The following is a 65,525-nucleotide window of genomic DNA, read 5'->3' on the forward strand; positions in this document are numbered from 1 at the left end:
GTGAAGAAACATACTATAGGACAGCATCAAAGACGCTGCAGTTGCCCAGAGCAATCCCGATGTATCAGCTACAGTGGAAAATTCCATAAAATTGCTCAGACCTCCATGTTATGGTTTTCATTCAGCAGTCAGTGAGGTTTGTTAGGACACTGATGTGTGACATTTTACTCATTTATTCCTGCCTCCTCGTATTCCTTCCATTTTAGCTGATGTCATTACATTTTTGACTGTTCTTAAATTTAATTTTAAAGGGATCAGAAGGAAGAAACAACACAAAACCAGCTTCTGGCAGCAAATTAAACTGAACCGAGTAACGTAGTTTTTCACATTTTAAAAAAAGTACATGTTACAGACATGGCATTAGCAGGCTATTAGTCCTTTTACAATAGCATTTAACTTGTTACTTAAAAATACAACCTAATAATACACTTCAATGCACCCTGTAACTATCCTGTAATTACTAAGAAAGGTGTTGGAAAAGGACCTTATTATTTTATAACTTGCATACTTTGACTTACTCTGTAATAAGAGATTCTCCTCATTCACTACAATCATAAATGCCGCAAATCATTTCACATTGGTGTCAACACAGTAAACCCTGTTTCCCCCATGTATTACATTCTTAAACCTTCTCTCCACTTTCATATATGCGAACAGTGATTATTTTATTGGTACCCTGTGCATACTAATAGTGCGTTTGTGTAATGTGGAATAACTTAAGAAAACAAACAAAAAACAAAGATGTGTTCATGCAAGTCTGCTGCACCAGTAGTACCTTAAGGCTCAAATGAAGTTTGCTGCTGATCACATGGACAAAGAAAAAGACCTTCTGGAGGTCAGAGGAAACAAAGCATTAGCTATTTGGCCACAGTGACCAGAAATATATTTGTAAAAGTGAAGGCGATCCAAGAACACTAAACATTCTGCCAGGCATGGTGGTGGCAGTATTATACTGTGGGGCTATTTTGCTGTCAGTGGAACTGGTGCTTTACATAAAGTAAATTAAATAATGAAGAAGGAGCAGTACTTCCACATTCTCCTGGAAAACCTAAAATTATCTGTCAGAAGGTTGGATCTTGGACATTGTTGGGTGTTTCAACAAGATAAAAACCCAAACCACTCATCAATTGTGGCAAAGAAATGTTTAAATCAGACTAGAATTAAGGGTTTGGACTTGTCTCCTTAATGTCCTGACTTAAACCACATCAAGAATGTGTGGACTGCGGTGGAAAAAAAGTCTGTGTCAGAAAGCAAACCAAATTTATTGAACTGTACCTAGTCTAGCAAGAGGACTGGTCGATGTTCAACTTGCATGAAGTTGGTGAATAGCTACCAAAAGTGTCTAGCTGAGGTGAAAGTGGCAAAGGGGACATTTAACCAAGTATTAGCATTGCTTTATGCATATTTTTGATGCAGCAGATTTTGTCAGATTTTCAGAATCCCTATAGTAAAGAACCAACATGCATGATTGTTTTAGTAACAACATGTGTTTCAATGATTCCATCATAGAAAATTAGGTATTATAGGAGTCAATGGGAGCTCAAGACTGCGTGGTATTAGGATGTAACTGTTAGGTGCTGTCAACATAGAGTGACCTAGATTGGTTAGAGAAGTAATTTATCAGCAGAAACCCTCTTAACAAATCAAGCAAAGCAGTGCTATCAGCTGTCAACGTGTTGTTTTAGTAATAAAATCTAACACATCTTCCTTGTAGCACCAATGTTGTTTCCGCTTTCCAACTTCAAAGCACACAAACACACCAAAGTCATAAGAACAACTTCCCAGTAAGGGGAATTTCACCATCAAAGAAGCACATGAATAAGCAATAAATACGGTCAGTGCAATCTACAGCTTTATCCAGATGTCTTCAACTAAATTCCATCTGTGCAAGCATTTTTTCCACAGATATTCAAAAGAAATCTGAGAAACCACATCTCACAGCCAAAAAGGACGAAGCTTTTTCAAGTCGCCAGGATAAAATTAAATCACAGCCAAAATGAAGTGCAAACTTTTTTTTCCCCTGCAGCTTGCAATTGTTCATCACACATGAACAGCCTGATTGGGAAATTATTGTGGATACTTACTGCAGATTAAATTTTAAATTTTTTTTGGTTGCTTTGGTGTGGGTAGCAAACGTGTTTTCCACACTTGTTTAGTCTTTATGATCTTGGAGGGGATAAGCGTGCACAGTTAGAAAATGTTTACAAAGGTATTTTGTGCAAACTACCAAAAAAGAGTTCAAAACTGCATTTGTTTTCTCGTCATTCAGTTTGGCCGAATGCCCTGCTGGATCTGTTAACTTTTGGGCTGGTTGGGCAACATCTCCTTCCTCGGTGTTCCACAGAACGATTAACTCTCCTCCCAAACATAGCCACATTTCCTCCGCTGAAAGCCAGACTCCACTACTTGATATTCTCTAGGAAAAAAACATCGTTGAGGAGCCAGGTGGGCCTTGGCAATGGTCGTTGGAATGTGAATAACACTGACCACACCTCACAGGGGTTATAAGCTGAGGCAACATCAACCACCACCAGAACTGAAGAAGCCTCTTGGATGAGAGGTGAAACGTCTTCAAGGAACTTTCTTAAAGTCCAGTTGGATTGATTTAAACAACTTTGGATAATACAGGTTTGATTACAAAATGCAACAGATGTGGAAAGTAACATGGACTCCACTGTCTTTCATGAAAAATGTGAGTGATGGATATATATAGTAGAGAATGTTGTAGCAAAAAGGAAAGTTTTTGCTTGCAGAAAGTTTGCTTTCCTGTTTCTGAATGTTGTTTGGATTAACTGTTAAAGGAACTCAAATTCAACAAATCATCCATCAGTCCTAATGTTAACCTTCAGTGTGAAATGCAGCTGTTTCGCAGAGGATGCTACATTGTATTTTTATATCTGGGCTGCTACACTATGTGCTCCTTGGCTATGTCAAAGAGGCTTCCAGGGCATACTTCAGCAGCACTGCTGAAGCTCGCTCTCACAAGCTTTTTTTTTCACCTGTTCATACCAGTAAAAAATCTAAACAAAAACATGCCTGATTGTGATTTATAACCAAGCAAACGTCCTTAAGTAAAACATGAAAACAGCCTCAGTGGAGCTAATAATCTTTCTCTTCTCTCAGAGCTGCAATTTCCACCAATATCTACATCGTAAATATGTCTGAAGTCAAGCAAGAACCCGCCTTCCTCATCTGGGAAAGATTTTTAATGTCCAAGTGACGATGCATAGGTGACAGCTGTGACTTCATGTTGTACCAGTGTAGTGTAGACAATATGAAAGTATGACTGTGTCAGACCTGCTACTTCCTCTCTGGAGAGTCTCAGGGATTTATTGGAGTCTGTTAGCATCACGCTGATAGGTTTATGGCCCATCACAAACAAAGCTTTATATTTGGAAAAGACTGCAACAAGTTCACTTGACACATATAAAATGGAAGGAAGTACAAAGTTGACAGTTCACACCACAGGGTACGACAAGTGCTCATTTTTCATTTAGGGGGCGTTTTACAAGCAGTAGTCATTCTTTCATGAGTGTGAACATGAGGGATCCAATGGGGAGATTGCAAGCGAAATAAAAATATTGATTTACAGTGATTGCATTTGTTAGATGTTGTGTAAAGAGGTCAAAATATTTAACAGACCTTTTTTTCTGCCAACCTACATACAGTCAAGCACTGAAACATTTACAGTCAAATCACAAGATCATCCAGCACAGTACAGCACGGTATTAAAAAAATCATGCTGTATAATGTTTTTTCAATACCCTCAGTAATTACTGCCATCAAAAAAACAAACAAAAAAAAAAACAGAATACAGAGACTGTCTAGTTTTCACGGTAAATTCATGTGATGAAATGTTAAAATGTGTTTGTTTATATCAAAATATGTCCACAGAACACACAGGATATGTTATGGCCTGAGGAAGAGGATGAAAAAGAGCATGCTCACAACACGCAATGCTTTCTCTCCAGCTCCAGTCCGAATTTTTTTTTTAAAAAAGAATAAACATACATACAAACGACAATTTTCATGACATGAATATTTAAATAACAAATTCATAAACAATACACAAATTCTAAAAATATATAAAAACACAATCTCAAACGGCAACATACCACTGTCGTCCACGTGACGTGCACATGCTAGTCGCTGCCACGAAGCACTTATAGCTAGCCGGTTAACAGACAGCCCATTCAAACATTTTCTCTCTTTAACATAAAAATGTCTTGAAAACTATATTTCATAGAAATCATACTTGCAGAAGAGGATGAAAAAGAGCACACTCACAACATGCAATACTTTCTCGGCAGCTCCAGTCCGAATGGAGCATAACGGTGGAGAGCGCCCCCTTCTGGCCTCCGCAGGCATGAGCGATCAATCAATCTTTAACAGTTTTTAAAGCTTTTGCCATTTTTAACAACAACATATTTAACAGTTTTTAAATTATTTTAAACCCATATTAGAGGACTATTTTAACCTCTTTTACAAGATCCTATTCAAGATAAGATAGTCCTTTATTTCTCCCCACGCCAGGGGAAATTCACATTGTTACAGCAGCTTACGTAGCAATAAACACGGTAATGGTGATAAAATAATAATACAATAGTAGTAATAATATTTACAATATGTACAAGGATGAGAAATGAAAATGGAAAAAATAAGTATAAAAAGTGCAAAGATGTAGCAGTACAAGACTTGCTGTGCAAAATGTATGGTTTAGGGTGATATATGAGTCCAGTATATGCTAGCATCAGCTACAGATGCTGATGTTGTAAAGTCTTATAGCAGATGGGATGAAGGACCTGTGATAGCGCTCCTTCTTGCAGGGTGGATGTCTCAGTCTGCTGCTGAAGGAGCTGCTTAAAGACCCCACAGTGTCATGCAGTGGGTGAGAGGGATTGTCCATGATGGATGTGAGCTTTGACAACATCCTCCTCTCACCCACCTCCTCTATGGAGTCCAGGGAACAGTCCAGGACAGAACCTCCTCCTGACCTTCTGTTTAGTCTCTTTCTGTCCCTTTCAGTGCTCCCTGCTCCCCAGCAGACCACTGCATAGAAGATAGCAGACGCTACCACAGAGTCATAAAATGTCATAAAATATTCAAGTTGGTATAACTGTCTTTTTGCTTATTAATTACTATCACAGATACGCTTACATAATCCCCCAAATGTCAGACGCAGACACCATGAGACCATAGCTAAATTTTCTCAGCTGGTGTCGCCACTGTCACTCCATTGAGGCAATGAGAAAATTGTCTTGTAACATGTGGTTAATGCTGTGAATAGATGCACTTTAAACCAAACAACCATGACATCACATGTACTAATATAAGTAAACAAGTCAATTGGATGGCTTAGTCTGTCACGAGGAGTGTAATTTTTGAACCCAAATGTGAGAGGTGCACAGAGCAGACACGAGGCAGACAATCCCCCTGGCAATCGCAGGGGTTTAATTCACAAAAACACAAAACTATAACCAAAAATGCCAACTATCGCCAGGACTCACACGTGAGGAAGGGGAGAGGAAAGGCGGCTCCTGTGGGGGCGTGGCTGCGGTGGCCAGGATGATGCCGCGGCCACGTCAGGTAGCGGGCCGGCCGATCGGAGCAGTCAGGGGCGGGGAAGGCTCGCGCCGGCGCTCCTCTACTGGGGGAGCGTGGCTGCGGTGGCCAGGGATGGCTGGGGTCCACGTCCACTGTCTGGTGGACGGCAGGGGGGAAAGACGGGGGCTGCTCCGTCAGCTCTGTCTCACGGCTTGGAGACGAGGAGTAGTAGGGAGGTTAGGTGACTTTTGACTTCAAGTCATGATGCAAAGGTCCCCTTTGATGTGGAAGTACAAGTAAATTTATCCTAAGACACAAGTGATTATAGCTATAACAGAAGCAAAGACATGGGCCTCTCAAGTATGGGCACGCTTTGGAGGCCATTTTAAAAATGGCCGCCAAAGCGTGACCATACTTGGGAGGCCCATGTCTTTGCTTCTGTTATAGCTATAATGGCAAATTTGGTGTCAAAGTGTACATTTTTGGGGTCAAGGAATCCAATAAAATAGGTTTCAAGATTAAATAAAAATGATATTCTCCTCACCATGACAACTGAAGGTAAAATATGCAATTTATAAAAAAAAAAACCCCACACACACGCCAAAAACACAGTTGATTCACAACTCAATAATTTAAGAAATAACAACTTAAAGTGTTGAATATGTGTATTATGGATACTGTAAATTTTGCCATGCGAAATGCGCAATGTAAACAGCAGGCTTATACCTGCAGTTTACATTTGGTGAGTGCAATTGTGGTGCAGAAACAACAAATAATAAAAAGTAAACATCGTCAAAATGAAAAGCCACAAAATAAAATGAATGTTAAAACATACTGAGCAGCCACAGGACACAAACCTCAGTCTGTTACCTTTTTGATTGACTCAGCAGCATTCAAGTTCATGCAAGCTCAACCAGTGGCCTCCTTGTGCCTCATCAGCCACAAAAGAAGTAATGACAGCATCAGTGAATGGCACTGATCACCTCATTGGTGATGTTCTGCTGGGACCTTGGCTCCTGGCATTCATGTGGATGTTACCTTGACACGTACTACCAATCTACACATTATTTACAGAAGGATCTTCATCATCCTGCACCAGATCAATAAAAACAAGTACCAGAGAGAGGCAAACCAATCATAGTTAATGATCACAAAGAGATTTCCTTTTAGTTTGGAGTGCAGTATTTCCTTTTGTTGTGGCCTCTGATGACCTTCTGGAGTAGAATTTTCCTCTGTGACACCTTGTTCCCTTTTGGTTTTATAAGAGCTGTGCAATACAGATTGATGCGTTGTTATTATGGTCATTGCACTTGACTACATGTTCCTGTTTCTGTACATATTTCATGTTAAAACCAATAACAAAAGATAAAAAAACAAAACAAAAAAGCAAAGCACTGTTGCAAACAAAGTAAACCATTTCCTGCCATTAACAGTCCAACACACCAGTGGCCTCTTGCAGCAGAAAAATGCACAAAATTGTGTGTAGAAAGGGCTCAAGGAACCACAGTGTGCAAAATGTTGACCTGGCCTCCAAACTCCCTATATCACAGTCTGATTCATTATTCACAGAATGTGCCAGGAGCCCCAGAGCCAAGGGTGGTGTGCTCTAGTCTGATCAGCCTGGGTTGGGCGTGGGTGTCTGATCCTGAAACACCACTGGAAACATCACTGATGATGTGTCTGAGTGCATCTCAAGATGAGTAAAAGAACAGGCTAACTTGAGTTCACTGAGTTACTGACATTATCAAGCCGTTTCACTGTCCTTGTAACCAGTTGCCATTTTTGCCACCTTCATTCTGTATTTGTACATTGGTTACATATTTGTTTCATAACCATTAAGATGTTTCAGAATTTCTTTGGTTTTATATTTGTTTTACTGAGAGATCCTAAAATGTTTCTCCAAACAAATTTCTAAAAGTGGTCTCTGGCTCAGATGGTGGCCAAGATTCCTTCACATCTTGAGGGAAATCATCCGATATGAATATCAGAGCCAATGGCGTCTGCAGTTTGTACTCCCAAACACATCTTTCTTTCTTTGTTTTTCATCAACATTGTGTGCATATTTAACTTCACTTGCTTTGTTTTTCATCTGTGTGTGCGTATATGTGTGGTGCTTTTCTCTGAATGCTTGAGTCCGTCTGTTAACCAGGATGTGCCTGAACCCTAACAAACACTTCCATGTTTTATTTTTGCCTAAATGTCAAATCATGAACACTTCAGCAGCCCAAGCGCCCGCAGAATGACCTTCTGCTCAGCCCAGATACCCTGTTGTTGTGGCACTCTGTGGGAAACCGTGGGAAAATGAAACTATAACTCTAAACATAAACCTATGTATAATAGAAATGCCCCTTTTCTTTTGTTTGCTCCTGCCTCTAGAGGAGACTTCCACAGCACTTTTTGTTTTCTTATTCATAGACTTTATAGTTTTGTTTTATTCATAGACTGTAATAAAGATGTGATCTTGCATTAATTTGCATCAAAATTGAGTTGAAGTCCACAGTTTTCCATGTTGAGTCGAATCAATTCCACAAAGGGAGTTGTAGAGTATTTTGGCTAAAAGATCAAGGAGACTTACCAGGTGCAAATGAGGTGAAGATTTTATTTTAAAGTGCTTCTCCATTAATATGAAATCTTAAAGTTACAAAATAATACAAGAAAAGCACTTACAAGGAAAAGTAACTACAAACTTAACCCATAGCTTCTCAAAAAAAAAAAAGCACAACCTCTCCTCTCTGTCCAGAAAGACAGAGAGGAAAGACTACTCTTTATATAATATATGGTGCTCAATTCAAGCCTTCATTACTTCAGCCCTACCATTAAACAACATGGCAACCTACTCTGTAACTATGATGCAAACAAAACAGAAAACAACATCGCTGCACGCACTACAAATTTGTTTGCATTTCTAAATGTCTCCCTTAGAGCTAAACATTTGAAGTCACTACTGAATGATGCACTTTAATGTAAAATAAATCTTCATTAAAAAAAGGAGAAAACCCTCCACTTGGTCTGGCCCAGTGATGTCACTCTGACATCACCAGCAGCATAAATCCAGGAAGTGCTTTGCCGGCCCCCTCCCAAACATTAGTCCTGCATGGTGAGTCAGGACATAGGAGCAAAGAAAGGTAAGTTTGAACAAAGGAACAAACAGTTAAACCACATTTGACCTGTAAATGAACAAAGGATAGTTTAAATGAATTAATGGCTGTGTTTTGCTTTAATCCCGCATATGATGGCTGTAAACCGTAACATAACATGAAACAAAAAAGCCTGCAGTGTGTGTACTGCAATGTTTCACTAGTATGGTTAAATTAGAACAAACTACACAAAAGGAAAACAGTATTGTTTAATGTTTAGAATGAGAGTGTCGAGGGACAAGTGATTAGAAAAATGAAGTTTTTTTTTTTTTTTTAACCTATTTTGTCAGGAGTTCAGGTCATTACTTGCTATACTACTGAGTCAGGCCCCTTCAACTCAGACTGAAGCTACCTCTGCTAAAAACCACACCATCATGTGCATGTAGTGCATTTTAAAAAAATCATTATTCCACACACAGTAATAATGACCTTTAAGAAATATAAAGTGTAGTAGCTGATGCATCAACACAATTTCAATGGGAACTTCTGGCTTTAAACTTGCAGTAATGCTACTTATCTGTCCACACATACACACGAATATACTCAAGCACAAACATAAATACATTCTGACACACACAACACATGCATTTTCACACTCATATACATACATACATACTCACACTATGTGCAAGCAAAGTCTTCAATTTTGGCCTAAATGGATTCTCATAGGTTTTGAAATACAAAATTGTAGTGCATTTTTTTGTGCAAACATAAAACATAGTCTACCTATCCAACAAATACACATCTTCCTGATATATTGCCTTAAAAAACAAATACTGCACATCTTACAAGCACATATTCTACAAAGACAAATAAAATAAATAAATAAATAAAATAAAGAAATTATTTTTGACTCAATCTTCCTGTTGTGGCCGAGTTGATACATTGCAGCAATGAATGACAGCCACTAATGAGGTATCACCATCTATATATAGATTCATTTCACAACAGAGAGCTGAAATCACGTCCAGGCTAGCCTCTGTTCCATCACTTTCTTTAACTCAATTCAGTATCTCTCTATGCATTTCCTTCATCTGGCTCTGAAAAAAAATATCCCCCATCTACTGCAGCAACTGCTATTAAAATCCAAATTTTTGTTATTTTTCCAAACTTAGACAATAATTAGCCTGCTTTTTTAACACAAACTACAGCAGAATAACACTAAATAGCAGTAACCTACTAGTGTTCCTTTTTTCAGCTTTGTGGCTGTTACTCTGTTGTCTAAACACTTCATTCCTTCCTCTCTGTTCTGCTGTGTTTAGACACATGCCTGAGCTAACCACAACGTCTCTGTTCACTCATGGACTCGGCTTCTCTGTCAAACGTGATGTTAACCCGACATTTAGCAGTTTAGAGAACATGTTACTGTGCACATATAAGTTTATAAAGTGAGCTAGGTGATATACTGTTGTTGAAAAGGCTCCATTCCAAGCCGGATTTATTTGCAACAAATGTTGATGGAATTTTGAACAAGATTTTCTTACTTTAAAAGCAGAATTTCAGCTTTTTGTAGGAAAGGAGTTTTCCAAGTTTTTAAAAGTCTTCTTCATACATTTCTGTTTTAGTAAAGCTTTCAAATCTGTGTAAATTTAAATATTTCATTCCAAATTCGTTGTTTTTCATTCTTGACTTATTGTTTTTAACACTTTTATGAAGCACTTTATAACACCGTTAAGAAAGGTGCAATATATATATATATATATATATATATATATATATATATATATATATATATATATATATATATATATATATATATATATATATATATATATATATATATATATATCGGGGGTTATGACACTGTGCTACAGAAGATTGGTTTCCTGAAAAGTCTCCCTGTTTCTTGGAATTTCCCAGGAAAGTTAAAGAAACCATCACCCATCAATCAATGAATATTGTATGATTTTGAATGCTGAACTCACATTTTGCCAAAGGACAAAAAAGAAAGAAAGAAAAAATGGAATCACTAAGATTTTGATCTCAACCTTTCTTGCAGTTCATTGCCCCAAGGTGTGACATTATCACCACACTTACTCTCATGAGGCCATTTCTGAGGGAAAAAAGGTGCAACAACTCTGCAGGTAATCTCACTTACATTAAAGTACTGACACTTGAGCAGACTGTTTTCATAATCTTTTTCAGGTTTTACTGGTTTACTGACCACATTAACTTTGATTATAATACCTATCCGTAATCAAATCATGAAAATTTTATGGTTGCCATGAGTTCGTCTCTGTTAGAAACAGCCAGCAGCTATGAGGAGCTCCTTTTAGTATTCACAGCTTCAGGAGTGTCTGCTTTTAAAAAACCACAGGTCAATGACAAGCTTAAAATGTCATCTGAATGCAACTGGAAGCTATTTTTCAGCAAAGCGTTCTTTCTGAATTGAAACTGTGTTTTAGTGTCGTTTGATTTGATGTGCGGTAGATACTGTGAGAACTAATTTTCTTCCTAACAAAGCAACTAGCAGTGTGCATGCCAAAATGAGACAAAAACGCTGCCGGAAGTCTGAGAGTCGGATCGTAGAGAAAGGCTTTTATTGTCAAGAAACTACAGGAATGTGATGTGCAGGGAAATGATTAGTTAGCCGGAGGTCTAACTCATCCAAAAAACACTTTAAAAAAAGACACATTTGAAATACAGCCCTGGTCAGGGTCATAAATGACCTTTTGGTGGCCTCTGACCAAGGCTCTCCATCACTTCCCATTCTTCTGGACTTAACAGCTGCTTTTGATACAGTTCATCACAACATCCTTCTCCACCAACTACAATGCAATATTGGTCTGTCTGGTACTGTGCTAGACTGGCTCAAATCATTCCTGGCAGGTAGAGCTGAGTATGTGGTCCTGGGGGATGCCAAGTCAAGACCCCACTTTGTCACCTGTGGGGTCCCTCAGGGGTCTGTCCTTGGCCCCACCCTCTTAAACGTCTATATGCTCCCCCTGGGCCACATCATCAGCAAGTATGGAATGTCCTTTCATTGCTATGCCGATGATACTCAGCTCTACCTGCACATTGACCCCACTTCCACTTCAGCACCATCAGCCCTGATAGTCTGCCTGGAGGAGACGAAGTCATGGTTAGCAGACAACTTCCTGCAACTGAATGCTTCTAAGAGTGAAGCCACTCTCATAGGGACCTCTCACCAGCTCAAATCCTCTCCCATCTCTGCTATCTCACTGTCTGATTTCTCCATTCCTCTCTCTTCCTTTGTCAGAAATTTGGGAGTCCTCTTTGACCCACACTTGTCATTTGAACACCACATACAAAATCTCTTTAAAATCTCATTTTTTCATTTAAAAAACATTTCAAAACTTCGTCCTACTCTCTCCCCTTCCAACGCTGAGAAGCTGGTTCATGCCTTTTGTCTCCTCCAGGCTGGACTACTGCAATGCCCTCCTCGTCGTGATCCCAGCAAAAAGCCTCCAAAAGCTTCAACATGTGCAAAACACCGCCGCCAGGATCCTGACGAAGATGCCCAAACACGCTCACATTACACCTGTTCTCCGTAACCTCCACTGGCTTCCAATCTCAAAATGCATCCAATACAAAGTCTGTTTGCTTGCCTACCAGCGCATTCATGGACATGCCCCGGACTATCTCTCAGAACTCGTAGCCCATCGCTCCATTTCCAGACAACTTCGATCCACTAATACCAAGCTTCTGTTCACTCCAAGATCAAACCTGAGAACAATGGGCTACAGAGTGTTCCGGACAGCTGCTCCTGAACTGTGGAACGCATTACCACCACGCCTGAGAAACCGACAGTCCCTGGAGTCATTTAGGAAAGGGCTAAAGATGTTTTTTTTTTTTCAAGTTCTAACATGTTGCTATTGTTTTTGAAATGTTTTATAAATGTATTTTTGTACTTTCCCTATTGTAGCACTTTGAGATCCTGTATGTAAAGTGCATTATAAATTAAAGGCATTATTATTATCATTATTATTATTATTATTATTATTATTACTATTATTATTATTACTGCAGGACCAGCATCAGCCTTTTTAAATACAGGCAATCTTTGTACATAGTGTACATCTGGTTTCTTTAAGCAGGACAAAATTTTTTGTCACAGTTGCTCTTTACTTAAAAGCAAAGTGTCACAAAATACCACTGATAACTTTTTATTGCTTTCACTCTGTAACGGTAAAAAAAATAAGAAGAATATTTATGTCACTTGTCATTAGAAACGCAGACATCACAGATCCAGGAATGACAAAAAGTTGGCATTGACTGCTGCAAGTTGTGAAGAGAGCACTTACACACCTGCCTACAAGGAGGAATGTAATACATCAAACGTGACTGTGAATGACGTTTTTGGACTATGGTGCATTTCTGAAAAAGCAAAAGGGTCTGGCCTGATGAGAAACGCAATAAAAAAAAATAAAATATAGGGAGTTGTTACTCGAGAGTATGTCTCGTTCAGCTTTCTAGAAAATCTGCTTATTGTTTGCCATCTCCTGATAAAACTTTGTGCCTCTGGGACCCTTAATTTGTTGTTTTTAATAACTTTAATACAACTCTGTGCAACATGTTAGATGGAAAAGTGTGAATGGAGAAAAATGGGCATGTAGGGGAGATAAAATAAAGTGTTTATTATTTCCATTCGATCTGTTTTCAGTGTTTCTGTGTTTTGTGGCATGTTATCCATCCATTCATAATCTGTACACCATTTAATCCTCATTAGGGTCACGGGGAGCTGGAGCCTATCCTGAAACCCACGCTGCACAGGGAGAACATGCAAACTCCACACAGAAAGATGCCAGGAAGCCTGGGGCAGGAACCAGGGATCTTCTGGCTGTGAGGTAACTGTGCTAACCACCGATCCACTGTGCAGCCCCACCTTATACCATTTATTTTAATCATAACCAGGTTTCAGTTAAATTTATTCCCCCATTTTCTCCACGCATTTTTCTGTTTTGTTGACATTAACCTCCAAACAAGGAACAAAGAGCGGTTTTGCTGATATCACATTCTCTAGCACTGAGGTGAAGCACTCCTAACAGGTCTTTGACAATCACATGCATACACAAGACCTAACAAGCACCGACTCCCTGATTAAACCCCCCTTGTCCCATGCATTTCCCTTTGATCTGTGTATGTCCACAGGTCTGCGTGAACATGTATGTCAGTGAAGCAGCACTGGTCCAACAATGTGATCAAAACTGATAGCAGATACTGTAACTGTGCATTTGATGCCTGAAGTTTTTATGTTCTTGCTTCCCTCTCCCAGTGTTCCCTGGGCCTTCGGCTACACTGTCATTGGTACACTGTAGTTTTAATATGGAAATGCTCAGTCATGATGTTGATTGTGTGTTTCGCTCATAATGTATCTTCTAGCATACCAAAACAACATAAGGACACAATTACAATCAATGCCTGGACAGAAACTTAAAGGTTTTTATAGAACATGTCCTATTTTCAGTAGCTATAAGACAGTGAACAGCATGAGTGTTTTGCGGCTTTGACATCACTCATTAATCTGAGCAGAATGCTGCTCCTGTGTCAATGTTGTTTGTATTTTACCTCTGAAAATAATATTTGAATTATTACTCTATTTTCCATTTGGAATTCAACACCAGTGCTTCGGGATAAAAAACATGTTTCAGATGTTTTTTTTTTCCTGAATTACAGAATGATTCACCAACAAGTAATTTCCCAAATAAAACCCCATGAAAACCATAACAAAATGAGATTTAGACAACAAGCTGTTAAGTTTTAATATGCTGATCGGGCAACAATAATTTTCTGTTATCCTGACAGGCATTTATGTGAATGGAAAAATCAATGTGTGATAATTGATGGGTCTTTTACAGGAGTTAATGCTTCGAGGAAGTTAAATTAGAGATTCGGTTTCAGTGTGTACGCCATTTGAGCCGTTAAGAATGGTCTGTGGTGCTCATGAGAAATGATTGTGGAAGCGATTAAATGACACAAGGAATGTATTCAGGCTTGGATTTATGGTTCATACCTTTTAAGGTGTTCAGGCATTTTTGCAGCCAGAATGTTTCTCACAAACACTGCTCTCGGGTTGAAAACTGTGTGATTCTATGGACAGCGCTGCACACAGACTGGACAAAGGAGCATATGCACAGTTTCTCAACATCAGTTTAAACAATGTGCCACTGCACAGCATTTATAGGTTGTGGCCGTTCGGTTGTTTGCTATTACACATTTTCCTGAGGGGAGCTGTGGCAGACGGCAGGAATCTTGTTTTATTACGCAGTGATTTTATGGTTCGAGCACTAGTGCCACATGACTTCACTCGCTACATGACAGCTTCTATACCTGTATGAACACTTGGTGGTTGAGTAGTGCAGGAGCTTAGACACCAAGTTTGTCCAGATTCCACATGTGGAGTCATTTATACACGCACATCAACCACCTGTCATTTCAACTGCTTCTTAAGCATGTGTAACAAATTTAATGGCGGCTGTTAATAATGTTGGCAGTGACTTTTATGGCATCTGCTTGCCTTACCAAATTCACCAAATATCATACTGACCACAGTGTCTTGGTCATAAATCTTTGATTACTTCATGCATGAAGCTGCCATATTTCTCAGAAAATACGACGCAGTACAAGATGAAAAGTGAAGCCAGATTTTGCAAATTAAGGAAGACAGACTCATAAATAAATTAGGCAAAAATTGACAAAAAACTTACAACTTGGAGGTTTTAAATTCAACTGAATGTTGAAATGTTCTTCCTCTTCAATCTGTTCAGTGGTATTTAAAGGCTTTTTGGGCAGTGTGCCTGCACCCCACAGACACCGCTGAGCTCTTGACCTCCTGCCTGACTGCCTTCTTCCACTCAGCCAGCAAACAATATAAACCATTTAAATAATCATATGATTCATTACTTAAAAAAAACCAAACATCCATGGACGGAACGGAAGAAAAGGGCTGGCTAGGGCACGACTGTGTGCCTGCTGGGTCCGTGTTTGGCTGGATCATTCTGTCAGGGCCTGGGGGGGGGGGCTCTCTCTGCAGCTGTGTGCTATCGGCCAGGATTGTCCGCTGGCCTGGGGTGTAGCACCAAGGAGGGAGGGACCATGACAGTGTATGGATTAGTTTTGTAACCAGAAGGATTTAAGTCAAATCCCACAACCTCTTCTTAAAATTCACTTTTACCTTTTCTTAACTGCTGCTTTTGTTTTGACAGTTTTACTGCATTTCTACATTTCTATGGGATCTTACTCTTTTTGTTTTGTTGTTTTATCCTATTTGTTCCTACTGTGAAGCAATTTGTAACTGTGTTTTAAAAGGTGCAATATAATAATAATAAAAATAATTATTATTATTATTTTTATTGGAAAGCTCAAATCTGGATATATCTTAACAAATGCAGCACAGTAAAGACCTTAAGTCAAGTTCTTTCTTTTGTAATTTTTGAAGAAAAAAAAAGATGTTATGGAACCCACTTGAACTTAAGTACAACTAACAACATTTCATAGGAATAGAAAAGAGATGGGGTTTCACATAAAAATTGTAAACAGTGAGTTTTTAACACTTACTATGTGGCACACGACAATAAATTTAATCAACGGAGAAAATCTCAATCTTAACTTTTACAATAATTTTTTTGAAGGGACACTCCAACCATTTTACATTTAATTATAGAGCACTTTCAATCTTCATTGGCTCTGGAGGAGGCCTTCTTAATAACCCTGGTCAGGTTTACTTTGAGTTACAACTGAGACTTAAGGTATTTCACAAAAACACTGAGACATAAACTAGAATAAACGTGAGGGTTGAAAACTCCAGCATTTAATAGACTGTAAGATCTTATAGGTTTTATGTGAAATATCCAGTGTTTATGGAGGTTGACTAAATCCAACCTCCATAAACACTCCCCTAGCTTTATAGGAGCTGGTGCAAAACTAACCCCCTGGAGTAGCTCTTGAAGGTTTTAATGACCTTAAATTGTAGCGCTCTGGTCAGAGGGAAGCATGTTTAGATATACAAAGTTACAGGCCTATATACATTCATCCATACAAACTATACATTAGCACAGTTTTCATGATGTCTTGGCCCTCCCCCAGACAATTTTGAGCCTCCAACTGTTTGTTTTCTGCATTCTGGTAAAAATGTTTGCATCTATTTGTGTCCTTTTTTTTTGCATTAATTTATGTCAAAGATCTCTCTGTTTATGTAACTGATTACAGATGAGGCCTGTTATGGAAACAGAATTCACTTTTATGGTACTTGATGCAGATGGAATAGTGGGTTCTGAAGGAGAGCTGCTTTCAAGTAAAAAGGACATCATTACTTGGCAAAAAGGCAGAGAACAGTCATCATGTTTGACAGACATTGAAAAAAAAACTAAGCCACCTCTGGGAGCGCATGTGCATGCCAGAGTTCATAAAAATGTGTGTGGGCTGCAAATTTAGGATTTTTTGCAGCTTTATTTATCACTATGTCGTAAAAATGTGGAAAAATACATTATTACAGAAGGTTGTTAAAAAAGATACCTGAGTAGCTCCGCTATAATAGTCTCCTCTGCTGAAATGGATGCTGCATAAATAAGATTTATTGGACAAAACGCGTAAAAATCAGGAGTGGCTGGATGTATCTTCAACTTGATCTGTCGTTCTGCCTCTGAGTACGTTTTTTTTCTGGTCGGGAAGCAGGCGACACCTCCCTCTCTCAGTGTACCGTGTGAGTAATAGGCTCCACCAGCGGCTCCTATAAACATGTTGTTGACGCCACAGCCAGTCAGATACCTGGTCGGCCCGCACCGTCCCTCTGGCGCGCTCCAGGAGAACAAGCATGTTTGCAGACAGACAACGGCTGCTGCTGCTGCTGTTGCGAGCTGAACTGAGCATCTGTGCCTTTAAAGACTTGTAAGTGCGCTTCTATCAGAGCCCGCAGTCAACTTCCCACAACTCCGACGCGCTCCGGCGAGTAGAGTAGAGCAGAGCCACCTTACGCGTAAAAGGCACTGAGCTCACCTTCACAGCTAGACCCATGGAATAATAACTATGGAATACCACTGGATACTGCTGTCTGTCTTTTTACAGCTGACCTTCCGTCCAGGTAAGGCTCTGCTTTTGCACTTGTCACTTTACGCACGCAACTTGTTGCTGTTCGCTTCTGAATAACGATAGGATCGGTAGTGTTTTGTGGTCATTTACCCCCCTTTAGAGCAGTAAAATGAAGATAACTCGCATATAGTGAAGTAAATTACTCTGCAACGCCCTCGTCGTACGTATTTTCAAGACTTTCCTTTGTTCTGGGAGCAGCCAGATCTGCAGGGTGCTGATTAAGACAACCTGAAGTCACAGAAACCTAATGAGGAAAGTGGATACTCTGACTGACGATCTGGATGCTGGAGCGACTTAATAATTAATGTTTTACTCAGAAAGCAGGGCGCCATTAACAGAAAAAGTAATCAAACCGTGGAGGTGAAGCAGGACGCAGAGTAACAGGATTTCTTGCTCGTGCTTTGCTCGGTGTAGGCGACAGGTTCAAGCGGGTTTGAACCGCACATAGAGCCGCACATAACCGTCATTCGTGTACTGCCAGCTCTTTATTCCTAGGAAACATACAGGAGCAGCAGCTGTTTGCAGGACTGTGCAGCATGCGTGTTTAATCGCTCAATTTCGGGATAAATGTTGACAAGCGTTAAGACTTTAACACTGTGCAGTTGTGCATTGTTGTGGTGATGACTTTAAAAACACGTTGCAACGATTATCGCTTGGCATCATAATCAACGGTCACACTATTAACACCTCAGCATTTCTTCTGCCTTTGAAAATAAAACTCAGTTGTTTTCTGACGCGGTTTTACAGAGGGTTTTATGTCTGATAATATGCAAGTTTGTCATTCAAATTCCACTTTTTATATCCAGTCAGGAAACAGAGTGTGGGATTTTCCCGCAGAGATGGTTTTGCAAATTTATGGAAAGCTGTCCGTGCAGGCTGTCTGTGCAGAAACAAGTGGTGAACCGCGAGTGATGCTGTTTAACTTTGCGCTCCGTTGTTGCGCCCTCCGTGCAGGCGCAGCTCCGGGCGGCATCAGGCGGACGTTTTCTGGCACAATTTCCATCTGATTGACAATATGTGTGTGTGTGTGTGTGTGTGTGTGTGTGTGTGTGTGTGTGTGTGTGTGTGTGTGTGTGTGTGTGTGTGTGTGTGTGTGTGTGTGTGTATGGTGCCAGTGGGAGATAGTTGACCATCTCGCCATCTTGATATCATCAGGGAATTTGAATGAGTGCCACATTTCGAGGCAGTGTGCACAGGCTTACCTGTCATGTGATGCAATAAGGCATGAAGTTTGCCATAATGCGCATAGATGGATGCAGACCACATTCATTTTTCACGTTTTCTTGTGCTTTTGGATGTTTTAATAACTATCTAGCACCTGAAAGACTTCATTTAATGAGCCATTACATGCATTATTAGTAGATTCTCCTTTTTATCTTGTCACATCCACACTGAGCCCAAAGCTTTGTGTTAAATATCACAGTTAGTAGTCAAATATTTACCCGTGCACAGACGGGACTCTCCAAACTGGGCAATTAGCTACATTAAGGGTCCCCAAACAGAGCCGTCTTTGTATAGTGATACTTTGCTGTTTGCTCTTCTGTGATTTGACAAATTTCAGCATTTAGGATAAGTCTGTGATGCCACCACACCCTTCTCACACTAGTATCCCCCTTCATGGCATGAAGTGTGTTCTATTGATAAATTGTATTATAGTGTGGCTTGGAGGATGGAGGGAACATCTCTATGAGCAGCACTCTCACTGTCCACAGTCCAGATCTGTTTATCACATGTGGCTTCAATAGAAAAAGTGATGTCTTCACAGGGAACACAAAAACATTCGACAGTCACTGTCCCCACCTGTTTCCAGTTGGTGCAACCGATTAAATCTTTAGGTTACCACCCACTTCAGAAAGCAGCTCATGCTGTTGTTTTAGGTTATACCATGTCTGGTGAAATGCAGAAGGAATGTCATGTTCGCTTGTATGCAACATGACTCTGCACTTAAATTCTTTGGCCTTGTATTTACAGTAATCAACTGGAATGTCTGGAGGTTGAGAATCCAAAGAGAATCACTTTTTTTTCGAACAGTCAAACTGTATTGCATAGGGATGTTTACACACACACACACACACACACACACACACACACACACACACACACACACACACACACACACACACACACAGTGGATCTTTCAAAGGAGTCTAAGATAAATCCCAGCACTTCCACCAGATTTTTGTGTTTTTTTTCTCTCTTATTGTGAAATACAACATACTTTTCTCTAGTTCTAAAGAATAATCTGTGAATAACACTGAACTGCTCGAAGCTTTTTCAGAAGAATTTATACTTAAGTCCATGTTATCAAGTGTTAGACTGTGTATCAAAAGGCATGTCAATCAATTTGGGTGTGATGGCAGGTACAAATCCTATGTTTTAAAGTCTGATGTGGACGACCCTGTTGTTTACTTTTGCATCAGGGATTTTGTCTTTAAGCTCCTATAATACACAGGAATGCTGTGGGGTTGTAGATGTTAATGCATTTTGCCTTCACGGTGAGGATAAAGTTTTACTGCTGTAGCATAATTCACCTTTAAGGTTTGTGAAAAAAGAAAAGAACAAAAAAGGACCCCAATCTGCACGTCTTTAAATCCACACTAGTGTTTCAACAATGCGGACATGATTATGCCCAATCTTTCTCCCAAACTGAGGTAAAATGGGGCTTATTTGTTGTGAAAAATTCCACAGCTTTGCTCATCAGATATTGTTTATGTTTTATATGCATTGGAATGCCTTTTGTATCCCACCATAGGCGACACAAAGCCCATTATCACTCCTGTCCAGTCCTACCTTGTGGTCCCGCTCAACGAAGCCTTCGACCTGCGTTGCAAAGGTGAGAGCAGGACGCAGTGGAGGCGGGAGGACCGGCCTAAGCCGCTGAGAGCGAAGGAGATCGATGGGATGTGGACGTTGCACTACCCCAAGGCTCTCCCTCTTCACATGGGACGCTACATCTGCCAGGACGAGAGCTCCAAGGAGCAAGCCTCCATCTACGTCTATGTGAAAGGTAGCTGGACGTGTTTCGGTGCTGCAGTGTGTTTGTGTGAGACTGTATGGTGTTTGTGTGTGAGAGAGCTGAAATCTAGTGAAAGTGGAAACAGACTGCAGGGAACAGCAGACAGAATCTTTTGGCGTTTTCTCGCTTCGCTGACACAGAGCAGAGTGTGTGGGTGTGTTTGTAGAGGAAGGTGTTTGTAACTTTGCCCTGGACAGTTACAGTAGATTCTAGAGTATTTATCGAGTCCATGACTGACTTTTACTGTGTTTCCTCCTCTGTGTCACCCCCACATCCTCTTGGCCCACTGCCATCACTGCAGGCTTATATCATGTGCAGATCATTCACGCTACAATCCCTGCATCAACCTTTGAGACAACCAGCAGAATCTACTTTATAGATTTGAGGCCTGTACTGTGTGTACAATTATTAAAAATGACTTGCTTTAAAGTAGTGTTTCATCATTATAACTGGTTCTGCCTCTGTAGGATTAGATCTCTCTGCCGAGAAAACGGAACCTGAAAAACACAGCCAACTCATGTTGGCAGATCATGATCATGTTCTTGTAAATTGCTACAAATTTCAAATAAGAGAAAATAATTGAACTGGAATTACTAGATTTGGACTTGTAATCTTTAAGATTTTAGTCCTGGTTGATTTGGCAATACCAATGGTTACCATGGCAACGTCAAGTGTGCCTCAGTATTACAGATCCAAAAATTAACAGGGCCGCAAATAAAGTTGTTTGTGTTTGCCTGCATGAGCAATAACTTCAAACTGCTCTGATGCTGAGTACAGAACTCTGTGAACATTGAGGGTATTTCCATTGATTCACTTTTTATGTGCATTTTCAAAATAAAAATGCAAACCTGAGGGGTTATGTGGGAAAAATAAAAATAGCACAAAAAAGCAATAAAATAATCAATAAAAGTAATAACAAAATGTTCATCTCAGGCTTAAAGCGCCGTGAAAGTGGTTGTGTTGATTAAGTGCAGCGTAATTAAGAGTCAGTGAGGAACATAAAGCATCTGACTTCAACATTCATTGCAGCTTCTGTTCCACTGAAGAGATTAACAAGGTGAAAACATCCGCTCTGTGTGGAGTTCCTCAAATTCATCACAAATGTCACATTTGCATAGCGTTGTTTTCTGCTCTGTCTCCTTGGTAGTCTTTCAATTACACCATTCTGTTGCACGGTCTTCTTCTACAGCTTTCCAATAGTACCTGATTGGAGAATTAGCAACGCAAGCTGATGATATTAGTGAATGAGAAAGCGCTTTAATCATTTGTTTTGCTGATTTTCTGGAAATCTGAGCTGCATGGATACCTGGCAAACGAGATAAGATTGTACTTTACCTGCCTACACTAAATTCTGGGAAACCTCTGTGCTTGTAAAGGCTTTTTTTAATCCAATTCCAGGTAAAAACACAAATAAATAGAGTATTATTACTACAGAGTATTGTTGAATGTAAATGCATGGAATTTTCACAGATTTCATGAAAGTCTTAGAAATAGAGTCTACAAATGCACGCTCATCAGCATCCATTTCATTTGATGGGTGATTGCGCTGAGGATTGCATGGCTCACCATCCTGGCAAGAAGTCAAAACAACAAAATATTGCTATAAAACTGCAGCCCTGCTAACAGCTCTGACACCACCTGTGCATTTGCATTTTTTGGCAGATCCTGAAAATCCTTTCAGAAAACCAATGGTGTTCAACATTCTCACTCGTGAAGGAGAGACTGCTTCCATTCCCTGCCTGGCAACGGATCCAAGTTTGGAAAATCTGCGCTTGGAAACATGCTCAAGTGGAGCTCTGGCCTCTGGTCTCCAGTATTCTGCAAGCCTGGAGCAAGGCATCGTCATTCGCAACACACAAAACGCCTACGAAGGTTGCTACGTGTGCACGGGAACACTCATGGGAAGGAGCGTCACGTCACATGACTACTACCTGACAGTGAAACCAGGTACAGTGATGTGCCTGTGTGAAGTAAATGTGCATTGACTGTGGAATCTTTATTGTGCACGAGTGAAGAATCTGATATTTTCATGCAAATTCATGTGGGTTTATTTTCCTTCTTTAAGTACCCGCTACCCCTCCTGTAATCGAGATGCAGCTGTCTGGAAGAGTGATTCTTACACGGGATGAGAGTCTTTCCCTCACCTGCAACACCACTAATGTCAATGGAGAAATCCATTTGAAGTGGGTCACCCCACCTGGCTCGGTGAGACCCTTCTACCTTGTCTTTGCAGTGTACTGTGCTCTGCTGGTGGAAGATTCAACTTAGATCTCTATTGACGTATTGAGTTGTATGAAAATTCGCTATTTCTGTTCCACTTAGTCCCAAATGAGCTGCTAACACAAATCTTTTAGTGTCAGAAACACCAAAGACAATTTGATTTCCCTTTTACTGAGAACAGAGTTTTCTTCCTGTGTCTTCCTGTTGTCTGTACTAATAAACGAGAGTGAAAGAGGTTAGTGTTGATGCAGTCTAAGCTTCAGGATCTTGGTTGTGTGTTTATCTTGCAGACTACTGTAAGCGTGTGATTGTCCGTGTGTGTGTGCACGCTCGCATGCAGGTGGTTGTGCGTCTGTGTTTGCTTGGTCAGGATAGAAATGCAGACGGGGTTAATCTCTAGAGATCTCTGGGCGTTGACAGGGTGCCGTCTGGTATCCACAGCAACCAGCAAAGGTTGACGGTGCTTCACGAATCCTGACCGAGCACTTCACACACATGCGCAGCGCCACACTGGAAATTGCAGCGGTGAGGCCGCAAGATGCCGGGAGCTACAAATGTGAAGCTAGGAACGAGAAAGGGACCAGCACCAAGTCAGTGTGGCTCGATGTTTATGGTGAGTAAATGGCGGGATCGGCTTGTAGTTAAAGTTGCGCTCAGAAACTCCAGAAATTCAGCTTAAGCCAAGTTTCCATAATGTGTTTTATGTGATTTTGATGTATTGCCTTAGACAAAGTTAATAAAAATTCAAAAAAGTATATCCAATTTTGCAAAAATATTTTATTAAGGCGCTTTTTGACTTTTTCCAAAAACAGTTAATTTGCATATTGGGGGATGGAAAAGCCCTTTTGAGTATGTTCTGATATAGTGAACGTTAAGCTCTTTGTTTCCACTTCCTTTATTGTCCTTCCGACTTCCTAAAACTTACCCGAAACCAGTTGATATGAAAGAAAAACTACAGCTATCCTGGTTCTAAACAATTCCTGAGGGATTTATGTCCCAAAGATGGCCAAAGTTTTGCTTGTTTCTTCTTTTTTAAGGTTTTTTTTTTTTTTTAGCAATTGACAAATATCTGGTTTGCTATGCAGCCTAGTTTAATCATTGCAAAACACTTAATGGAAAAATAGTCGAATATAAGACTTTTATTTATTTTTTTAAATCAAGATTTCAAAAGTTGGTTTAAAATTACCTTGACTGTTGTATGGAGAAACAACTTTGCTTTCAAACTGATGAAAACTAAATCCATTGTGATGAAATTCAACAGTCCAGTCTCAATTTTTTATCAATGATAGCAAAGGCTTTTCATTCTTGTGCTGAATTTCTTCATATTTCATTTGTGTCCTCATAAAACTGCAAACAGCAGCTTTAAAGTTCACAATTTTTATTTTAAAAACAAATGGTAAAGGAGGAATTGTGTGACATTTTAGGAAATTTGCGTTCTTGGTGACAGTTTCAGCCGAGGATATATCTCACTTATGTGTCTAAATGGTACCCATGAAACTACAACCAGAAGCTGGCTTAGCTTAGCTTAGCTTAGCTTAGCATACAATATTCTGCCTGAAAGCTTAACAACAATATGCAATTTTTCAATATTGCCTTCTTAACTTAGCACCTTTAATGACCAAATTATGTCAATAGGTAACTTTTTATTGCAGGAACTTGTGAAAGATGCGAGGTGATACTAGCATTTACAGGAACTATAGCCATTTTAAGCCTTCCTGTCTCCAATTGTGCTGTAGGACATCAACCCCAAGTGTGCGGCAAAAGTAGTCACTGGATGTAACTCCAGTTCTTTGAGCACAGAGGTAATAGAACGATGGAGAAATATTATTAGCCAATATGGCTAAAGAATTTTACATTGTTGACAATGACAAGGAGAAGACTACAACTGGTGCTGGTGGTCTTCTCTGAATTTAACCAATCAACAGTGTATTCTTAGAGCTTGACCAATCAGCATAGAGACCTGCAATTTAATAGGTACTTTTTTCTCCTCTGAAAATGGCTCTGAAAAAGGTTCTACAAAGGGTTCAAGCCACCCTAAAGTGGCCTGCAAATTTATATATGAAAAAAAATGTCTTAAGGGTAGCAACCACTTCAACTTCAACTGTATGGCCATGATGATCATGGATTAACTGATAATTCTTGATCCAATGATTGCCTGGCATGCGTTATAAACTTTAATTATGAGATTACAGAAAACTGGTTTTAGTCAAGCAACCTAAGATAAACTAAAACACTATTAGTAGCTTTATAGTCATCATCCACATGTGAGAGTGCTATTAATCCTTTCATCTAACTGGATGCTTGTTGAAGCCTTAAATGTAATTTGCAGATATATGAGCAATATCAATCTTCTTCTTTTCTAATTCTCTACCAAAAAAGGAACAAACGTGTTTCCCAAAATGTCAGACATTGTGCTTCGAATGTACATATGTGGAGCGATTCAGTGTCTTGTTTGTCTTTTCCAACTGTGAAGTCTTCATTTTCATGGGTTGAGTTACTCTGACTAATCAGTAAGTCTTGAAACCAGCACCGTTCACATCATTCGGCTCCATTAAATATGGCCTCAAGTCTTCCTTCAGTACGTTTAGCAACAGTATCCCTCTTTCATTTTTCAGAGAGAGGATTCATCAGTTTAACACCCACAAACAACAAGACCATCCACGTCCGTTCCGGCGAGAGTTTCTCTCTGAGAGTCAACATGGAGGCTTATCCAAAGCCTCACACCTTCTCCTGGAGCTTCATGGACCAAGAGCTGAGAAACACAAGCGACCACGTCATCACCACACACAGTAATGCATACAGGTGTGACAACACACAAACACACACTTACTTTACATTACCCTGTGTCTTTACGCATAGCTGAAAAAGCTCGTTACTTTGGCTTGGTGGAATTTAGCATCTGTGGTTTGACTGCAGTTCACAGTTCCCTGAGAAGAGCAGCTGAAACACTGAGCCCCACCTCAGGGTTTCTAGTGAAACTAACATTTTATAAAAGGCTTCACAGGAAATCAGACCATGACCATCTGTAATATTACACCTGAGTAGGGGAAAAATACACAATTCTGTAATATTATACAAGCCTGCAGAGTCTACATGTCTCAGCATTTCTTACTGACTTGGACATGATTCACCTAAGCAAATGTTCAAAGAGAACCCAGCTGTTGAAACTGTTTTCGTAATGATAAAAATCAATAAATCCACATTAATGGCTAGTAGTAATATGTTTAAGAAAAACAGACTGAAAAGGTTTACATTTTTTAATATTTCTAATGGGTATCCTGAGGATGAGCAGATATGCAACAAAGGGTCAAAGACAAAGGAAGGACTGGTTATAATCTAAAATGCAATTATCTGGACATTTTAAATTCTTTCCCAGGCTCCACTAATTGTGACTAAATATAAATCCGCTGTTTTCTGTTTCAGCACAATTAAAGGATTAATAAAATACCCAATTCACTAGAGATTATTATAAATGAATGAATGTATTCATGCTAAAAGTGTAACTTTTTTCTGTTTAGTTACAGCAGTGAGCTGAGGCTGGTGCGGCTGAAAATGTCAGAGGGTGGAGTTTATACCTTCCAAGCCTCCAATGGTGACGCTTCAGTAAATCAGACTTTCACCATCTTTGTAATCAGTAAGTGGTGCCATAGATTTTGTGAAAGGTTTTCTGTTCCCTTAAGCCACATAATGAATTCCATTGTTCCACACTGCATCTATATGCCGACATGGGGGAACTGACCTTTTCTTTGTATGAAATGAGCTCCATCTCTCCACCCTCACCACACCCTGCATCTGCAGCTCACCGAGGTTTATTGCGATGGGATAAATGTTATGAGAAGCTTACATAACTTATTCTAACTTTTGTTCATTAGGTAAGCCTGAGATTGTATCTCATGAGGGCCCAGTGGATGGACAGGTCCGCTGTGTGGCTGAGGGGTTTCCTGCCCCCCAGATCACCTGGTACTACTGTGAGCAGCCGTACGTCAGGTGAGATTTTTAAAGACCTGAAAACGTTTGATTCTTGATGAGTTCCTGACTGTCATTTTTGGTTATCTACATGAAAATAATATCTTCTGCCAAAGTTACGACTGTTTTGTTTGCTTCTCGTGGCAGATTCCTGCTTTTCTGTTCTTGTTTGACTTTTCCTGCTGTTTTTAGTCGGTGGGGCTGAATTAGAAAGTATGATGTCACACTCCCCTGCGTCAAACAAAGCGTTGTGCTGACAGCTGACAGGAAATTGGACCAAATTCCACCGTTGTAGTCATGAGTCATAATTTTTTTAAAATCAGAAAATAATTACATGATTAATTTCAAACCTTGATATGCTTACTGACACATAATATATTTAATGAATGCGGAACATTGTCAAGATGATCTATGCGAAGGGTTTTCTTAAATTCTTCTACAGGTGAAAAGAAGAAGAAAGCACAGGCAGACTATGCTGGCATTGCTACACTGAACCTTGCAACCACAGCCTGAAACACTTGTATCAGTTGGAAATGAGTAATAGTCAGATTGGTCATCTGTTTCACATACTGACTAAGTAGAAGAAAAACTGCCTAAGCTCTGTCATGTGTTTTCAAATAAATATAGTGCTTTGAGCAATCCAGTCATTATCATTATTTGTGCTGACAAATGTGATGGTTCTTTAAAAGGTAGTGAGACGTGCATGTCTGGATAATCAACAACAGGTGTCTGTCTAGCAGTTATTTAACAGCAGTGAAATGAGGATCTTTGTCGGATCTCTGCAAACTTCTTTATGCTTTAATGGGTATTCTCCATGTTTGCACACGGCTCTGCCCAGTTACTGCAGGGCCTCCGACCACAGTATCAGATCTATATTTTGTTTGTAGTTACATTTTCACAAGGCAACTTTTTCCAAAACTCACCTGAGGTGCATCTGGAGGGTCCTTAAGGTCATAGTAAAGACGCATTGGATAGAGTCGGGAATGATGATGACGGTGGAATGTGGGATTGTGGGATTTGACGGAGCTGACTTGTGATTGGTTGACAGTGATAAGATGACCCCCATGTGACAGGGGATTGGAAAGAATTGACTTGTGATTGGTAGGCGACCGGGATGTCTGCCCGGATACAACTGGACGCGGCTCATCTCGTGTCAAACGTAAAATGTGCTGAGGGAGGAGCATCTGGTTGCTGTAGCAACACCAATCCCGAGCAGTACACCCAATGAATCATAAGTGATAATCCGAACTTTATCCTGTCATTTTTTTTTAATTGCAATCAAATCCAATTAGCACTCATTACGTTCACTCTCACTCCAGGCACGCAAATGTATGTCTGTGAGCCTATGACCAGAGAGCACTTGGACAACACCTGCTCTTTATGGTGTTGTGCAGTAAAGTATGGAGCCTCAAGCTATTTTGACGTATTTCATCCTTATTTCATGAGCATAGAACAAATTCCTCAGCATTATTACTTCTGGCAAAACTAACTGCTGGTCAAACACTGAAATATGAAGATGTGTTTTTACGGTTCTGCATTTTGTGTAAAGCTGTCACTCACACATGCTTGTCACGACTCAGGAAAGGAATGTGTGTCTTAGAGAAGAGACACTCAGGTGGACAGAGAATTCTTTGAATAGCTTGGTGATGCCATCAAATCTTTGTCAATAAACATAGAATTGTTTGCCTCCAGGTGCTCCCAGCAGACGAACGCCACCCAGGAGGAGAACAATGTCATCACCATCACGTTGTTCAGCCCCATGTTCGGGAAGACGGAGGTGGAGAGTCGGGTGAACATCAGCAGGGGACGGTTCAACACCCTGGAATGTGTAGCCACCGTGGAGGGCGAGCAAGCTTACACACTCTTCTCCATTAGTGGTGAGTTGAAGTCGCGTGTGCACGTAAACAGCACGCACACAGGTAGACTAAATAGGGGCCACGTGGAATTAAAGTAGGTGCCTGTCAGTCGCATGGTTTGTTGGTGAATTGATGTAATCCTCTGCATGCCCTCACCTTTAGATTAGATTACAGTGCAACAGAGTCAACAATACAAGCGAGCACATACACATAAAAATCTCTCCACTTTCAGGTTGCAAATCTTTCTCCAAAGGATTTCGTGCTCTTTAAAACTTACTCAAATCATTTCGGTGTTGTTAAGAACTCTGTGAGTCTTCACAGTTCTGCCCCTCAGTAAAGCCTCAGTTCAAAATATTTACTGAAAGCACGACTTTAGGGAGGATTAAGCCATAAACTACTAGATGTTGGTTGTCTGTAATCTGTTAGGTAAACATGAGCAGAGAGAGATACCTCAGAAACGATTGGCTATGATGAAATGATAGGAATTAGCTTTAGTCCATTGTTTACTCTATGACTCCAAATCCGCTCTCTTATAACGGCCTCCCCATCTGCTGCACAGTGTCCTCAAAGTGGTGCAAGTGTAGGAACTGAAAGTACAGCAAAGTCCCTGAGTGAGCCTGGAGACCTGGGTTTATGCAGGACACGGCGGGCTAACTGCGGCTACAGCGTGTATGTGGGCGAGCATTAGGAGGAAGGAGAGCGCATTTGTGGCCAGGCAGGACAGGCCTTTGGGAGCGTGTGCCCGGGATTTTTGTGCTTCACTGAGTAACAGCAGACCAGGCGGAGGCGCTAAGAGTGTGGAGCGCAGTAGGAGTCCTGGCAGTGCCGGGAATTCTGGGGCTGTGGGAGGCTTGGAGGTGTCAGTGAGCTGCAGCAGAGAATACACAAAGCTTTAGAAACCACTGACAGGTTTACAGGGGATTAGTTCCTGCAGACTCTGCATTCTCAGATTTGAAGTGGAGAGAAAGCTGCTTATCTCTAAAGAGCTTATTACACCCCACTGTACAGAGGAGCAAAACAATGAGGCATCACAACCAGCCAGACACAAAGGAACAGAACACTGATTACCTATAATTACTCACCAGCACAGCTGTAAAAACAACAGCAATCAGTAAAAAAAGAACCAAAAAAACAACACTGTACAATCAAAAAGGATTTAAGCACTTAACGAAGTAAAGTGAAAAATGTGCAAACAAAGAACAATAGCAGAGAACCCTATAGTATCCATACATGTGTAATTGGATTAGTATGCTGTTATTTGATCACAGTGGTCTTCACTGTGACTTAGCCTTCCCTGGCTTACTTTAAGTCCTCTTTGCAATGTCATTTAGAGTGTAAACATGACAAACCATTGAAAGGGTCCCTGACTGGCTCTATCACTGCTCCGCTATCAAGCCTTATCTTTTCTGTCTCCTTGCAGAGAGAAGAGTTCCTCATGACCTGTTCTCCCCTCTGCTAATTGGCTCTGTATCAGCAGCATGCATCCTCTGCATCGTCCTTATCATGCTATTCTACAAGTACATGCAGGTAAGACAGCGCTGCACTATTCCTGCCAGGCACACCCTCTTCGAGACAAGTCAAGAAAAAAAGTAGAACACTTTGAAACCCCTTGAGCTAATTTGTCACAGTATTTCACGTTTTGGTGTATTTTTGTTTCTTTGTTCGGGTCAGAAACCCAAATACCAGATTCAGTGGAAAGTCATTGAGGGAATCCACGGGAACAACTATGTGTACATTGACCCCACCCAGCTCCCATACGATCACCAGTGGGAGTTTCCTCGAAACAACTTGCGTTTTGGTGAGCCTGCTGCACTCCTTTATGAGAATCACCTGCAGTGTGTGTGCTGTATCCAGGCCATAATTCCATTAATCCATCATTCCTGACACTCTGGAGCACTAAACTGTTCAGCCTGGTTGTCAAGCCTTAGTTGTAAACTAACCATAGCGGCAATATGATGTGAAGATAAATGGGGTTTGCCTCAGTAATAGCCCCACTAATAAAACCTAACAGAGCAGTCGCTATGACATCATCGCTGCCACCCCTCAGGCTGCTTCACACTGATTGACAGACACTCTGTTTCTGTATATGGACACAGCATTAAGGTTTTAACCATGTCTGTGGTCATTACTGACTAACCAGTTCCACAGCTCATCATTGATGAAACCCCACTCCCTCACTGCAAACACAATATTGTTGACATATTCTGGGTGTTGTTTTCAACAAACCTCCTCAAACAGGATCCTGCGTGTCCTGGTGCCTATGTACACAGCCCGGGGGCTAAAACTGGTGTCCTAGGAATGCTGGCATGGGGCCTGTTTGTGGGAGGGAAACAGGACAGGGAATAACAGTTTTAATTCTGTCTTCTTGTCTTCAGGGAAGACGCTGGGATCTGGTGCATTTGGGAAAGTGGTGGAAGCCACTGCATATGGACTCTCCAAAGCAGATTCAGTCATGACGGTGGCTGTGAAAATGCTCAAATGTAAGCACTGTCAACACACATGCAAATGAAGCGGGCTGAACGCAGTGTCACTATTTTGACTCTGTGACAAATGTGCAGTCACTCTGTCGTCGCAAGAAGTTTGAATGAATAAATAATTAACCCGCAGGTGTTCAGAGACAGAGACAGCCAGCTATTAATGTGCATATTTGCGTTTTGCGGTTAGCACACGGCTGCCAAATCAACATATTAAACAGGCAGCTATTATTTTAATTAACCTCCAACAACAGCCAGTTTTTAAAAATCAAGATCGCAATATGTAATTAAACTTCACCTCGAGCTCACTTTGCTCCTAATCCTTTTGTAAATGTTGATTGTGTTTCTTCTTCTTTTTTTTTTTCACAGCAAGTGCTCATGCCACAGAGAAAGAGGCGTTGATGTCAGAGCTGAAAGTCCTCAGTTACTTGGGAAACCACATGAATATTGTCAACCTGCTGGGAGCTTGCACTGTTGGAGGTGCAGTCACCATGTTGTCCCACGTTATCATCTGTGGAATGAAACTAAAAACTTGTTTACAGAGTTTTAGGAGATAAATTTTCTTGTAGCTCTGGTTGCAACATGTCTTATCTTTTATCGATATTCTCATCAGGCATGTTTCTGTGTCTGCAGGACCTACACTAGTGATCACGGAGTACTGCTGCTTCGGAGACCTGCTCAACTTTCTGCGCAGAAAGAGAGAATCCTTCATCTGCTATAAGCTTGAGGAAGACTACTACTACCGCAACGTCATGCAGCAGAGAGTCGCAGATGGGTCAGGTTCTTTTTTGTGTGTAAAGAGTGGGTTTATTGTCTGCAGGAGGAGAAAAGAGAGTACTAGTATTTACTATCCAGAACGTGCGTAGGAGGAGAGTATTTGGACAGCAGCGTGCTTATGTGTGGCTGTGCTCGGCTGAGACCAGACTGCTCCTTTCCTCTTCACAGTGACAGCTTGAATGGCTACATGACCATGAGGCCTTCTGTTGCTGGCAACCAACCCCTCGGCTCATCCTCCGAGAAGAGACGCTCGCTACGCAAAGGCAAGCCAGACGGCCATTCATCAAGTCTCAAAATACACAGGAAAGTACTTGAACTCTGTCAGAGAAGTAACCTCTGTCCTGTTGGCCCTCTCAGGTGGCTCCTACGTCGAGGCAGATGCTGAGAGCGATATGTTCGAAGAAGACGGTCTGTCTCTAGACAACGAAGACCTTCTCAGCTTCTCGTACCAAGTGGCCAAAGGCATGGAGTTCTTAGCCTCCAAAAATGTGAGCGTCTGCTACCATGCTGGATGTTTCGAATAAAACTCCAATTGTTATAGGATATGACATTTTCTGGGAGCATCGATCATATTTCCACAGCTAGTAAACGGATCTAATATGCATGTTAGAGCATGCTGCTGAAAAATGTATTAGCTGTGAAGGCAAAGATACTGTGGCCAGAGAGCTCATGTATCACTATCAGTGATTGCGTGTCACAGATTAAAGTGTGGAAATTCAGTTCCAAAGTGCATTAGAACAAGGACCTCTTTCATGAGTCGTGTTATTATATAATTACAGAGTGGTCATGTAAATAACCTCAGCTTTTATAGGTAATAGTGCATTTGTTTTGTAGTGTATTCACAGAGACCTGGCTGCCAGAAATATCCTGCTGACTCAAGGGAGAGTAGCGAAAATCTGCGATTTCGGCCTGGCACGGGACATCACCACAGACTCCAACTACGTGGTTAAAGGCAATGTAAGTCTTCACGAACTTGATCTTAATCTGAGATGAGTTTATCTGAACTGTTAATACAAATTTGTTCAGTAATAAATTAGTTTGTATGGAGCTCCTCTGCTCAGTCCAACTCAGAGTTTTTCTTCAGAGTTACTGTGTTGGGATCTGCTGATGTGCTTTTTCAGGGAGGATTCCAATACGGGTTATTAATAATCAATGAGACCGATACCTGATAATTGGAACCAGTATACATTTGCAGTAGAAATGGAAATCTTGGTGCCAAAATTTTGTATAACCTTTGTTTATGTATATTTGACATATGTGCAAGTAAACAAGAACCTTTCAACATTTAACCTTCAGTGTTGATAGCAGGTTATTATTTAATGTGTGCAACTGTGTGCTTTTTTGAATTTACTTATTGAGAATCAGTTGGAAAAATATTGATGCTGAAAAATGCTGTATATCAGATCCCACAATCCCCTTCTTCTGTAAGGAAAAGTCTTCTTCAGGAGCTCTTCCAGCTCTCTGGAAAGCAAATTTTAGCTGTATGTATGTTAATATAAGTAATCAACAGAATATGCAGTCATTTTTGCAAGTAGTTAGTCAGAACTTCATAGCCTGGGTTTAGTGCAACTGATCTACTAGCAGTTTGTAGCTTCAAACTAATTAACTAAAGTGTAGTTATAATTGAAGAGTGTCTAAATGAAGGTTAACACAAATTAAAGTAGGTCGTAGCACAAAAAATATTTACGTTTTTTTGTGTAGAGATAAGTTAACATGCAAGTTTGCATTGCTAATGGGACTGACAAAGCTAATGCTAGCTTGCTAACATGTAGCTCAAAGTAATAAGTAAAAGAAGTCATATGGAATACAGTTGATATGTAACGTATTTATTTGAAGCGTTTTCTAAAATCAGTGTAGTTTGTTATAATCAGTCACACTTTAATTGTATTGCGCACAAAGTCCTTTACTAAACAAAAGAAAAAATGAAAAAATAAAAGACATTTAAAACAATACATTCAGTAGGCCTACAGTGAAACAAGACAATAATAGAAACATGTTAAAAGACGGATAAACAAGAGTAATAAATAAATCAAATGAAAAATAAATAAGTAAAATGACAAAAAATTAGTTACTTATCACTGAAACAAAACACAATACGCTGCGTATTATTATGCTAAGTTTTGATTAGTAAAATCAGCGATTCCTTTCACTCTACAATGTTGATGCTAATAATTCTGACATCCATATTTCTTCAATAAGTAGATGTTCAAAAACAATTAAGTAAACAATACATTGAACAGAGGCATGACTACTGACCTTCTAAAATTGCTAATTGCACTGATGTTACAGCTTTTTTCCAAATTTTTTGTAGCACAGCCAAATTTAACAAATTACTCATCCAAAAGTAGACAGTTATTAAGTAATTATATTGAAGAATAATTAACTTTTGATGGACTTATGAAATCCTGGTGCAACCAAATGCACTTGTGCCAAAGCTTTAGTGTTTGCAGTCATTGAACTGTAAAGCCAGAGGTCCCCCATCATTTTTTACTTTATTTTCTTATGCAAACTTCCTGTTACGTAACTCCACAGTTATCTGATGAACCTGTCTGCAAAACAAACTTAGTTTTGTTTGCACTATATCTTACCATAGAAGTACATTTCTCCAAATACTAGTTTCTTAGATATTTATCCTGTTTTCGGAGAACTGCAGTATCTTCTCTAATTTCATAAAACAGATAAGTTTTATTTGAACATGCTTTATTTTTTTCTGTGTTTTTGCAGTGACCTCTTTTGTTTTATCAGTTTAGTCACCACAGATATAGTATTCTATTACCTGCACTGTGGAACTTTAGTCTCCCCCTTCTTGCAGTGAGAATACACAAACACTGTTGATGTTAACATATATGGCTGTTTTAGACTGTAATCAATCCTCTTAACGCTGTCATGGCAAACGTTTCTCAGACGCTTCGTGGGTTTTTCCGTCCTACTCCTAGTTGCAGTAACCTCCATTTCCATCAGCACATTTGGTGCTGTCTTCAAGACAAATTGATCTTTGCTGGTTGATGCATTGTCACCAGTGAGAAAGCTCAACATTGTCACCCCACAAACCAGATTTAACACTGCGATATTCCAAAAGATTTACTGAGCGCTGATGGCTGTAATCAGTCCTGTGTGAGCTTGCTTGCCTTAAATAATGGACAGCTTTTAAAATGGTAGCCTCGAGACATAGTGTCATAAACCTTTACCATTAATGTGGCTTGTGGCAGGCAAGTACTGGTATTTCTAAATGACATGAATGTGTGAGCCGACTGAGACCTGTCAAATTCACAGGATATGTGTGTTTTGCATTTTTTCTTGAGTGCCAGGTATGAAGGTTACAAATGTGCTGAGTTAGGTATGTTAAAGACCTCAGGCAAGAAGTCTATTCATAAATCATGTGTAGAACAGTCTGGTCGTCTGTCAATCCCTTACTATAGGAACAACAAAAACAGGTTTCTAATTGTGATCTATTGCAGCTTTCCATCTATTCACTGAGTATTTTTCCGTCAGGCTCGTCTGCCAGTGAAATGGATGTCTCCAGAAAGTATCTTTGAGTGTGTGTATACATTCGAGAGTGACGTCTGGTCCTATGGCATTTTGCTTTGGGAGATCTTCTCACTAGGTGCGTCTGTACATCCAATGTATGTGTTTCAGTGGCTCTTAGAGGTACTTAATGTGACTGACTATCTCCTCTGAACAAATAGGAAACAGTCCTTATCCTGGTATGCCTGTGGATGCCAAGTTCTACAAACTGATAAAAGAAGGATACAGGATGGATTCTCCAGAGTTTGCACCCAGTGAAATGTGAGTTTTTAATTGAAGTGGAATACAAGTGTGTGTATAGAACGTGTTGAAGTGAAATATGAGTGAAAAGATCATCAAAAGGAGTGATGTTTTGGTTGGATAGATGGAAGTGGTGAGATTATGAAAGAATGCAGTGTTGGGGAAGGGGTTGAATAGTAGCCTGCTCTCTTGAGTGTGCATTTGGCTTTTCACAAGAATAACTAAAAATGAGGACATGTTACAACTTTCAAGTGGTACTGAGAGAAACAGGCTGTGATAATTAACACCAGGCAAATAAAAGCATTTGCGTGTTTGTGTGCCGCTGTGCAGGTATCAGATTATGAAGTCCTGCTGGGATGTGGATCCCTTCAGCAGACCCCCTTTCAGGAAAGTGGTGGAAAGGATTGAACAACAGCTTTCAGATGCCACTAAGCATGTAAGTTGCATGACTTTGATGTTGTTTTCCTTCATTATACGAGGTTGAAAATGACATTCCTAGAAAATAATGTACCAAGACGACTCCACAGGCTGGAACAGGATTATGAGGTAATGAAATCGAAGCCCCTCCAGGGTCCTAAACTGCTAAAAGTTGAAGGGATGTGGTTCATGACCAAACTGACCCCAATTTTAGAGCCCTACCAAAAAAGGATAGAAAATGTTGACACAAACATAAAGTTAAGCTGTCCCATATGCAAACTGCTAAGCCAAAAACCAAGGAACACCAGCCGTAACCCCGAGTAGTTTCTGGACACACTTTATTCCTGTTGCATTTTTATTCACTGTGGACCCATTTTGTCTGCAATATTAAGTCCTAAACCTGTAGATGTGAAGCATAGCCATGGATAGAAAAAGAGAAAAATGTCTTCTGTACAGTATGAGATAGTTATCGTGTCAAATAAGTTTAATTTATTTTATTAGTTATTTTACAAAAATTAAAAAAAACATGTAATCAGCTACCATCTATCCATGATCTATAACCGCTTAATCCTCATTAGGGTAGTAGTGGGGCTGGACTCTATCCCAGCTGATGCCCTGGACAGGTCACCAGTCTATCACAGGGCTACAGGTAGACCCAAAAAAATCACACTCAACAACTTAGAGTCATCAGTTGCCGGTGTACCCGGAGAAAACCCACGCATGCACAGGGAGAACATGCAGACTCCATGCAGAAAGATCCCAGGCTGAGACACGAACCGGGGATCTTCTGGCTGTAAGGCGACAGTGCTAACCACTGAGCCGCCGTGCAGCCCTGGAATCAGCACGTACAGCGTTTATCCAGGTGTTACCAATACTAGTAACAAAATGGTTTCTCTATGTTCTTTATAATACTATGTTCTTTTTAATATTCACATTTTTAATTTGTTTCCACACTTCTCTGCTATCTACTTTGTGTAAACACTGCCTGCAGTTCAACCTAGGTCAGCTGAAAAATGACTGTTGGTCATAGTTGAGTTACCAATAGCTTTACATTTGCCAAGAAGTGCAAAATCTTATTTTAAAAAAAAAAAAATTTTACAGAATCCAACTACTGCAAATGGTTTATTTTTAGTGAATTTTTGATGGCAACAATAGAATGAGCGATTTTGATGACGTGATTTTAAACATTTGGCAATAGCAAATACTTGGCAATGTTTTCTGATGGAGCGGCACGTCACAGATGAGTATATCAAAGACTGTTGAAAATTAAATGATTCTTTCTGGTTGTACAGTTTGTCGCTCTGTTAAATTCTGTAATTTTGATGTCTTTTAAAGACAACACACCTTTCAAACCCACCAGGTTTTGGAATTCAGAAGGTTAATGGAGTGGTAACATCAGTTGAAGTAACATCAAGCTCGCCTCGCTCTCAGCAAGATGTCAGTTTTCCCAAAAAGTCAAAGTCTTTCATTCACTTTATCTGCATGATGTAATTTGGCTTTGTGATTGTGAAATGTTCAATATGACTTCTCATGGGAAAATGTTTTTTGAAGAGCCCTCCTGAGTGTTCACACATAATTCAATTAAAGGTCTGGAGCGTCTCATAGCATGAGCAGATGTGTTTGAACTCCCGGCTTATCTGATTTACTCATGCTACACACTGGGACCTCCATTGTTCTCATGACATCCTCTTGCACCTCTACAGCTTTAACACTTCTTCAAGGCATGAGCTTCAGAAGATGAGTCCACTTGAGAAATACACTTGCACGTTCTCTTGCAGAGAGTTCGATGAGAAGATTGATACCACTCTTGTGTTCATGCGTTAAATTTCAAGCCAAAGAAAAGTTAGCTTAGGTCCACAAAAAGATGAGAAATGGGATGAACGGCCAGTCTGTCTTTTAGCAAAGCTTCCAAAGCTGCCCTCCAGCACAGCTAAGGCTCACTAATTGACACGTTAAGTATTTGTTAATTACATGGATTGAGGTTTCATTTGAATACTGGAGAGGACATGTTAAGAGGTGTATCTGGGGATCCGCCCAGAGAAATTTTAAGCCTCAAACACTTAATTTCCTGCATTCTTGAGAATCTTGATGCACCAATTTATTCCTTTGTTGCATAAGTTTATGGTGGAAAGGGCTTTATTCATGGAAAATGGCGTTATTTATGTAAATTAAAACCAAAAAAATGGTGTATGTATGGATCTAATTTTATTTTCCGCAATACGCTGATAATTCATATATTGAGATTATGTTGGCATTCAGCGTGTGCTCAGGTACAGCTTTTTGGAGCTGCTAAGATGGATGAGGACTTTTAGTCTTATTTAGCTTAAGAAACAGTCTTTCTGACCTATGCTACTCCACGTGCTTTCACTCTTCATGCTAAGCTGAGCTGACTGTATCATAACTGTCAAGCGTCATAATTCACCTTCCCAAGCAGTGTCTTTGATGTTAATTTGCTCTTGTCACATTTTGATGTATTGTGGGCGAATTTTTCAGTGAAATGTAGAGTCCTGCACCTCTGTGGAAACAATATAACCATGTCTAGAAGCAGAGAGGACTAAAACATGTCTGCCATGCAGTATGGCATAGTTATGATGCCATGAATCATAAAAAAGAAGAAATGAAAGCTTTTCTTTATTTCATTTAGAAGCATTGAAAAAAAAATTAATCAACATTTACAACATTTTTCCAAGTGCCACAGGTTGCAATAAGTGGTGACTGAATATTATACATATTTTCCTGCTGATATTTTTGATTTGTTGCCATACTTGCTGTATACACAGCCTGCAGTTCAGCCTAGGTCCCAGATTTTTTTTGTTACATCACCGTTGATCACAGCTGAGTCACTAATAGCCTTATAGTTGCACTGAAGAGTGCAGTTTTTTAATGTTTTTTTTTTTTTCAAATGGTTCAGTTTTGGCAGATTTTTAAATAACAACATGTAAAATAAAGTGATTAATTTATGAATTATCTGAATTTGAAGCTTAGGGCTGGTTAAGTTTTCCAATGGAATGTCACATATGAGCAGTTCAAGGAGCGCTGGAAAGTTGAATAAATGTATTATTCTTTACTTGTTTCTGGCTGATAAACTTTTTAATTTTTGCAATTTTTATAAAACAACATGCCTTTCAAACCATTTGGGTTCAAAGGAGTCAATCAAGCAATAATGCCAGTTGTGTCAAACCCATCAAACTCAGCAAAATGCCAGTTTTCCTAAAATGTCAAACAAAATATTATACAGGTTTTGTATTTGCATGACTACATTTTTGATTTCCTCACTCCAACACCAAAGCTACAAGAGAGGCAAATGGTACAAATGAGATGAACGAATTGCAGCTGCAGGACTGGAACAGCAGCAGACCTCACAGACTTTGCTCTCTCCCTCGTTCGCCTTCTCTTTAGATTTATCTGAACTTCAGCTCCAGGCCTCCTGTGACACCCAGAGCAAGGGAGGAACCCGGTTCTCAGAGCGCTGCGTTTTGCCATCTCGACTCAGCCGGTGGCAATAGCACTCCGACCCAGCCCTTACTGGTCCAGCACGAGGTCTTCCTGGAGGGGACAACACTCACAGCCCACCGGGTGTAAGGACCCACCCGACCTGTCTGGCTGCCTCATAAAGTGCCTGTAATGTTCCGCCACAAACCACCCAACCACTACAACCGCCCACCGCCCCGGTACCAGCAGCATTTATTGTGTCGTGTTGCAGACTGAATGGTAAATTGCCATGTAGTAACAGAAAGAATGACAAAGGACTTTTGTCTTTGCTATCACCTTTAATGTACACTAATTACAAGGAGGAGACTTGGACTAATGCTCCTGTGCTCACAGCACAAAGACCTGTAAAGGAACCAGGGGAGGGTGGCAGGACTTCAACTGTTACTCTAAATCTTTCATTAAGTTCATTATTACACTGTTATCTGTTTTGTTATTTTTCAGTTACATGTTTCCGACACATTTTTTGTCTTTTTGTTTTTTTGTTTGTTTTTTTTTTTTTTTTTGAAAAACCATATTCTGTTTTCTTTCTATCTATCTATTGGAGGTTTATTTTCCTTTTTACATTTTGTGTTTTGTTATTCTTTGTTATTTTTCTGTCATGGAGATTGATGTAGAGTTTTTATTTTTTGGTTGGCCGTTGCAGTTGTTGGAGGAAAAAAAAAAAAAGCACTCGAGGCACTTGAACTTCACATCGTTCCATACACCATATAATGCAGCTTTCTTTATTTTTTTGGAAACTCTTTTATTGTCAGTATTATTTCCACCTGTTCAGATGTACATCATATGAAGGACACACTTTTCGGGGGCCAATTTAAATTGAGTTATTGAGACACTGCTATATAAGCTATAAGACAGCATGGTTGGCCATGCTTAGAGTCCATAAGTGCTTCAGGTTGATTAGGAAATACTTAAATGCTCTTTTATGTAGGATGTCACTATGTAGAGAGCAAATAACCGTCTTCACTGGACCTTATTACATACCATGAATCAGTGCATGATTCCCTCAACACACACAGTTGTCTTCAGAGATATGGTATAGACATGGTACGCTAGCTTTTCATTTATTTTCTTGTTGACTGTATATGTGTACATATCTGTAGGTGATGCTCTGCAAGGAGATGTGAGTCACGACAAAGAGAACAGTCTGTGAAGTCTTAGTGTTCGTCTTGGCTTTGTTACATACACAGGTCATTTTTGACTGCTGGAAAAAGAGTTTTTTTTCTTGTAAAGGTGTAAATAAATCAGGTTCATATAGTTCCTCTCCTGCCACATCCAGTGTATGATATTTGTTTACAAGCATGAGACAGGTACTGCCATTTCTCAGATGTGTTTTCTGTTCACCTTCACGAAGGACAAGAAAATAGGAATCTTTGTGTTGTGGCTGACAGGCAGTTGGTCTGTTTTCAGCACCCGTGCTAGCTGTAGTTCTCTGTTGTACAGTATATATCACGAATAAAGTCAAGGCGACGCTCATGTGAAATGCCATTAAGTGGACTGCAGTAATCCCTGAGGTGACAAGGCAGAGGAAAACGGAGGCTCTTCAACTGCTCTCTGTTCACATGTCGACACTGAGGACAGAGCTCGTTGTGTCGGTCATCTCATTGTTCTCCAGCCAGTAGCTGGTTTTCCTCTTCTTCTTTGTGTCCAGCTGTTTCCTCCCTCAGAAGTGGGACTTTCAGCACCTCTCAGCCAGTAGTCTGTGTCAGTTCAGGCCTTTCTGAATCCCTTCTTCCCACTGGTGGATGTTGTTCTGAAGAGCACCAGGAAAGTGTCCTGTTTGTGTGTGTGAGTGAACTTACATGTGATTGAGTGGTTGTGTGGGTGCATGTCTGTGTGATTGCATAATTAAAAGAATTACTGTCAAGAGGTGCCACTACTAAAGATTCATCAAGTCCTTTAGGCTACTAAAACCCCACAGTCTTACTGCTTTGTCTTTTTGTAAATATGAATGTGCGTTTATTGTAAAGTAACGTTGATGCTTTTGAAGATGTTTATCTTAATGAAGATATGGTACAATGATGCAGAAAATTTTATTATGCTGTATTTTCTTATGTGTGCACAGATTTCCTACTGTAGATTCGACCGGGGAAGCTGCTTGTGTCTCTATCACCATGGTTACTTTAACAGAAGATTCACTAATGTTTTTAATTTTGGCTTAATCGTCCTTTCAGACAGTTTTGCCAGTTCACTTGAGAACTGCTGAGCTGCTTCTAAAGGCTCGTAAAACGATGATCAGTATTCACGGCAATATCAGTAAATATGATACTACTAAATTCTACCGCCAGGCAGGAAGGAGGTGTCTCAGAATAATAGAGATTATTTTTTCATTTCTCTGCTCCCCTACCATTTGAGAGCTTCCCTGCATTTTGCTGCATATTTATTAAAAGCATTAGAATTACTGTGTAAATTTGATGTGTTGCTATTACATGTGTCAATGTAAATAAAACTGTGTATATTGAATTCCCAATTCCATTTTTTTGCCCCTTTTTAAAAAAATCTTTGCTCCTGCAAATGCTCGACATACTACAAATCTCTTAAATCCTGCATGGAAATCTTTATAGTTAGTGATCGTGTTTTTCCATTTGCAGTGCCATCCACACAGATTCAGATTGTCTCTGCTTCTGCTGCACAATAGAGGTCAGGTGGATCTATGTTTGGCCAAATGCTCATGTAAAATACAGTAACTGGTGACAAGCTATCTGATTTTTTTTTTTAGCCATTCTTCCTGTTGTACGCTAAATCCTTTGGCTCCAGCCCAGAAAGGGACATCTGGTCGTGAGGGGGAAGCCACAAGGAGGACAGCGGCACTTGAAGCAGCCCCTCAGTACAGTCCTGGTGCTGAAACCTGCGGGGGCAGAGTCCATTGTTTCAGGATCTAACTGATAAGACACAGGACGGAAATCCCACCATTGAAGAGGAGAAGTTTGTTAGTCAGACTCGAGGAAGTTTGGGAAGAAAAGGAGAGAAAGGCTGAGATGAATCTTTTAGTAATTAGGCCACAAGTCAAATACAGAACCTCAGCACAGCTCCCACAACACGAAATATTACAGTATAGTTTCAACAAACCGCACTTGTGTGAATTAACTAAGTCTGTTTCTCATCCTACTGTCAGGATGGGCTGACAGGAGGGCTGGGATAAGAAGTGTCATGCTGTATTTCCAAGAAACAGTCAGAATCCGACACATAAGTGCATCTCAGTCTTTATAAGACCCATAAGCCTTCAAATCAACCATTGTTTTCTGAAACGACACTAAACTGACAATTCCGCTGCAGGTTTCCCCAAGGGCTAACAGGTGTGCACCGCTCCAAAGAGTTTGTAATTATGAGAGTGAAAATCTTCTTGTGGAAGCAGGTATACAAGATTATCATTAACAATGACATTTACACAGCAGCTTTAAAAAAAAAAATGTTTAAACAGACTATTTCACAATAAATCCAACAATCATTTCTTGACTTTCAAAACTGGAACATAATCAGGCTCCAAAACAGTCGCCTCATTTGTGTTCTGTTTAAAAAGGAAGAACCTGTGTATGCAACCCCTGTATTGTGTATCGGGGTGTGGTGCCTGCAGTTGCTCAACACACTGCGGTTCCTTGCTGTAGTTGTAAATTTGATAAGCATGTCACTCTCCTTCAGACACAGTTTGTGGTAAATCTGGCAGTTTAATATGAAAAACCTCGTGTTTTCAAGCTTCGCTGGTACAGTATGGAAACTACAGAGATTTAAGGTCATTTCTGTGGACACCAATAAATAATTTGTACAATAACTGTTCCCGCTTAGATTTCTAAACTTTGATATTCTGCTGCAAATACTTTGAAATAAAAATTCCCTTCGGCTTCTGTGAAATTTCCAAACCACAAACTTATTTAGAAAAGAGACATATTTAACAACATCTCTCCAGGGCTTCTGTGAAGTGACCCCCCCTTGACCAAATCACAATGTCTTTGCTCAGCATCATGTGATGCTTCATGTCTTACCATGTGATTTTTTTCAGTGAGCTACTATGCAGCTGAGATAGCATCTAGTCTTCACTTAGAAAAAAGGGTTGCCTTTATGTACACCAGAACAGATTCTCCAACCGTCTAGATTCCCACAACTGTTGTGAACTGAATGCCAGCATATGTCACAGACTGTGTCCTTCTTTGGCCGACTTATTGTAACATCATCGCACTTCTAAATGGGAAATTTATCCTAGAAATAGAGGATATATTTTCAAACAAACTACGCATATGAACCAACATTCACTAGCAAGGACAACACCTTTGATTTGAAGTTTGATTGTTTATTGGATGCAAAGGATCATTGTGTTGATGATGACTGAAATCAGCTGATGCGGTGTGGGGAAACGCTTAGTCTGAGATCAGCAGCAGCTGCTGGGCCGGCAGACTCACTAGGAAAAGGAGAAGACAGGAAAAAGAGGCAGAAGTATAGGGAGAGCGGGTGGGACACAAGAAGCGAGAACAAACAAGTGGGAAAGGCAGAGTGGTATGAATAGCCATACAACGTACGGTGATTGAGGTGAAGGTCCTGCCCCTGAACCTCAACTAAAAACTAATTTTATCTCCATTTAAGACTCTCAGTTAGTACACTGAACACAAATATGAACACAACATGCAAATAGTTTTTTCTGTTTTTACAGTTTTAGCTGACTGTGAACAAAAAGGTTTTTTTTTTCTTTTTTTTTAGCAGTTTAACTGTTGATAAATTATCAACCACTGAGTTAATTCACAACCCAGTCAGTTGTGACTTTGGAGGATAATGATCAGATAGTGTGACCAGCACACAGACTCTCCTTTGACCAGTGGCTATAAAATGCCACCTTAAAATGCAACCTTATTCAAATGACACAGTGCCACAGATGATAAGAGAAAGACAAGAACAGGCTGTTGGCATACTGGATGCTGGCAGCGGCAGTTATGACGGTAGCCAGGCACAAATATCCACAACTTCACCATGGGTTGTCTGAGAAGTTGTTTCAGAAAGCATGGCACAACAGACAATCTGCCAAGCTCTGGATGAACTTGTCCGAGAACATGATCCTGTCCCTAAAAATGTCGGTTAACTTTGTCAATTCTGTAAAGAACAGTGGTGCAATGTTCCATAAGCAGCATCAACAACCTCATTAACTCAGTTTGTCACAGAGGTGTCACTCATCACTGACTTGTGATTTCTGTTTTATGACCCTTGTCTTGATCTGCCGATTATCATTTCCAACACAGTGCGTCCTTTGCCGTTTCATGGACATCATGAAACAACAAACTGTTATAGAGATCCGAGTTTTGGAACAAGTACTTATGACGGTACTTTCGGATTCACCAAGAAACAAAGGACATTCCCATTGGGGGCATAACTGTATACTATGAAGCCCTATACAACTGTCCACATAAACTCAAATGTTTGAAGCGATCAAAGAAAAAATAAGAAAAAAGCTTAGAGCTGCCGAGATGTTGCTCCAGGACTGTGCGATCATCCACACAGCACAGGTGGCAGAAGCAGCCAAATGTGGTTTTGAACTGCTCCATGCACCTTACTTACCCTACCTGCACCATGTGACTTCTGTCCATAACCAGAATCCCACTTGCATGCTCATCATTTTCAGAGTGTGGATCCATGCTGTTGAGGAGTACCCGGCGGCTTAAAATGCTACTTTCTTCCACAAAGTGATAGCGAAGGTTGAACATCAGTGGACTACGTGCATTGAAGTTAAAGGAGACTATGTTTAAAAATAACACAAGAACAATATTTCTCCTTTTATGTTTTCTGGTGATGCTGAGAACTTTTTGAAGTACTTTCATGTAAACCATTTCCACTGTAATGTGTACTTTGTTGTTTCATGACAAGCATTCTGTAGCAGAGATGTGGTGTGTTAGAACAACAAATACAAACAAATACTTATGTTTGAAAGAATAGCTAAAATTAAACAAAATACTACATGTCATGTTTATATTTTGTGCAGAATGTAAATGCATCATATGTAGCAGTTAACAGATGTGTTGGGGTGGAAAAGGAAGCAACACGGGTGTAGCATACGGATTATTTTTCGGGTCACCACTGCTTCCCATATTTGCAAGCTGCTCAGGAAGCGTGCACCCCGACGGGGCCGAGGAGTCCTGCTGCTGTGGCCTGCCAGCCAGAAGCTCTGAGATATGCAGACCGCAGAGGGAGCAGGCAGAGATAGCTGGGTGAGGATGGGCATGTGCATGTGCTCTATGTGTGTGTGTGTGTGTGTGTGTGTGTGTGTGTGCTCTATGTGTGTGTGTGTGTGCGTGTGTGTGTGTGGGTGTGTTTGTGGGCATGGGTGTTAGGGGAGGTAAAGTTTTATCTAAGGTACACTGCACTTCCTCATGTGTTGAGAGTGAACCTTCTGTTCCCAGCACTGTGTCAGGTCGTTAACAGGCGAGACTCAGTCTCAGGGCTCAGGACTCACAGATGGCTTCCATGACTGTCGTAAATATAAAAACTCAGAGCAAACTTCACTGACAACTATGTTTGATTGATGATATTTTATAAAGTTTTCTCATTATGTGTGAATAAACACAACCTTGGTTTTATTAAATTTGCTGAATGTTTAAGAGATTAGAAAATCTATCCCTGTGTCTACGTAGCCAATAGCCACTTACCTTAGCATGAAGGCGGGAGGCAACCTAAGAAAGTCAGCCAACCAGCACATCTAAATCTCAATCTAAATATTACTATGTTGTCGCTCATTTTATAGAGTCATAGAGTTTTCTCATTGCATGAGAATAGATACAGTCTAGGTTTTATTAAATTTGTTGAAGGTATAAAGAGTTAGATGAAAACACAAATCCCACCCATGACTGCAGACTACAGCCACTTATCTTAGCACAAAGGCTGGAGGCAGTCTAAAAAAGTCATCTAACCAGGCCACTTGAATCTCACCAATTACAATGTTATATCTCATTTGTTTAGTCTCTAGAAAATTCTAAATTGTGGTTTTATAGTGGATTAAATGGCAGACTGTTTTCTGAAAGGGCACAGTGACTTTCTGGGGTCGTGTTGTGACTGCGATGCTAGTTTCCCCCCCGGTGTCATTCTTTATGCTATGCTAAGCAAAACAACTGCTGGTGGTAACTTTTTATATTCACTGCTCAAAAGGGAGTCAGGCAGGGAGCTGAAGCAGGGAGCCTGACACCACAACTCTCATGCTTCAAGGTGTGAATGACTGTGGAGCTGCCAGTTTGCACAACGAAGGATTTGAATCTGTCAGGAGTCACTCAGGATTTTAATGATGATCAACATTTCCTGGGAGAGACCATATCACTGCGTTATAGGTGCTTGATAGGTGGTGTCACAGACCTCCTCCTCTGTTTAGAGACGGCTGTTCTAATTTGAAATAGATGGCTTCCTTCACCTCTCTCTCAAACCATTTGTCCTCTCTGTACAAAACATGTACATTACTATCCTCAAAGGAATGTCTCTTATCTTGCATCTGAAGTTGCTGTGGATAAGACTCAACAGATCCATATGATTTATGTTCAGTCAGAGGGTCTCTAAGGTTCTGAGGGCAGCGTAAATCTTTGTACCAAATTAAGATATGAGAATCTGTCCGCAACTTCAAAAACTTTCCAAAAACATACAACATATAAAAAATGCATATGTTTGCGTGAATAATTTTTGTCCTGCTGCTGAGCTTGAACAACACTATTTTAATGTAAAACTTTTAAAATTAAAGTTCAGAATGACAGAAAAAAAAGATGTTCAGGCAGGTAGGTTTCCTGTGTGAAGTCTTTTGGTGCGTCGCAACATTCCACTGGGTGGGTAGAGGGTATCACCTGTCTGCTCATCAAATATTTAGCTGGTGCTGCTAGGCTGACAAAAGCAAGGTATTGAGTTCATTTTCATCTCCAATTTCCTTGGATCTGGCACATGGATCATGACGTTTACCCAGAGTTACCTCTGCCAAACATCCCATTCATTCCATTTCAAACTATTGTTCGCTCAGCTGGTAGGTCTTATCTTGATTCGGAAGACATTGTGCCTTCTTCTTTCAATTAAACGCAGTTGGTCACAGTATACTGTGCCTTATATTGCAACTGATACATTTTACAGACTTAATTGCTCTGTGTATCGGAAAGTTCATCATTAAAAGATGATATGCCTTTTATCATGTTTGTCTATAGAACTCAGCTATCAAATATTGCTCACACCTCCTTTTGTTCTATCTCAGAGGCACTTAAAGACTGTAAAAGATGATCCTAGACTGAGACTGAACTGAACCTCAGTTCAAATTAATTTTATATAAAGGATCTATTCATGAACACGCTTGCTGAATGCAATTTTGTGTTTGATTAAGGAGTGTTGTGAAATGTACATACAGTATGTTGCCATATGTTTAAGCAGCTCAGGTGATGAGTGCACTGGACTGTGGAATTGCTCCTCATAGTTACAGCAAGAAGCTTCCCATAGTCCCTAAACCCCTTTACATATGGTGTAAATGAGGGAGGAAATCTGTGAGAGCATGCATGACTAGCAGCAAGAAACCAGATTGTGACTGTCATGCACTTAGATAAGACATGTGAGCAGCTTCATGCCTCAAACCAGACTCTATTGAAAAGTTATGAAATAGTTTTGTGAAATTAATCTCTCAAACTCTTGACATTGCAATTGTCACTTCATAACATTAAATAATTGGAACTGTGATAACTTTTCATTTTGTTTTGCATGACTGACCAACCTTTAAAATTTACAAATGTGCTTAAAGTAGACTGGATTTCAGTGTGTCACCTGATGGAACACAACACATACCCTTTGCATTGTTAACACAGGGGTTTTGTTTCTCAACACTGACTAAGAGCTCTGTGAGGCTGCACTAACGCACAGAGGTACTTTGATCTAAATGCTATGCAAGTATACAAACTGATCAGTTTCAGGCAATTGTGCCCTGGCTTGGTTGATATGTCAACACACATAGTACATCCCAGTTAAAAGGCTTCTGTTTGGGGCATATTTCTATTTCCATGCCCAAACCTAAGCTATTGCTACTGTCTGTAGCTTTCGTGGGGTTTGCTTGAGGGAGGAGGAAGCTTGTGGAACTGATGTTTTTGCATTTACACCTGGATAAAACCTTATCACATTATGAACGTAACTACTTTTGAATGTTCTGGTTGATCTGATCCAGTCATTCCTGAATCAGTTTGTTTTGCATGCATTTATATCTTTAGTAAACATGCATCCCTAATTATACATTTAGTTACCCAGATTCAGAATTGATGTTGAAATTATGATGTTGACTATGTTCACGGTTTCACAAGTTAGCATGCTGGCATTTGTTAATTAGAGTAAAACACAAAGTACAGTGAATGTGGATGAGGATTTCACTGTTTTGCCGGTATTTAATCACGGGGACATAAAAATGTCAACCCTGTGATGTCACTGATGCCTGATACCACACAAGAACTGAAAATGCATCGTAGTCATTTGGATACAACATCTGGGAAACATGAATGTCTGCAAGAAAAAAAACTTCATCAATATTCATCTAGATATTTTCTTAAAACTCTGATTGGATAAAAGTAGTGGATCAACCACCTTGTTTACCATCTCTGCAGCCATGCTGCCATATGGCATCCGTTAAAGTATTTCATTAGCAGTAAGTCCTCCAACCTAAACAGCCATATGTTATTTATCCTTTCTCCCTGATACAATCCATAGGACCATTTCAGCATAAAGGGATTAGATAAACAGTTAACAATCCATGTTGCTTCTGGCATGATCCTGCTGTTGAAGACTTAAGACTCAGCATATAAACAACCAGCTTCATTTTTAGAGAAAAATCAGAGTTTGGGATAAAATAGAGGATGTTCATTGTTATGGTTACAATAATGAACATGGTTAGGGCCATCGACCATGGAAGAGTCCTGGTTGAAACAAAAAACTGTGACTATCAGTTTGAAGCAGAGCATGAACCGCACTGTTCTCTGTTTGTACAATGCTCCATTTACCTTCCAACTATCATCCAAACCAACTCGTTCCCTATGCAAACTTTGGGGCTTTTTAAACAAACTGATAAGAAAGATTGAAGTTATGAGAGTTCCCCTGAAGTGAAGCCAAATTTCTTGGAAATGGGTGTTGCCATTTTGCCTTGGTGACAAGATTTGCATCCAGACTCTGCATAGTAGTGACTGGGGTGGAGACGGGGTATCAAGCTCCTGCACTGCCCTGGACAATGAGCTTTGAGTTCAACCGATGAATGTATGGAGAAAAGTAGTTTATTAGATAGCTAGCCAGAAAACTAGTAGCTTTGTGAAAAGATTAACTAGAAAATGACAAGTGTACTGTAAGCGTCCACAAAAGTCCAAGACAATAAAGACAGCAGTGGCTGGGCTACTTGAAATTCAAGAGGTGTGTGTGGTCACATTTGAGCCGGGGCAAGACCATGACACCACATCTCCACCCTTGATCACAACCACGTAGACTCTAGTTACAAATGATGTCACCAGTGCAACACTGCAGCACCCATTTCTGTAACCTTTTAGCTTATTTTATATGGTAAAGGTGGTGCATCGTCTATCCCTCTATGCACTCTGTGCACTGTAACAGCCTCACCTGAGTTCCTCTTTTGTTTCTACTGCCATTACAGGGCTTTATCACATGAACCAAAACATATGAAATACTGGGGCCTTTGCTGAAATAGTGGATGCTACCAAGAGGTCACTGCTAATTTTCAATCACTTGCATTGTGGAAAAGTATTGGACATGCTTTGGATGCTAGTTTTAATAATGCATTGATCTGAGTGTAAAATAGCGCGTTAAATAGTAAACAGTGAGTGATATGATACACAGTCGTCCTGTTATTAAAAAAGGACAGTTTGCTGACTGTAATGGGACCATTGTCTCAATAGGCAAAATAACTTGCCTGAAAATTATGCAGTTTCCTTATTTTATCACCGTAAGTGGTCAAAAACACAGAATCAGACACAAATCACAGACAGAATAGCACATGTAACTGTCTTTATTGATTATACAGAGATCTTTAAAGTAGGCCAAGCACAGGAAAAATGAGTTAGCTTGGAGCTGATGACAAAGTACAGGGCAGGTAGTGACAAATGAGAGGTAGTAGGTCAAGGCCAAACTATGAGTGCTAGAGGCTGGCTAGGATTAGTAGGCTGGAGGCCGTAAATCATTGAAACATGGAACAAAGAACATGAGAACTGAAAGCTAGACAGGCCCAAGGACACAGAGAGGCTGCACTTAACTCAAGAACTAACTAAACAGCACACTGACAGGGTCAACATAAATGTAAGTTTCAGGACAGATTTGAGTAGTTAGTTTAGCATTCTTAGGGCAAAGACAACGGGGCTGCTCACAGGTTTAACTGACTGGGGGTATGGAGATGGAACTGAATCTGGCTGGCATGGAAACAGGAATCTGGAACCAACTGGGTTGGAAGACCGGAAGGGAGTAGGCCAAGGCTTTATGGAGGGAGTGTTGTGGGGGCAGGGAGGTGTCCAGACAGGTGGGTTTTATGGGAGGTCTGTAAATAAGTCCGGATCAGACAACTGACTGACAAACAATAGTTAACAGCCCATCAAAGACAAAATGGTAAAATGTTCAGAGGAGCCTTCTTAAAGAGTATAGGCCTGAACTGGTTCTTTTATGGCAGGAGGTGGTAAATTCCATCAGGTGATCCAGTCTCCTGCTTAGCTTTCTTTCCTACTGCAATTAGGTCACACAGTAGCAATCTTCAACCACACCCAGTGAGAGAGTAAATGATAGAGGGTGGGAGAGGAGACAGAACTGCCAACGAGGCAGGGATGAAGACAGGAGGCTCTTTTCAGACATCGGATATGTAACATTGCTGGCTTCATCAATCAGTTACAATGATGACATTTTACTCATTCAGACATAGATCACTTTTCTCTTATTGTTCCTCAGCGCTTCATTTGAGCAAGATTAGATGATAAACCATGTTACAGAAATTATACGCGCTACAGTTCAACAAAGGGCAACGGAATGTTTTCATTCTGCAGACACTTGTCCGGCATGACATCCCCAGCATGACAGCTGTTTTCATTGCTGCACTGAGGACATACCATGGAGCAGGCAAACATGCAATATTGAGCTGTGTGTTTTGTGACACCTCAGCTTACCTTGTGTACATACCGGACCTGTATTTAAGAGTCTCAAGGTAATTCCACTTGTGTCAGTTCAGAGGTAATGAATGCATTTCTCCTCACTGAAGCACTTGCAGGTGAAGCAGATGCAGCCTTTTGCAGCGGTTAGAGCAAGGCCCGAGGCTGTTTTTCTTGCTCCAGTGTTGAATGGTAAGTGGATGTTAACAGATACCGACAGACCCGACAGACTTTTGTTATGACAGGTTCCATGTCTTTGTTCCTTTGCACTTACCACAAACAAGACAAAAAGCAAACAGTGAGATCAGCATTCAACATGTGGTGATGTGAGTCAACATCATCAACCTTTCTGGTATTTAAAGTTCATGATTGTGACTTTGATTCATTTGCATGAAGTGCATTCTGTCAAAATACAGAACTGAAAAATCAGCTTTTGAAAAATTTTGAATCATGGAATAGAGAATATATTCAAGCTACATTAATGTTCAACAAGGTTTTTGAAAAATACACTATGCTCAGGGTTAACCTCTTGGAGAATAATTTGCTTTCAAGATATGTATTCCTTACTGAATAGAAAGTCAAAGGGTGGGATATACTCAATATAATCAAAGTACTTTCTTGTTCAAACTTCTGTTTACTCAGGAATTAAACTCTGTTTCTGAGGGTCAGTGCTCCAATCATTAAAATGGGATTTACTGTCAAGTCTGAAGCCTCAAACTCAGTTCTCAGTTTAGGAAAATACAGTGTCAGGGAGGAGCAATAAATAGATCTGAGGTAGGATTGTAGCTAGAGGCTATCTTCATGTCATCTTCATGTCATATTTCCAGTTTCCATTGTCATATTGTTTAGTTTTCTTGAGGCTCTTTAACCTGCAAATGATTTTAAGGCTATACATGAATGTTTTTGGATCATCCGTGGTGTTATTATATGTGGATTGTTAGTAATATTGGGTTTACTATCCCTGAAGGCAGACTGGCCAGAGGATACTCATTTTTATTTTAGGGATCCATGATTAAAGCTGCCTGGAATTTCACAAGATATCTGGAGGTCAGTGACCCGAAAAGGCAGCTTAATTTTAAATCTGGCACCGCTTGCATGTTTTTTTCTTGACTTTAGTTTAATTTCATGAAATTGGAATGTGGAAACCACTGAAAAACAAATTATCCAATTGACATTTTCACTCACGCTGAGCAGCCACAATATTAAAACCATCTGCTTAATATGGTGTTTTCTTCTCAAACCAAATCAGCTGTGACCTGTTGAGGTCTGGAGACCTCTGAAGTTGCAGTGTGGTATCAGGCGTCAGCAGCAAATCCGTTAAGTCATACAAGTTGCGAGATGAGGTCTCTGTGGATTGGACTTGTTTTTCCAGCACAGATGCTTAATTAGATTGAAATTTGGGGAATGTGCAGGCCGAGTCAACACCTTCAACTTTTGTTATGTTCTTCAAACCAGAGGCAGAGAGCATTATCCTGCTAAAGAGGCCACTGCCATCAGGGAATAATGCTGCCATGAAGGGTGTAAGTGGTCTGCAACAATATTTTGGAAGGTGCTACATGTCAGTGTAACATCCACATGAATGCCGAGACAAGGTTTCCCGGCAGAATGTTACTCAGAGCATAACACTGCCTCTGCTGCAGCTTATAGTCTGGATCTCATCTCCTCTCCATGCCATCTTCTTTAATTGTTCCATGGTCCACTTCTGACACTTTTGCTCCCATTAAAGGAGCTTTCAAGAATTTGCAATGCTCTGTGTGCTCTGACACCTTTGTGCCGTAGCCAGCATTAAGGTTTTCAGTGCTACAGCAGCTCTTCTGTGGGATCACAAAGACCAAGATCCTTCCATTTGAGTTGAGTGCCCACAACCCTGTCAGCAGTTAACTGATTGTCCTTCCTGGAACCACTTTTGGTAGATACTAACCAGAAGATCACTACTGTCGTTTCGGAGATGTGCTTACCCGGTCGTCCAGCCATCACAGTTTGTCCCTTTTCAAAGTTGCTCAGATCCTTATGCTTCCCATTTTTTGTGGCTCAAGCACATCAACTTCACGAGCTGTCCGTTTACCTGCTGCCTAATATATTCTACCTCATGACAAGTGCTGCTGTAACAAGATAATCAGTGTTACTGAGCTCGCCTGTCAGTGGCTTTAACTTTATGGATGACTGGTGTTGATATGAACCCTGCCCTTCTCCTGTCAGTTTGTTCCGCTATTCAGACTGCTAACATCTGGGCCCAATATTCCTACTCTAGAAATTGTTGGCTGCTAATCTGTCTCACTCTCTAACCCAAACAGCTGGCTGTGCAGTTGTGCTTCTTTAGTTCCTCTTTAGTTCTTTTCTTTCACTTTGCCTTTGTTGCATCTCACAACACTCACACTCTCATTTCTCATTTCTTTTCCACAACCTACCAAAATTTCCCCCTCTATGACTTTTGTATTGAACTATTCTCAGTTTGTGCAGTAAATTACCTTGATTGTCTGATTGTTACTCTCCCAAGGAATGCGGCGGATTTATGTGATGATCGACACTGGTTTGTCCGTCTGTGTGTTTGTGTGTCTGTCCATTCACAACATTACTCAAAAACGGACAAACACATTTGGATGAAATTTTCAGGGAAGGTCAGAAATGACACGAAGGCCAAGTGATTAGATTTTGTCAGTCTTGCGGCTTATAGTCTGGATCCAGGGATTTATTAAAATTTTCTGTATCATTGCAAGATAGCAGCACAGCGTCACTGTAACCATGACAACAAGTGAACACTACGTCAGCTGCCTGCTGACAATCACATGATTGCGATCCTACTACAAATCCACCACTGCTGACCCTGAATTGTTAAATATTTCATCTGTCGGAAATCACACGACTGAGTAGTCTTGGTGGAGTACTGCGCTCTGAGTGCTTTTCTTGTTATAAATGACGTGCGTCCTCTGTCATGGCCCTGAGAAAAATCAGTGATTATTTTCAAGGGAGAAAAGCCACAAACACAGCAAGCAATAATAATTTTTCCCTCTTGTATCTGATCATGATGAATAAATCAGTTTTTTAAATGGATTCCAGAAAATTTTGTAAGTAGTGGAGTTTATTTAATATAACATTTCACAACAGGAATTGTCTTGAGAGGAGAGGGCTTCTTTTGCCGCTTTCCTACTGTACACAATGTCTTTATCTCTTCACCTCGTCTAGTATGCACTAAACATCCTGTTTCTGCTTTCATTATTTTGAGAGTAAGGATGTCAGTCTTCCTTCCCCTCCCATCTGAGCTGTTTACAGCTAAACAAACATACATGAGCTCACGTTCTCTGGTCAGATGTCACTGTACCACATTCATCGTCTATCAATTTCTATGGCCACAGATATTTAAGGCAAACAATCTAAGCTATGTTTCACGTGAGAGAGAATAAACGTGTTTCAGCAGGGGGCGTATTGTTAGTGTTGTATTTGTAGTAGTTTTGAGCAGTGTTGCCAACTTGGCAACTTTCTCGCTAAATCTGGCGACTTTCCAAAGCCTCCTGGCGACTTTATTTTGTCAAAAGCGACTAGCAACAAATCTAGCGACTTTTTCTGGCGTTTTGGAGACCCTGCTGACATCAGTTGCGGATCTTCCGGGGGGCACGTGGGGGCAGTGGCCACCCTGTGATCTGATTGGCCACCCCCCCCCCCACCCCCCCGCCCCCCCGAAAATTTTCGTTGGAAATTTACATTATTGAAAATCCGATTTCCGACGCTCGTGAACGCAACTTCGTTGTCCGACTGCACCTGAATGCACCACTGACGTTAGTTTGATCGTTTGATTGTATTTCATTTGAATTGGAAGAAGCTTTGAAGATGTTTCCTGATGCCGGAGGAGAAGACGAGCAGCTTTGTACCTTTGCGGTAAGAAGACTATGGCCGTTTCTCAGTACGTAACTGTCCGGACTCGCGTTCTCACGTACTCGTGAAACGTCATCATCGAGAGTGCATCGGACCAGACTAGTGGCATAGATATGAATCAGAAGATAGGACACGCCCCTTTGAGCTGCGCTACAGCGAGGCTAAGCTAGTGGGGGCAAAGTTTCAGTGCGTGGTAGACGGCGTGAAAACCGAAACAACAAGTATGCCGTCTCACTGTGCTGCATACAGTTACACACTGCGTCGTACGATTGAGACAAGGAAACTTGGAATGACTTTTCATAGGTAAGAATAGTTTTTGGCTCTTTTTTCATTATGAAATCTTGTTGAGAGCTTCCAGTCTATGAGCGCTAACTAGTTAGCCACTAGCAAAACACTAAGGCGAGCTAGCAGCTTGACAACCAAATATCAGACGATTAATAGTAACTGTAGTATAGTTGTACAAGCAGTAGTAGTAATACTAAAAGTACAAGCAGCAGTAGTAGTATAAACAGCTGTTAGAGTCGTAGAAGTAGTAAAAGCATTTGTAATAGTATTACAAGTTGTAGTAGCAGTGCCAGTATCAGCAGCAGTAGTGTAATACCACTACTACTAGTAGTAGTCAAATTACTATTACTACCACCAATACTACTAATAGTAGTTATAAAGCCTAACGCATATATATCCAGATTACCATCTATGTTCTTCCTCCAAACCCATTTTATGATTGGGATTACAGGCAATTCTTTAGGACTGCTCTCAAATAATTGAAAAGTTACTAAACAAGGTTATACTTATCTAATTAAATAACTTTGGTCTCCAGTATATTAGCTAATTCGGTTCTTTGGACTTAATTTATTAGCATAATTTCTTTTTAAATATGTTGTGTACAGACTTATTTGTCTGTCTTCTTTTCTTACTCCATGTAGGTTTCCACTTTTCATAGTCCACTTTTAAAAGTTCAGCAGACAGGTGCTCTGCTTTGGAGTGTGACGATGTCGTCGGTGATGTGGAGAGTCAAGTTTCTGTTTCACCCACAGCGTGCTTTAGGGCAGCCAGGTTGGACTTGATGTTTGAAATACTGACCGACAGCTCAGATTTGCCTGTCTGTAGTTCCGTTTTGATGGATGTTAAATTTTCACTCAAAGCCGCCAGGCGCTGGGTCTTTAAAATAACCGCCGTCTCGTTACAGAGTGAAAGTAGCAGTTCCTCCTTAAGGTCAGAGATTGCAGCATCTGAGGGCCTCTTCAAAAGAAGACATAGTTGAAGGCGTTCTGGAGCAGGACCAGAAAGACCACGACCAAGCAGCCTTGAGATCTTAGGCAGCGTCTCCCTCAGGTGGGTGTCAACGGTGTTCACGGTCAGGTCTGTGGTAATCCCGTCAAAAAACAAAACAGAAAAAAATCTAGATTATAAATCAACATGTAACCAAAGCACTCTGTGTATAACGCCATAGTATAGGATGTAGTTCTGAAAATGTCAAAGTATAGTATACTTTAATCAAGAATAACATAGTATGGCCTGTAATTCATAGTATAGCATGATGGCAAAAAAACAAAAAAACAAACATAGATTATTATGTGGTTCAAAACACGCAAAATGATAGGATGTTGCCTAAAATTGTCATGTATGATATGTGGTTCAAAAAATGTCATAGTGCAGTATATTGTCAAAATAGTATGTAATTCAAGAAAACATCAGAGTATAATATGTCGTCTCAAAAATGCCATAGAATATTTCATTGCACAACTAAAAGTATAGTTATTTTTAAAGCTGTTCAAATTCTTATAATATGTTGCTAAAAAACAACAAAAGAAACTAAAACAAAAAAAATGTCATAGTAATATGTCAATTGAAAAAACCTATAGTATAGCATGTCGCCCAAAAAACATCATAGCATAGCATGTCGCTCTAAAAATGTTATAGTATAGCCTTTGGTCCAAAAAACATCAATTCAATTTCAATTCAATTCAATTTTATTTATATACCGCCAATTACAGTCAAATTGTCTCGAGACGCTTTACAGAACCCATATGCCTGACCCCCAGAGCAAGCCAAAAGGCGACAGTGGCAAGGAAAACACCCTTTTAACAGGGAAAAAAAACCTCATAGTATAGCATGTTGTCCAAAAAACGTCATAGTATAGCATGTTGTCCAAAAAACGTCATGGTATAGCATGTTGCCAAAAAAAACGTCATAGTATAGCAGGTCGTCCAGAAAACGTCATAGTATAGCATGTTGCTCTAAAAACGTCATAGTATAGCATGACGCTCTAAAAACGTGATAGTATAGCAGGTCGTCCAAAAAATGTCATAGTATAGCATGTCGCTCTATAGACATCATAGTATAGCATGACGCTCTGAAAATGTCATAGTATAGCAGGTCGTCCAAAAAAGTCATAGTATAGCAGGTCGCTCTAAAAATGTCATAGTATAGGATGTTGTCCAAAAAACGTCATAGTATAGCAGGTCGTCCAAAAAACGTCATCGTATAGCATCTCGCTCTAGAAACGTCATAGTATAGCATGTCACTTAAAAAACGTCATAGCCTATCATGTCGTTCTAAAAACGTCACAGTGTAGCATGTCGCCCAAAAAACATCATAGCATAGCATGTTGCTCTAAAAACGTCATAGCATAGCATGTTGCCCAAAAAACGTCATAGCATAGCATGTCACTTAAAAAACGTCATAGCCTATCATGTCGTTCTAAAAACGTCACAGTATAACATGTCGCCCAAAAAACATCATAGCATAGCATGTTGCTCTAAAAATGTCATAGTATAGCATGTCGCTCAACAAACATCATAGTATAGCATGTTGCTCTAAAAAGTCACAGCATAGCACGGTGCTCTAAAAACGTCATAGTATAACATGTCGCTCAAAAAATGTCATAGTATAGCATGTCGTCCAAAAAACGTCATAGTATAGCATGTCGTCCAAACAACGTCATAGCATAGCATGTCACTCTAAAAACGTCATAGTATAGCATGTAGCTCTTAAAACGTCATAGCATAGCATGTCGCTCTAAAAACGTCATAGTATAGCATGTAGCTCTTAAAACGTCATAGCATAGCATGTCGCTCTAAAAACGTCATAGTATAGCATGTCGCTCAAAAAATGTCATAGTACAGCATGTCGTCCAAAAAATGTCATAGTATAGCATGTCGTCCAAAAAACGTCATAGCATGTCGCTCTAAAAATGTCATAGTATAGCATGTAGCTCTTAAAACGTCATAGCATAGCATGTCGCTCTAAAAACGTCATAGTATAGCATGTAGCTCTTAAAACGTCATAGTATAGCATGTCGCTCTAAAAACGTCATAGTATAGCATGTAGCTCTTAAAACGTCATAGTATAGCGTGTTGCTCTTAAAACGTCATAGTATATAGCATGTCGCTCAAAAAATGTCATAGTATAGCAGGTCGTCCAAAAAACGTCACAGCATAGCATGTCGCTCTAAAAACGTCATAGTATAGCATGTCGCTCAAAAAATGTCATAGTATAGCATGTCGTCCAAAAAATGTCATAGTATAGCATGTCGTCCAAAAAACGTCATAGCATAGCATGTCGCTCTAAAAAGTCATAGTATAGCATGTAGCTCTTAAAACGTCATAGCATAGCATGTCGCTCTAAAAACGTCATAGTATAGCATGTAGCTCTTAAAACGTCATAGTATAGCATGTCGCTCTAAAAACGTCATAGTATAGCATGTAGCTCTTAAAACGTCATAGTATAGCATGTCGCTCTAAAAACGTCATAGTATAGCATGTCGCTCTAAAAACGTCATAGTATAGCATGTAGCTCTTAAAACGTCATAGAAAAGCCTTTGGTCCACAAAACGTTGTTATGTCCCGGCTGTCTGAAGTAGGTGAGGAGCAACACAAAAACAGTCCAGAGGGTTAGATGAGTATTTATTTGAAAGAGTTTTGAAGTTTACAACAACACAACATGTGAGGGGGTTAAAAGCAAATGGGTGTTAGTAAAATAAAAATAAATAAACAGAATTAAAAGTGAACTTCACGTTGACATTGATGGGCATTCCAACCAGGATCAAAGTAAAAGATAATCAATACAAAAAAAACCTCTTCCTGTTCACCTCTTAAAACTCAAAAACACACCGCAGTAGCACCCTAAACTAAAACTACCAATGGGTTCCCTGTTTTCCTTTCTGAACAATTCAAAGGTCCCTCTCTATCTCCCCACACATCCACCAACTACTGGAACACATCTCCAAAGTTCTGCCGGTCCAGCTCAGCTTCCCCTCAGAAGAAGTGCCGCCACCTGCCAGATGAAGGAGCCTTTTGAGAGGCAGCTGGCATCGTGATTGGACTGTACTTTGGTCTGTTCCAGTCCAGCTTCAGCTCCAGAGACAGCAGGCGGGACGAGTCAACGGAGGCCGGATGGACAAAGGCATGCAGCTGAGTACAATCCAGAAAACAACAAATAAGTCAAAGGAAAGAGACATACATTGTAGAATTGTAGTAATTGTGGGCTGACTGATTTACTGATTACCAGTATTTTATTTTTTACTGATTTACAGTAATAAATACATTTAAAAATGGTGCTACTTTGGCTCTGAACCTTTATCTACCTGTGGTCGCTCTGTCTTCTGGAGTGATTTGATTGGTTATATGTCACGAATAAAACTCCTTTAACTTAACATCTGTAAACAAAACAAAAACGTATCAACAAAGTTTTCTGTTAGAGTTTGTGTTCTTCTAAGTTTAACTCCAAGATTTTAAATACTTTCATTTACTGCAAATGAATATCTACTCCAAATGTCTCACTAATAATCATTATCAGCCTTAAAAACCCACAAAACACCCCTCTATACTGGACCACACTTAGTACAGTCCGGTTCCCCCTTCTATAAATCTGCTTGGAATCGTCCACTTCCTGTTTGTCAAAGTGGCCTTCTACCTGGACAGGTTTTGTTGGAGCTCATGCAACAAACATTTTGGGTAACTGCACTTTAATATGGATGGATGACACTGAATTAGAGTCTGTTTTAATGAGACTGAGTTAAGATGTGTAGCTCTGTCATTAAATAGGAAATTATTTCTCAGGATTCACAGAGAAAAGTCTGAAATGTTTGCTAGGTTAGCGTCCCACATGTTCTTTGGCTCAGCTAAAGCTAACTCTCTCCAACTTCTGGATCTCTTGAGTTGCTTGTTGTTAAAATATCTTGCTAGAGGTGCTGAAGCTCAGAAAGTCTGAGATGTTTGTTCAGAATAAGCTCATTCTCAAGTCTTATCTGAACTGTTCTCTTTTGTTTGAACTTTCCCTAAACTTAGGAGTTAATGACAGAGCATCACATCCAGACTCAGTCTCATTTATGTAGAGATTAAACTTCAGTGTCATTAATTGATGTTAAAGTGCAGTTTTTCAAATGTTTGTTGCACATGCTCCCGACCCAGTCCAGATAGAAGATGATGTGAAGAGAAAGCTCCAGAGGATGAATATCACACATTTACGTTGGAAATAAATGTCCTTTAATTAGACATTGTCATGCAAAAGTTGGATTTCCCTTTAATGATGTTCAAATCTTTGTTGAGTGTTTTGTTGATGTTGGTTTCTAAATGTTTTCTGACACTCGACCCCAAAGATTAAAACCTTTTACGGCTCACAAGCTGCAACAATTCACACATTATCAACTATCTTTCTGGCTAAACTAAGATAAAAAGTGAAAAACTGCCTGATTCCTGCATCATGAATGTAAATCTTTTTGGTTTTTATGACAGTAAACTGAATATATTTGGGTTTGACATTTTGTAGACCAACACAAGAAATGAATTAGTGGAGAAAACAATCAACAGATTAATGGACAAAGAAAATTTGTTTTCCAACATATATGGCTGAATTACTCCAACATTACAAGATACATACAATTTAAATTCAATTTTATTTATATAACGCCAATTACAGGTCAAATTGTCTCAAGACGCTTCATTTTTATATTTTTTTGTCATATTTCAAATATGACAAAGTAAGAAATTTAAACCTCGTGACTAATCCAATTTATTATTTGGTTTTTAAGAGACTAATTGACAATTAAAATAACTTTTTCCACTAAAACTAATAAACATGAGGTCAAATAGAAGAACCAGTTTTAAATACTGCAGTCCCACGACGACAAGAATAAAGTTTGTCAACAAAAACTAAATCTGCTGGTGGATTCCATTAAAATCCTAATGAATGATAATAAAGTGTGATACTAAAGGTTTGTGGTGCTAAAAATGTCAAAGTAAAGATATCAAGTTGAACATTTGGATGGAGGTTGATAAAAGTTGACCTCCCTTCATTTCTCTGGAGCCCAATCCATGGATTTTATGGATGGTGGTTAAAGACCTGCTCTTCTAGTGGTCTTCCTTCTAGTCGCTGTAAAAAGTCAGTCCATCCTGGCTGACTTCAACACCTCTTCATGACAACTTGTTCTGCCTCCGACCTGGTGGAAACTCCAGAAACTGGGGAAAACCTGTGGAGACTCGAAGAACTCGTGGCGACTCGAAGAACTCGTGGGGCGGGGGACGGTGTGGTGGGTGGTGGGGGGAGGCGGGGGAGTAGAGGGGGGAGGCCGCCACCCACCTCCCCGCCCACTCTCCGCCCTGACTCCACCCAGACTCCGCCTTGGCTCCTCCCATGTGGTCACTTGAGGAACTTCGATGCCAAAGGGACGACGAAATTATTTCTTTTTATCTGATCTGTAGCTCAGTGAGTTAAGGATTTGCCTGTGGAGCTGCAGGTCGCTGGTTCAAGACCAGACCCTTCTTAAATTTTCTCAAAATCCTGGCAAAGACAAAGAAAGAAAATTGCCGGTGGTGGGTCTTGAACCTGCGACCTTCCGCTTGGCAGTCCTCTTCTTATCCCCCTGAGCTACTCGCTCAGATACTAATTCTTCTTTTTTTTGCGCATTTATCATCTATTTTTTGTCATTTTCGAGTTTTTTTTTAACTCGAGTCTCGACTCGACCGTTTTTCTCAGGAGGCTGGACTTCGGCCTTTGTGCTGGAGGGTTGAACCTTCAGTTCCAAGACTTTCCAAGCCTCCACACCTCCCGAGTCCTCAGGACCTGAGCTTTCACACAGTCTGAGGGCTGAAATTTTCTAAGTCCCACAGTAGTTCTCTGTTGGATTGAACTTTCACACAGTCCAAGGACTGATATCTTTGAAGTTCCTGAGTAGTTCTCTGTTAGTTTGAACCTTCAGACAGTCTGAGGACTGAAATCTTAAAAGTTTCTCAGTACTTGTCTGTTAGTTTGAACCTTTCCACAGTCTGAGGACTGAAAACCTAAAGGTTCTTGAGTACTTCTCTGTTAGTTTGAACCTTCAGACAGTCTGAGGACTGAAATCTTCAAAGTTTCTCAGTACTTCTCTGTTAGTTTGAACTTTCTTGTTAACAGAAGCCTTAAAACTTGTGACCATGAGTCTTGATTTCACATTTAGACCATTGATCTGAGTTCTTCTCAGACCTTCACCTGTGGGCTTTTTAGAAATCCTCAACAAACTTTGATTTTCTTCACTGAACAGTAAAGTTTGTGGAGATCAGAAGATAACATTAGTTTGATCGATGCCTTCAACTACTAGTAGACTTTATCTGGAAAGCAGTTTTCTGAAATGAGTTCTTAGTAAATCTGTCCACAATCAAACCAAGAACATAGAAAGAGGAAATGTTTGAAGAAACAACTTGATGTTTTTATTTCAGACTAGAAAACACTTTAAGACCTTTATCTGTTTATGCTCTTTTTGATCGTTTTATTGTTTCTTCTGTTTAATTTGATCTTCTAAAGTCTAACTGGTGTCTTTTCAAATGTTTTGTCTTTAGTTTGATTCTTCTTAAATGTTTAGTTTTGCTCTTTTCTCACCTTTTGTTCTTTTCTAATGTCTAATTTGATTTCCAAATGTTTTGTCTTTTTAATGTTTAATTGTTTTTTCAAATGTTTTATCGGCTTGTTTGAAAATTTTCCTTTCCTTTCCCAATGTTTAATTTTTCCATTAAATCTTTAAGGTTTTTCTTTTTAAATGTTTTACCACCTTTTAATGTTTAATTTTCTTTTTAAATGCTTCATTGTATTTTCTGTTTAATTCCTATTTAAAGATTAAAGATTTAATTTTCTCATTAAAAATTAAATTTTTTAATTAAATGCTTTGTCTTTCAAAGGTTTAATAATCTAATTATATGTTTAGTATTTTTTAAATGTTTAATGTTCTTGTTTAATTGTATTTTTTTTAAATGTTTAATTATCTAAAATATTTCATCTTTCTTTTCAAAAAATTTTGTTTATTTTCATAATTACATATTTTGTAGCTTCTGTTTCATAATCTAATTCAATATTTTGCCTGTTTAATATTTAATTGTATTTAATGTTTAATTTTTTTAAGTTTTATTGTATTAAATGTTTTTTTCCTTTGATTGCTTTCTTAAATGTAGTTTATTTCTCTAATCTTTTTTTTCTGTCAAGATTTTAACCCCAACCTTGAAAATGAAACAAACCCTTAAATCACAATGAAAATACTTCTGTTGTCACAATCATGAGTTGGTCAATTATTCAGTTTATCAATTCAACTTTATTTGTTTAGCACCTTTCACACAGATGACAAAACTAAACAAGCAAAGAGAATAAACTATGATTAAAACTCAAAAATATATTTTTAAAAACAAGAGTTAACATGGTAATAAAATCTGTTGTGTCCAGGGGATGGAGGGAGTTTATTGAAGTCTTCTTGGGCTCACATGGGAAATCATTTAAAATATAAACTTGATATTCAGTCTAATGAAACTGCAGAGCGACAGAAGAAGCAACAATATCTCCTGTTTTCTCCTTTAATGAGTCGACTCTTCTTGTGCTTTCAGACCAAAGAACTACAGACTCTTCACAACCTGCTCAAACTCTTGGTACAGGACCTCACCACACGGGTCAAGAAGGTGTCCGTCTCATTTCTACTCTGAAACTCACCTTCTCCTGCTCAAACTGCTGACAAATGTTTCTGCTGCTCTAAAGTCTGGTCTCCAGAACTTCCTATAAAAACTCTCAAAGTCTCTTCTGCTGCAGGTTGCTTTGTAGAACTGTTCCAGAAAACCTCACTAAACCACATGGAGGGGCCTCAAGATAGTCGTCCAAATGAAACCGTACAAAAACCAAACTAGCACAATCCAAACACTAAAGTCTCCTGCAGCCTACCAGAGAACTTCTTTAAACAGAGAATCAGGACAGGACCTCTTACCTTCTGGACAACCAGCGTTGGTTGACAAACAAGAATACAGAATGTGTCTGACCAAAAACCTCTAAAGACTCAATACAGCCAAGATAAAGACACAACTCAGCTGCACCAAATCCACTAATCACTGCACACAGTAGCACCATGTGCTGCCTGTGGCTAAAGAACCACATTTACCAAGACAACTATCCAGTACAAAGCCCTAAAACACACCAAGAAACACATTAAAGACAATTTTACTGCTGGAAGCTGCAAGCCAACGCCTAAAGAACAACCTAAAGCAATGGAACCAAACCCGGTTCAGTTGTGAAGACAAGCAGAGGAAATGTTTGGCTGCAGCTAAATAAAGCAGGAAGACACTGAGCTGCTCAGGTGTTCCTGATAATACCAAGCAGCCACCTGGACAGCCAATAGGAACACAGCTTACTGGAAGTCCAGAGGGCTGGCTTAGTGAAGGAGATCTAGTTTAAAGTTGAAGCAAAAAGTTAACAAAGAAATTTGAAAACCAGCTTCTGATCCCTGAAATCTCTGAATTTTCACACAAAGAACGCCTGAACATGTCAAACTGGTTCCATAGTAGAACCCTCATTGTAAAAACGTCATAGTATGGTGTGTTGCTCAAAAAACATTAGGACCCGGC

At 39.9% G+C, this 65,525-nt stretch overlaps 1 protein-coding gene and 1 long non-coding RNA gene across 3 annotated transcripts; both read left to right on the plus strand.

The window, feature by feature from the left end:
* The first annotated feature begins 8,609 nt into the window (after positions 1-8,609).
* Positions 8,610-13,289, plus strand: LOC118470398 (uncharacterized). Its single transcript, XR_004847456.2, has 3 exons — positions 8,610-8,669; positions 10,681-10,765; positions 12,062-13,289. It is a non-coding gene; the product is annotated as an uncharacterized LOC118470398 (long non-coding RNA).
* Positions 13,290-17,350: 4,061 nt separating this feature from the next.
* On the plus strand, positions 17,351-42,179 carry kita (KIT proto-oncogene, receptor tyrosine kinase a). 2 transcript variants are annotated; one of them, XM_023271823.3, is made up of 21 exons: positions 17,351-17,721; positions 20,482-20,736; positions 22,408-22,692; positions 22,811-22,950; positions 23,386-23,578; positions 25,581-25,767; positions 26,484-26,599; positions 26,838-26,952; positions 28,624-28,808; positions 30,208-30,314; positions 30,459-30,585; positions 31,163-31,267; positions 31,631-31,741; positions 31,895-32,036; positions 32,207-32,301; positions 32,396-32,526; positions 32,873-32,995; positions 35,531-35,642; positions 35,725-35,824; positions 36,134-36,239; positions 39,620-42,179. In XM_023271823.3, the coding sequence occupies exons 1-21, from the start codon at positions 17,667-17,669 to the stop codon at positions 39,800-39,802; spliced, it is 2,973 nt and encodes a 990-aa protein (XP_023127591.2). In that variant the 5' UTR covers positions 17,351-17,666; the 3' UTR covers positions 39,803-42,179. The 2 variants fall into 2 exon arrangements, with proteins under 2 accessions (XP_023127591.2, XP_023127592.2); XM_023271824.3 differs by having other exon boundaries at positions 23,407-23,578.
* Positions 42,180-65,525: the final 23,346 nt, after the last annotated feature.

The sequence above is a fragment of the Amphiprion ocellaris genome, chromosome 2, assembly GCF_022539595.1.
Source record: "Amphiprion ocellaris isolate individual 3 ecotype Okinawa chromosome 2, ASM2253959v1, whole genome shotgun sequence".
NCBI classification, from domain to species: domain Eukaryota; kingdom Metazoa; phylum Chordata; class Actinopteri; family Pomacentridae; genus Amphiprion; species Amphiprion ocellaris.

Bases quoted from the DNA above. Each gene is read 5' to 3' on its own strand.
- kita (XM_023271823.3), top strand. From the start codon at position 17,667: ATGGAATACCACTGGATACTGCTGTCTGTCTTTTTACAGCTGACCTTC. The intron at 26,953-28,623 runs GTGAGATTTTTA...GTTTGCCTCCAG, and splicing joins TGTGAGCAGCCGTACGTCAG to GTGCTCCCAGCAGACGAACG. The intron at 31,742-31,894 runs GTGCAGTCACCA...CTGTGTCTGCAG, and splicing joins GGGAGCTTGCACTGTTGGAG to GACCTACACTAGTGATCACG.